General features: G+C 47.3%; 2 protein-coding genes and 1 pseudogene across 2 annotated transcripts; 2 read left to right on the plus strand and 1 right to left on the minus strand.

Annotated features, from left to right (window-relative positions):
- The first annotated feature begins 13,584 nt into the window (after positions 1-13,584).
- Positions 13,585-20,403, plus strand: LOC136495766 (beta-fructofuranosidase, insoluble isoenzyme 2-like; annotated as a pseudogene).
- A 19,726-nt stretch (positions 20,404-40,129) lies between these two features.
- Positions 40,130-40,699, minus strand: LOC136495767 (uncharacterized mitochondrial protein AtMg00810-like). The gene has a single exon (XM_066491601.1). It carries the CDS (start codon positions 40,697-40,699, stop codon positions 40,130-40,132), a length of 570 nt encoding a protein of 189 aa, XP_066347698.1.
- Positions 40,700-44,804: 4,105 nt separating this feature from the next.
- On the plus strand, positions 44,805-47,960 carry LOC136496654 (beta-fructofuranosidase, insoluble isoenzyme 2-like). Its single transcript, XM_066492381.1, has 6 exons — positions 44,805-44,997; positions 45,469-45,477; positions 45,630-46,666; positions 47,055-47,308; positions 47,496-47,586; positions 47,676-47,960. Exons 1-6 carry the CDS (start codon positions 44,808-44,810, stop codon positions 47,859-47,861), a joined length of 1,767 nt encoding a protein of 588 aa, XP_066348478.1. The 5' UTR covers positions 44,805-44,807; the 3' UTR covers positions 47,862-47,960.
- The last annotated feature ends 16,456 nt before the right edge of the window (positions 47,961-64,416 follow it).

The raw sequence follows: 64,416 nt of genomic DNA on the forward strand, positions 1-64,416 counted from the left end.
CTCCAAAATATCTTTTCATGAGCTCCAAATACTTTATTTGGGTTCATTATGTTCAAAAGTGTCTTTGAGAATTTTCCTAGAATTTTTGGAGCCATCGGAGCATTTTTCGTGGGCTAAAAATCAATTCTGGACTTTTCTCGAATTATTTTAATCCCGGAATTAATTAAATCCAAAAATAATAAAATATCTTGTTTTTCCACTGACCTTAAAACCCTACACTATATATATGCCAGTGTTCCTCTCGACGCGAGCTTTCTAGAAGTACGACCCGTTTCGCGAGACGCCACCCGTAGCTCGCTACATCTATCGCCGAAGTTCGGAAAAGCTATGTTTCCGGCGAACTTCCGGCGAGCTTTTCCGGCCATCTCGTCCGTTCCCGACGACAACCGCCACCACTAGACGGTAGCCTTCTTCGTCCTCTATGCCATCGTGTCTTCCGTTTCTCGAATCCATGTCCTTTTGATGCTTTCCCTAACTTTGTTTTCTCTTTTCCGGCGAGCTCCTCCATGGACATCATGTTCATCGTCTTCTCCGGCCTTCGGCCACACCCCTGCACCCCTACCGCGGGACCATGCACCCCACACCCCCAGCTGCGCCCCTTCGTGCGCCCCGCAGGCCCCGGCGAGCAGCCACGACTGCTGTGCCGTTTGGCCAGTCCGGCTTGCTGGCCACCCCGCGCGAGGCCCCGGGCCGCCGCAGCCTGGCGCGCCGCGCCGCCCGGGCGGCCATCCGTGCCCTGGCCAGGTTCTCCCTCCCCTGCGTGAAGGAGCACTGCAGCAGCAACAGCCTCCCATGGCCATTGCTCTGTACGTAAGAGAAGCAAGGTAGAAGATGGAGTATTTACAAGATTGTCATCCGGTAATTATCATTGATCTTTAATCCTTCGCCGTTTCATCATTTTAGCTCCGTTTCGTCTCGTTCTCGTTGCGTTAGTTTCGTGTCGAAGCGCTCTATGCAGTAGCGCTAATGGTTTTCATGTCACATGATTTTTCATATATAGCTAAATATTAAATTGGTTAACATGCTTATAATTAGTTTTATAACTAGAAACAATATGGGTTTTATATCTCGGTGATTATACATAACATGTTAATTTGATTAATCAGTAACTTCAGTATAGTCTTAGATTATAATTAGTTGAATGTTGCATATGTGTTAAGTATGAATAGATGCCCTCACATGATTTATGTTTTTAATTTATAGATGTTTAAATGTCTAAAAGTATATATATAATCTTTTATAATTATAAAATATGACATATGCCAACATTAATGCCTTTTTAATTATGACTTGCTTAGATCAATTATGAGACATAATATAATTGTTCTATTAGTTGCTCTCACATGTTCTATATTTCTAAAGTAAAGTTTAAATACTTTATATAATATGAGATATGTTGATTAACGAAATATGATTAATTAGTGACATAAACATGTATGTCTTTAAATTGTAATTTGCCAAGTTTAAATGTGACATATATACTTTGAATATATATACTCTCATTTGTTATTATATTTCAATTTAATTTGCATAAATGATATCAAAATATTTATAATTAAGATATGATTAATTTATCTTAGTTTTCTAAATCTAATAACTCAAGTATAAAATGACTTAACTCAATTTTAGATATTCCCCTGAGATATCTTATACATGTTTTATGATCATTAAAATAGATAAAGCATATAGTTTTCTTTCCAACGTAAATCCTTCGATAGATGTTTCTGTTTTACCGTAGCTCCGATTAGTGTGCCTTTCGCGTGTGTGTGATCGTAGCAATGCGTAGATTAGATTTCGAATCTTTTCATTGATTGGTGTATTGTTCTAATCTAGTATGTTTGCTATGCATGCTTGTTCGGATGCTTGTGTGGTGCTTTTCGGTCTTGTCCAGTCGGTGAGTTTTGTGTTGGTGATCTATAAGTTGGAGATCAAGAAGAAGTTTACTAAAGGTTTTAGCTACAAGAAAAGAAGATAAGAGTTTAAGGCAAGTATAGCTTGTGTTTTCTTTCTCTGACCATTATCTTGAAACTTGATTAATGAATATGCTATAAACATAAACAAGATGACTTTTTAGCAACATAAGGACTTGCCTTGTAACTGATCATCCGGGACTTACAGTACAGCTGTGAGGGCTATATGGCTCTGGCTTTAGCTCAGTATGAGGTCTTTTTCTAGCTAGCTTAGAGGATACTGCGAGTTGGGTATAGGACAGCCTCTGTCTTGTTGAGCCTAGCTATGGAAGCGACCTTTTATTTTTTTTGGAAGGGGGGGTTCCTATATCCGATGACCCTGCGGCCCTTCCCGGTTAGACGGAACCTTTGGAAGGCTTCATAGTGAACCCTGCTGGCCTTCCTTGGTAGAGGGTTAAGAGGCTCGCGACCTCGGGTGAAAGGGCAATTCATGACTCAGTGAAAGTGTACACCTCTGCGCAGAGTTTAATAAACTGGTATACTAGCCGTGCTCACAGATACGAGCGGCCTTGGAACACTTACATAAGGGATGATGACTTTTACTTGGTAAGATGATCATATATGTCAATTGTTTAAGATATTTATTATTCAATTAAACTTGATCATGTGGTTATGGATTACAATACCTTGTTGCTATATTTGTTGAGTTCGACATGGACTCACTCTTGCAATTTCCTCCACACCTCAGGACAAAGTTCAGATTGCTAGTTTTCAAAGGAGTTAGGCTTGTGATCAACCAGTTAGTTTGGATCCAGTGGAGTGGAGTCTACATCCGGAGATCGGAGTTGTCTATCCGTTAATTGTTCCTAAGGTTATATCTTTTATACTATGTACATTATGTTATTAAGCATTGTTATTTGATAACAGCCCTTATTTGTAGCTATATGTGAGATTTGTTTCTAAAGACTCACATATGGTGTGCATCAGGTTTTGTCCTTAAAACCGGGTGTTACATTCACGAAACATGACCGCAAACTTGCATGCGAAGTGTTTTTAAATTCTATAAAAAGCAAACGAAGTCCAAAAATCATGAAACTTGTTGAGATGTCATGATATCGTATGTGGAGGCTATGATAAAAATTTAAGAAGATTTCGTGCACGTTGCCCCCTTTGCCGAGTGCCTCCCTGATCCGGCGCTCGGCAAAGGGGCGGGTGGGGGCACTTAGGTGAATTCGGCCAGGCAGTCCAAGCCACACAGACAGACAGCCCCGCGTGCGTCGCTCCCGGCCATCCCCACGCCGCCGCCCACCAATGTCGTCCCGCCCCCGCGCCGCGCGCAACCCTCCCTTCCCCGTGCGCCGCGCCCGCGGCCACCCCCGCGCTCGCTAGCCACTGGGCCGCCGTCGACGCCGCGCGCCGCCGCCCTTCCCCGCGCTGCGCGCTGCCCGCCGCAGCCCCTCCCCATGCCGCGCGCCGATGCCTGCCCCCACCCCCGCGCCCGTGTGTGGCCGATCGTGGCCAGCTCGCCCACGCCGGCTCGCCAACTCTAGTGGGTGGAGGAGGGGAGGAGGAGGAGGGGGAGGAGGCGAGGAGGAGGAGGAGGAGGAGGGGAGGTGGGGAGGAGGAGGAGGAGGAGGAGTAGGAGCCGGCCCTGCCCCCGGCCGCGCCCCGTGGACCGCCCACCCCGACGCCGCCCGTTCCCGACTCTGGCGACCCTGACCCCAACCTCGACCCCAACGCCGCCCGCCCCTACCCCCGGCGCCCGTTAGGTATGCCCTCTCTCTTGTTGTTGTCGTGGTAGTGATAGTTGTAGTAGTATTAGTTGTAGTAGTAGTGCTAGTGGTAGTAGTAGTAGAACTAGTGGTAGTAGTAGTAGAAGTAGTGGTAGTAGTAGTAGTAGTAGTAGTAGAACTAGTGGTAGTAGTAGTAGCAATAGTGGTAGTAGTAGTAGTAGTAGAACTAGTGGTAGTAGTAGTAGCAATAGTGGAAGTAGTAGTAGAAGTAGTGGTACTACTTGGATATATTCTTCTGCATGAATTGATATCCAAACTACATGGCTTCTCTTGAGACATATGTGCTTGTCGGCCATCGTGCCGTTGTTTTTTTGCAGGTTTTGGAAACCTCACCGTGCAGGGGAGGTTCTGTCGATTTTTTTTTAAATGATAGTATTTTGTTCCATTTTTGTAGAGAAGAGCCTATCGGAGCCGAGTTGGAGTTCCCGTCGCCATGCCGGTCTGCCTACACCGCGTCGCCTCGCCACTGCATCGACCCGCCATGGCCCCGCTAGCCTGACTCCGCCGCCACCCTAGGTATAACCCCTCTTTCCGTATCATGGTCATAGATCGTGTAACCCAGTTAGGCGTCTCCCATTCGAAAGAGATACGGTTGGAGGTATGCAGATCTTTGCATGTCTATGACCGTATCTGTTTTGGATTGTCCACGTTTTTTGGATAGCCCGCAGATGCATAGATGGGTTAGTTTTCATGGTCTGCTCCGGTCCGAGATAGAGTTTCGGCATCACCTCCCTGTTGTTCTCCGGATACGCACTCTTCTTTGGCAGGATGTGTATCTGGAGAACAGCGGGGAGGTGCTGCCGAAATTATGTCTCGGATAGGAGTAGAGCATGGAAACTAACCTCATCTATGCATCCGCGGGTGGGATTAGGACCTATCCTCACCTATTAGACAGTAGGAATATCATGTAGATGCAATTGATGGTTACATTACTCGCTGATACATATGTTAGAGGATGGATGACCGTTAGTGGATGTACACGAGCTGGAGAAGTCAGAGTGATTACACCACGGAATGGATGAACAAGATCGATGCTTTCTTGAATAGTGCATTTGGCAAGGCTGCTAAAGGACATTGCCTAGTTTTGTGTCCCTGCAACAAATGTGGAAATAGGAGAAGGGTAAACAAGGTGAAAATGGGTAAACATCTTGTGAAGAATGGATTTACGCCGGACTACACCCAGTGGGTCCACCATGGTGAAGCCCATCGTATGAGAGAGGAGGTGGTGAGACCATAGGTGGAGGCTTTTGATGCTGATGCCGGGGTAGCAGACATGTTAGATGACTTTTACCAAGGATAGTTCGATGAGGGACGTGAGAAGGAGGAGATGGAGGCAGCCGCATAGGCGTTCTATGACATGATGGACTCGGCACAGAAACCCCTTCACGATCGGTCAACGGTGTCTCAACTGGATGCCATTGGACGCTTAATGGGGTTGAAGTTCGAGTTAAACTTGAGTTGAGAAGGCTTTGTGTCGGATACCGTGAGAAGGGGTACCCTAAGCAAGATCCAAAAAAACGACTGCTTAGACTTCGTAAAGATTGAAACCAGCCAAACGCTGCTGGCCTCGGCCGATTCTCCGACTCGCCCGAGGCCCCATCGCCGCGGGCCTCGGCCGATTCTCCGCCTCGCCCGAGGCCCCTCACCGCGGGCCTCGGCCGATTCCCCGCCAAAGGCCTCGGCCGGGCCACCGACCCTCTGTCTCGCGCAAGGCGGGCTCGGCAGCACTCCGCTACCTCCTCCTTCTCCCGTCCCTCTGGCAAAACGTCGTGTCATGTCAACTCAGCCAACTGCTACCCCTGACAACAGCCGCACGCCCGGCACAGTACAGCGGAATGGCCGATGGGACAGGAGGCAGGACTGGGCAGGGGTTACCCGCCACTGTACTAACCACCGTGACGCCCATGCCTCACTATGCTGCCAACTCCTGCACCGAGGACAATGCAGCGTGGGGAGCCACATCTGGGCTACTGTAGCCTCGGAATCAGTACCCAAGGCCAATAACTCCCCCCAAGGCCTCGACAGTTTGATTCACGGGCTCGGCAGCCTGAGGGTCCATGACCTCCAAGCCCCCCACGATGGCTCGGCCTCGGCATCTGCAGAGCCGCTGCCCCCTATGACGTCATTACACGGCAACCCGCACGTCGCCCGCCATGTCCTGCATCGAGCCGTACTGGAGCCCCACGACGCACAAGACCGAGTACGACCAGCATGTCACTTCCGCACGTCCCATCGAGGCGCTCAACCACTCCGACAAATCACACGACGGCGCAGTGCAGCGACGTGGCAGACCAGACGTCCGTCACGTCAGCACCCTGCCATCCACGATGGGACTGTGCAAGGGTTACCGACTACTGTGCTGCCTAAACTCCTGCACCAAGGACGGACACGACGTGGGGAGTCAGAACCAGGTTCCTGTGACCTCGGGACCAGCGAACCGACCGCTCCGCCCCGCTCGAGACCCCCGATGAGCCTCGGACGAACTAACCGAGTTCCGCCTCGCCCGAGACTCCCGGTAGGGCCTCGGGCGAACTGGCCATGCTCCGCCTCGCCCGAGGCTGGGCTCGTCCCGCAATCTCGTCACCTCCGCCTCAAAAGTCACTCTGGCAGGCTATCGCATCCAATTAATGCACCCAGCTGCCCTCACTACGTAAGCCACGATCGGCAGTATGCCGCGACAGGACCACGGTCAAATCGCCTTTTTACCATCCCTTACTGACGATACAGGGCACCGTATCCCGTAGACGCATGATCGGCACTGTTCCGCCTAAATCAACTATCGACGATGGCCGCCCAGACCTCACATTGCCACCCGCTAAAGGCCTCGGCACAGCAGGCCTCAGCACAGTGGGTCTCGGCCTCAGCGCGATAGGTCTCGACACAGCCTACTACAGCAGCCACCAGGCCTCGGCACTTCACCAAGTCAACAAAAGTACAAGAGCGCAGCATGTCGTCAGCCTTGAAGACCATACCGACTAGACATCGACGGGAACTCCCACGACGCCATACCGCTTCAGGGAGCGGAATACGTCAGCAAATAGTAGCCTTCTCATGTATCTCTCGCTTCCTCCTTGTAACTATAAAAGGAGGTAGCCAGGGCCATTTCTGGCGGGGGGGCGAAAAGACAAACACACCGATAGAACCACGCACTTCCATGCTGCTTGGGAGCAACGTCCCAAGCAGTTCGCACCACCTTCGCCGAGACCTGGGGCTAGCTCCCTCTCTCACTCAGCTTGTAACCCCCTACTACGAGCACTCCGGTGCAAGGAATACAAGATCAATCTCTCAGACTGGACGTAGGGCCTCGATTGCCCGAACCAGTATAAACCTTGTGTCTCTTTGCATCACCATCCGGGATTAGGGACACGCAGTACAAATTCACTCGTTGGTTGAGGGCCCCCCGGTTCCAAAACACCGACACTTTGATAAGATGTTGGCCGTGATTGGCACCCTGCTTTCGGAGGGCCACATTCTGCCAAAGAGCATGTATGAGTCACAGAAACTCCTTCGTGCACTTAAGATGCCGTATGAGCAGATACATGCTTGTCTGAAGGGGTGCGTCCTATTTAGGAAAGAACACGAGCATGCAAAGTTCTGTCCAAAGTGTAAATCCTCCAGGTACCTAGAGGTAGACTCTGATGATGGCCAGAAGAGGCAACTTACAATCCCCGTGAAAATCCTATGGTACCTTCCGTTCCTACCGAGGATCCAATGGCTATACATGACCGAGGAATCCGTAAAACAGATGACATGGCACAAAAATGGCAAACAGTACAATCCTGACAAGATGGTACATCCATCTGATGGTGAAGCTTGGATCCGCTTTAATGATAAACATCGTGACAAAGCAGATGAGGCTCATAATGTACGTATCGCGCTGGCAACAGATGGGTTCAATCCTTATGGAATGATGGCTGCCCCATACACATATTGGCTCATCTTCGTTATCCCCCTTAATCTCCCCCCCAGTGTCTCCTTTCAACGACATAACATATTATTGTCGTTGATAATTCCTAGACACCCAGGGAGTAATATGGGTGTGTTCATGGAGCCCGTGTTTGATGAATTGGTCCGTGCTTGGGACAAAGGGGTATGGACATACGATCGAGCTACAAAGACAACCTTCAAAATGCACATTTGGTACCACTACTCCCTGCATGACTTCCTGGCGTATGGGATATTCTACGCCTAGTGTGTTCATGGGAAGTTCCCATGCCCAATATGCAAGGAAGGTGTGAGGTTCATTTGGTTGCAGAAGGGTGGCAAGTATTCATTGTTTGACTGATATCGTCAATTCCTACCTCTTGACCATCTATTCAGACAAGACATCAAGAACTTTACAAAAGGTGTCAAAGTGACAAACCCTACACTGCGGATGATGACTGGTGTTGAGGTTCATGCTCAGACAGATGCTCTCGTGCCCAATGAAGAAGGTGGTTTTGTGGGATATGGTGAGCAACATATGTGGACTCATATCTCGGGCATGACGAGGCTCCCCTATTTCGATGACCTTCTTTTGCCACATAACATTGATGTAATGCACAATAAAAAGAATGTCGTCGAGGCACTTTGGGCAACACTCATGGACACTAAAAAGTCTAAGGACAACCCTAAGGCTAGAGTGGACCTGGCAACGTTGTGCGATAGACCAAATCAAGAGATGCGGCCTCCTAGTCATGGTAAGACCTGGAGAAGGCCTAATGCCGATTTTGTCTTGAAAAGGACCAAAGGAGGGAAGTACTTGAATGGATCCAAACGCTAATGTTCCCTAATGGGTATGCAGCGAATCTAAAGAGGGGAGTGAAATTAGGCACTCTGTGAGTCAATGGGATGAAGAGTCATGACTACCCCATATGGATTGAGCGGCTTCTTCCGACGATGGTTCGAGGCTATGTCCCAGAGCATGTCTGGCAAATGCTGATAGAGTTGAGCTACTTATTCCACTAGCTTTGTGCCAAGGAGCTCTCTCGGACCATCATTGATGACTTGGAAAAAGTGGCACCCGTGTTGCTCTGTAAGTTGGAGAAGATCTTTCCACCCGGCTGCTTCTTGCCGATGCAGTATTTGATTGTGCACCTCCCGTATGAGGCACGGATGGGGGCCGTGCAGGACTATTGGTTCTATCCAATCGAGAGATGTCTAAAGACTCTTCGCAAAAAATATAGAAATAAAGCCAAAATTGAGGCTTTCATTGCAGAGGCATACATTCTAGAGGAGGCGTCGAACTTCATAGAGAAATACTACACTGAGAACCTTCCTAGCGTTTATAATCCACCCCCTCATTACAATGCTAGCGAAAATGAATCGAACCTCAGTCTTTTCCAAGGGCAACTCGAAAGCGCAAGTGCATCGACCACTAAGCAATTGAAAAATGAAGAGTGGCGCAGTATCATGCTATATGTGTTGACCAACCATGTCGAGGTGCAGCCGTTCATTGGGTAAGTTCTAAACGAACTTGTTTCATTTCGCCGTATGTCCATGTTTCTTCGTCCAACCCCCTTGTTTCTCGTTGGTACAAGGAATTTATTTGTCAATCCTGGCATGGATAACCTACCCCGCAAGAAAATGGTACCCTTCTTTCATAGGGTCCGGGACTAGAGAGCCCCAATTTCATTTGTTGGTTCAAACAGAAAACCCAAACTGATGCGCCTATAAGTGATGAGCTGAGACAGGTTGCAAATGGCTGTGCTGTTAGGGTCAAGTCATTTACCGGTTATGACGTGAATGTAAATCATTTTCACATAGCAAGCTACGAGCAGAGTCGGCCCAATCAAAAAACCACAAACAGCAGAGTTGTTACGCCCGGCACTGATGGACTCAACTATTATGGAAGAATTGAAGAAATCTACGAACTATCATGCTATGGTTCCAAACCTCTTACTCCTGTCATATTCAAATGCCACTGGTTTCATCCTGGAGTAATGAGACGGACCCCTAAGCTTGGGCTAGTCGAGATTCGACAGGATTCCGTCTATCCAAAAAAAGATGTCTACATTATGGCTCAATAGGCCGTCTAGGTTTATTATACGTCATACACGTGCAAAGACACCGAGCATCTTAAGGGTTAGTCTATTGTGCACAAGGTATCGCCACACGGTAAACTACCTGTCCCAAACGATGAAGATTACAACTTCAACCCAAACACATATGATGGAGAGTTCTATCAAGAAGAGGGGCTACAAGGGAGGTTTGACATAGACTTAACCGAAGAGATAGGAATGGAAGTAGACAATGAAAGGGATGATGACGAGGACGCTGGAGACGAGGTGCGAAATCTGAAGGACATACAAATGCTTGAGCGATTATGTTTAGGCAATGACAATGAACACATCATTCCTCCTTCGGATAGTGTTGATGAGTTGGACAATATTGATAGTGATGACGAGACCTATGATCCAGCTAATCTCAGTCATGAAGATTATTTCTAATACATGTAATACTATGTTTTTTGTAATTATGTTTTGTTCATTTTTGCATATATTTCTAATACATGTATTACTATGTTTTTTGTAATTATGTTTTGTTCATTTTTGCACCTATTTCTAATTATGTCTTGTTTTTTTTATTGCAGGTGATTGAACAAAGATGGTGGGCGACCGTCATAGGTCCTTGAACTCGATTTACCAAAGACCACGTCGGCTGCAGGAGGAGGCGGAGGGGGTGACGGAGGGATCGGACAGGAGGAGGAGCAGGAGGACCGCCAGCCATAGGAGGGGGCCATCTCCTCCCACGTCGTGTGAGGAGGAGCTAGAGGAGGAGGTGGTGCCCGTGGACGAGTCGGACGAGGAGATAGTTTGGCAGACAGACGAGGAGGAGGGGACGCACGAGGACGATGAGTGGGAGGCGGTAGGCACGGGTTCCACTTCCTCCGACTCCTCTTTGAGTGTCTACTTGCGAGGTGCCGCGAGCCTCCCATAGGTTCCGCTTCCTCACCAACGCCCAGTGATTCGCCCCGAAGGGCAAAAGTAAGTAACTTTATATGTTATTACCACTACTTCATATGATATGATGAAAAAAACTAATAATTTTTCTTAATCACTTGTGCAGGAACTGGGTGGTTGTGTCGAGTGGTAGCGCACGGCTAGTCAACGGCATCCTGGGTCTTCTGTGCAGGCAACACTTCCCCGGCATTGTCACGTACGCATCGAAGATGGAGCCGGCCTACTCGTTTGACCACTACGCCATCGCCCTCGATGCGGAGTACCCCAACAAAGCGGCGTGGGTGAAGGCAGAGTTTTGGGTAAGTCTCCCTCGCACAATATTGCTCAATACATCGCATTCATTGGACTTTTCTTAAAATAATGAATGGATACATCGCTTTTGTATGCAGACTTATTATAGATGCGAGGAGGGATTTGAGGCTAGGGCGGAGCAGGTGACTACCAAAGCCTATAAAAAACTCGTCACCGACATGCATCACGAGGTGCGCATTCAGGCCATCATAACCTACTACGGGTCGAAGCATGGAGAGAGGAAAACCAAGAAAGACACAAGAGAGATGCAGCTGACCCGGGAGTAGTACCTTAAGGTAAATGAAGAACATCAATATTGATTCGTTTTGAGATTAAGTTGGTTTAATTTGATCTTCTTATATGCCCAATACTTGATGACGTGTAGATGATTCTCGGGTAGTGCCAAGCGTATCCCGAGTGCTGGGCGATGACGGTGGAGAGGTGATTCATGGAGGAGTACCTCAAGATGCACAGGGATGCCTGGGGCCATCGTTTGCAGATACAAGGTCCAGCACACCATCAAGGCAGCCGTAGCCTTGCCGGATATAAACAAGCATGGGTACACGAATTCATTTATCTATTGTGACGCTTAGTTCTGCCTGATTTCTAATCATTGTGCTGTCTTTCTCGCAGTCGGTGTCACATAGTGGCCAGGCTTGCTCAGACTTCCAGGCATGGTGTATGGCCCACAAAGGCAAGGCGACGTCCGACGTCTCCTTCAACCTGGAGGACCCGCCCGAGGCATACACGAACCTGAGCATCCACTCCCGCATCAGTGAGTACACTGAGGTGGCGAGGTCGCTCCATGGGTCAGACCATGATCCGAACACCCAGGACTTCGATGGAGAGACCGTCATGAGGGCGGGGCAAGGCAAGAAGCATGGACGGTTCTGGCTTGGCGACGGCGTCATCGACACGGCCTCTACTCCCTCTCTCTCCCAGATCCGAGCACAGAGCACGAGCGAGAGCCTGGGCATTCGCACACGACCGACCGCTGCACAGCATCGGATCGACGCACTCGAGGTTATTCCTGTTTTACTCGTCATACATTGATCTTTACACACCTTAATTAGCTTTGCATTACTGAAACATTAGAGTGAAATATTGCAGGCCCTGCTGGAACAAGAAATGAGGCAACGTTAGGAGCTGGAGGCCGGGCAGTAGAGGATGGCGGCCCAGCTGGAGGCCGAGCGGGCCGAGCGGCAGGCCTAGGCGTAGAGGCTGACAGGCATTACGAAGTTCCTACAAGGGCTTGGGCAACGTGTGGGCTTCTCTCTGCCAGCTGGGCTGTTGGTTCCACCTCCGCCTCCACGTCCTGCAGCTGCAGCTACTTCTGTGAGTATGAAAGTTTTTTACTTTCGCTTGTGCTTTGCTTGTATGGCATCTACCTTTCTAGATTAGCTATCCAAATAATCTTGTCTCACATGCAATCTTTTCTCCTTTGTGCAGTCTCCATCTGACGGTGGTTCGAATAATCCACCTCATGCACCTTCGAATGATGGAGCTGGGCCTTCACCACAGTCGCAGTGGTCGAGATGAGTGCACGTTGTATTTTTTTCATTTGTTGTTCACTTGATGATGGACTTGTGATATACTCTTGATGCACTTGTGAACTTTGATGGACTTGTGGATTTATTTGGATGGACTTGAGCACTTATTATTATATATGTGATATATATTGTGATGGATGTGATATGTGCGGATGGATGTGTGGATGGATGAGATATATATGTGATATATGTTTGTATGAATTTATTTGTCATGATGGAATGTAAAAAAAATTAAAAATTACCGTTTTATGTCACTTTGTCGAGTGTTGCACTCGGCAAAGGACCCTGTTGCCGAGTGCCATGGTCGCAGCACTCGGCAAAGCTGGAAAAATGGGCTCTCGGAAAACCATTTTTCCAGCTTTGCTGAGTGCCATGACCATGGTACTCGGCAAATAATTTTTTTTTAAAACAATCAAAGGCATTCGGCAAAAATTTTTTTTTAAAAAAAATTCAAACTTTGTCGAGCGCCGGCCAGGGGGCACTCGGCAAAGAATTTTTTTTTAAAAAAATAAAATATCTTTGCCAAGGGCCGGATAGAGGGCACTCGGCAAAGATTTTTTAAAAAAAATAAAAAATCTTTGCCAAGTGCCCGCAGGGTTGGCACTCGGCAAAGCGACCGTCAACGGGGCCGACGCCGTGATGGTCGCTTTTCTTTGTCGAGTGCCCCCGGGGCTCTCGGCAAAGCCTTTGCTAAGTGCCCGATAAAAGACACTTGGCAAAGAGGGATTTGTCGATCAATTTTTTGCCATGTGTTCTTTGTCGAGTGCAATTTGGCCTTTGCCGAGTGCCGGCAAAGAACCTGAATCCAGTAGTAATTGCTGTAGTAAGATATGACCACCTCCAATGCTATGATTTATTTATCCATGGAGGGAACCGAGCGGCGAGCGTTACTGGTGGCTGGTGGCCCAAAGCTCTCACTTCCGGCGCCCAAAAAGACACACCTCCTGATCGCACACACCTCTCACGCGCGACGCCCAGGCCATCGCCGACGCAGTATAAAGAACCTCCTCTCCTCTGCTTCCGGGCATCCTCCATCAGTTCTCTTCTTGTTCTTGCTACACCTCTGTGCCTAGCTAAAGCGAGAGCTAGCTAGCTAGCAATGAGGGCGCTTGGAAAGGTTGCTTGGGCATGGCTGCTGCTCCTGCAGCTCGCCGGGGCGTCTCATGTCGTCTACGACTACGAGAACCTCGAGGTGGAGGCGGCGGCGGCAGCCGCTGTGCCGCCCTCCATTGTCGACCCCCTGCTGAGGACAGGGTACCATTTCCAGCCTCGCAAGAACTGGATCAATGGTAACATAAACCTTGCTCGATCTACACACTTGCTGCCTTGGTCCACGTCCAAAAAAGCCTCGATTTTTCCGGCCAATTCTGTTGTTCTCTCACTGATCGAGGCACAACTAGACAGGTCATGCAGATAAATTAACCACCCGAGGTTTTTTAGGGTGAGATCGATGTTAAATTTCCCTTGAAACAAGGCTACAAGAGGCTCAAGTATATATATGCTTGGGAACAGAGAACTGAGAACATTGATGTCAGACATGCTCGTCACACGACAGAAATCAAGAGTTGATTCTGAAGTCTGAACACTTAACGTTTAAATCATTCCATCGTTATTTAACTAATAAATCTCAAATTGCGTTTATGTTCATACTACTAGCTAGAGTAGGGCAGTGCTGTCTATCACGCTCTAGCAGTGCAGTGCCAGGTAGCCGTTGTTAACTGAGGAAGTTTCTTCAGGTTCGCCAAGTTGAACATATTCTGTCCAATTACCAGTGTTTAGATTCGTAAACAGTCACTTCTAACTTTCTAAGTAGGTAGCTCTACTTTTGTTGCCTTTTCCTTTTAGGCTTTAAGAAAGATAGTAGGTATTGTCAAGGTTTGGTTCTAACTCGTTTTTTTTTCCATTCACATCTTCCGTGGGCTGCTCTGCGCTATGATTCCATCGGCGGCGAAACTTTGCGACGTCAGATCCCAACGGTACGTCGTTTTCGATTCCTTGCCAATAAATTTCCTTCGATGAATGACTAGAGATCTGCCCTGTACGACGAGTATCTGCTAGTAGATTTCTATATAGATAGATAGATAGATATGTTTTCGCAATTGTGCAAATGCATTACACGCGGCGTCACTACCACATACATGATTAGTAGGGGCTGTAGAGGCGGCTTGGCCAGCCGCCCCTACCATACCGTCTCTATAAATAATGATTTATAGGAACGGTTCCCAGACCGTCCTTACAAATCGATTTGTAGAGATGGCTGGTGTTATCAGCCGCCCCTATATATCGAATTGTAGGGGCGGCTTGTAACACCAGCCGCCTCTACAAAATCAATTTGTAGGGGGACGACTGTAGTACCAGCAACCCATATAATACCTGTTTGTAGGGGCGGTTCAGTCTAGAACCGCCCCTATCGTACATTTTTTCGGCAAAAAAAAAAAAAAAATTTACAATTCAAATTCGACCAGAACACACAAATATATATATATATATATATATATATATATATATATATATATATATATATATATATATATATATATATATAATTCAAATATGACCACAAGCATAGGAGCATTATATAAACTACCATTACAAGTCCAATTCACAAGAATTCAGCAAGGCCCCAATCTATCAGACAGAGTTTCCGAAACTCATGATCTATCATAACATTGTGGGGCTTCACATCTTGGTGCATAATACCTTGTGAATGGCAGTAATCCAATGCTTGTATCCACAAAACAGAAATAGTTAGGCAAGTCAAATTCACTATAGGTTCCTTGATAATTAGTTGATGACTACAAGTTCCTTGTATCTATTTTAAATCTAAATCTAAATGCTAATAAGACAAAGCCACATTATAATGATAGGTTCATTGGCACACAAATTAAGAAATGAATTATCAATCACAAAAGCTCCATAAAAGTGCTGTTAAATTAAGACAGAGAATTTACGGCTTAAGAGAAAATCAAGAAAGTGTCACCTTGGATATTCTAAATACTGTTCAGTAAACCATTCAAAGCACCAACAGAAATCGTGCAGCTATTGCCATCCACATTGACACTCAGACAAACACAACCCTAGAACATTAAAAAGAATTAACTCAGACTCAAATATGTGCACAAACCTCTCTAATTAGTGTCGACTGGTTGACTTAGGACCTACATGCCCATATTTTTTTTTATAAATCATCATCCACATCATTGTTGGTCACACATCATAATTTGATCTATCCTGACAAGTGAGATGTTTTGTCAAGTTAACATGCTTAAATAAGTGAGATGTTTTGTCACTGGCTTATTGAAGAGGCTTATTAGTTAACATGCTCAAGTTTGTCAATCACCTGAGGTTGCATATAACCCATTCCTTGGTTGTATGCTCCTTGTTGGCCCATCTAAAAAGAGCAGAAACAATCAGGTGGAGGTCAAGTCTATTAGGCAAACATACAGTAGTTTGTATGGTGAAGACCTGAGATTTTAATCACATTTATACCCCTAGTAATTTTCTAATAAAAAGAACATGTGAAATGCCCTATTCAGAAAAGAAGCTAGAACTTGCAGTGCAAGCACATGTTGCTTAGGAACCAATACTTTGAGTGAGCTTGAACTTGCAGTGCAAGCACATGTTGCTTAGGTACCTACATGTTCCTCGAAGTTTGGGCTAGTTAGGTTAATTAACAGATTTTTTTCAGAATGCAACTTGAGTTCACACTTTTTTTCAGAATAGGACTCAAATTATATATATGAAATTTGTAGAAATGCAGCACATGTGTCATTATAAGCAAGGGGGAAAATGCAAGTACTTGATTATAGATGACAGATACAATCTGCATAAAAAACTGCAGTAAAGCAAAAGCTTCAATTGTAGATGGCAAGCTATCTTCAGGTTCTCTAAAATAGGTGTGGCATTGTATAAGGCTATAAGCTGGTTATTTGCACAGCTGAACATATGCAAGACTGAAAAACTACTCTAAATTCAACTTAGCATCCATGAAAAAAAAATAAAAATTCGTTTGGTATAGATTCGGGCGGCTCCGGCTCCCCTAACATATCACTGTAGCTAAGAAACATGTATGCAATTGTGCAACTAAGAAGAGGAATGAGTAATTTCTCATAATACCTCCAGAGAGAAGAATACATAATAAACTGTATCATCAGCAGAGCATTTAGCGAAACCATTTTGTTCTAGTCTTGAAGGCTTCAAGCAACCTGAAAAACAGAATACTGGAAAGGTCAGTTATGAAGCATGGCCCTTCAGGAACCTGCTAACCACCAATGACGTTCTAGAGTTAGTTCTTGTAGTAATAAGAGCAGAGTTAATGAAAGCTACATAATTCGATGATTAACAACCTAGGCTCATGACAACTTATGGATACTTGTGTTCTACAACACCACTACAAAAATGGCACCTCTGCAAACAGAGAAACAACCTCATTTTTTAAAGAATGGAGGTGTCAGTCCAACAATGAAAAAAAAGCTTTTGTTAAAGAAGTGTTTTACAATTTAGTCACAAGACATATAGCATGGATTTCCTTTTTTCTTGGCTAGATAAATTGAAGTGTTGTACAATTTAGTCACAAGACATATAGCATGGAACTATAATCATGGTCATGGATCTCAAAGGCGATTTCATTGTCTTAAGGCATGTGAAGGCATATAGCAGATTTTTTCAAGGAAAGTAAAATTCAACTACAGTTAACCAATAACGAATCTGATTTCTCCAGTGTAGGCTCATCCTTTTCCCATCTACACATTTTGAGCAGGCACCTCAATGTAACCAGTTAATGAATTCTTCACCTGATCGATGCAACTAAACGGAGGTATTACCACAAAATCTGCAGTGGCACCATAATAATGATCTAAGAATCAGTGCAAAGCCAATACATATTCAAAAAGTACAAGTCAGGATTAATAAATAGCCATAGAGTCAAACTGATATGACTAATTTGAAGGTTCAATTATCTTGGCATTTGGCAAATCCCCGCATATAAATTAGTCATGTTCCTGAAGTTTGGGCCAAAATAAGACTGATTTAAAGGTTCAATTAGCTAGACAAAATCCACAAAGTCAAAGGCATAATACACCATCGCCAACCAACTATTTGTGCGGGCATTTCGTGGAACATGAATCGAGCTATGGCTAGCCGAATGCACCAGATCGATAACACCCGATGGATCGGGGCCGCGAATCCACAGAAGATGGTAAAATTATAAACAAAAAAGAGAAGCAAATCGAGTAGACCTGATAGTGCAGCCATGCACCTTTAACCTTCTTTATGCTGCATCCGACCTGCACCTTGCCTGGTCAGAACCATCGAATCAGAGTAGGTCTTCATCGTGAAGGGAGGCAAGGGAAAAGGCAGAGAGAGCACGTATCCATCTGACCTAGTCGTGGAGGGACGGCCGTGGCCGCTGTGGCAGGGAGGGTCGATCTCCACTTGGACGCAGACGTTCTTCTCCTCCATCCCCGTCGCCGCATCGGTCGTGCTCCAGTAGTGACGAGCGTCGGGTCCTGTCGCGGCTGCTGCTGCCAAGGGGTGGAGGAGGAGGAGGGCGCGGGCCTGGGTTCACGCTCGAGCCACGTGGTGGAGAGGCGCTGCGAGGACCCGGAGAAGGAGGGGGAGGGCGCGCGGCGGCGGTTGCTGCTTGGGGAGAAGGAGGGCGTGGCGCCGCAGCGGTCGCTGGCCGGGGAGGAGGAGGGCGCGGTGCACGGGGAGGCGGTGGCGGCGGCAAAGGCGTGCGTGCGTGCGGGTTAGGGTTCGGGACGGGGAGGCAGGCGGCCGAGTGAGAGCCGGTGGGCCCCACCTGTCGGCGTCAATTTGCTTTTATATTGTGAGCAGGTAGATTGGTATAGAAGAGGATCGATCGCACGGTGTATTCGTTGGGGTGATTCAGCTGCCCCTGTTGTGTAGCCGCCTCTACTTACGAGCCACCCTTACAAATCGACGCATTTGTAGGGGCGGCTCGTATTATCAGCCGTTCTTACTGTGCCATTTGTAGAGGCGGCTGCTGTGCTGGAGCCCGAGCACGCCACTGTAGAGACTGCTCCAATGCCAGCCTCTCTAAAAAACACATTGCTACAAACTATTTTTTACCTAGTGCGTAAAACAGTAGTGACGCCTTTTAGGACGAGATGGGAGACAGTCGCGGACTCCAGATCGATGTAGGCATGCATACTTGCATAGCAATAGCATACTTGTGTGGTGGACCATGCACGGGCTGACTGTCTCGCACCATGGTCGTCCATGGCCACTACCACTAGCTAGAAATGAACAAAGCTCAGTTTCCTCAAAGAAATGGTGGTTAGTTCCATTTCCATGCATGCATAATCTCTGATAGCTCCATATATAACAGTACCATACTGATATTTTTAGAGAAAGTTTATTCCATAATGTTTTATCAGAACCAATACCATATTGTTGGTGTTCTGATATTAACTGGAAATAAAACTTACACGCTTTGCTTAATTAGTGATCTTTCAATAATTTATAGGAAAAAAAATCTGATTTGATATATGTATATCTACGACAGCTCCATTGTACTACAAGGGGTGGTACCATCTCTTCTACCAACACACCCCGAAAGGCGCCGTGTGGGGCAACATCGTATGGGGCCACTCGGTCTCACGTGACCTCATCAACTGGGTCGCCCTGAAGCCGGCGATCGAGCCCAGCATCGCATCCGACAAGTACGGCTGCTGGTCAGGGTTGGCGACCACGCTGCCCGACGGCACGCCGGCGATCATGTACACGGGCGCGAACCGTCCCGACGTCAACTACCAGGTCCAGAACATCGCGTACCCTCGGAACAAGTCGGACCCGCTGCTCCGGGAGTGGGTGAAGCCCTCGCACAACCCCATCATCGTGCCCAATCCAGAGAGGCAAAGAGGAACAGCAGCAGTCCTGGCGGCTGGCGCTAGCGATCGTATCTGCCGCGAGTGCTCAGCTGCACGCACAAGCTGATCGTGCCCAGCGTGCCGTGCAGCCGCACGCGCCCACTGTTCCCGTCCGTTCGTGCGATCTACGTCGCCCACCTATTTTTCACCGCACCTTTCACCGTCACGCGCACAAACTCGACCGTACGTTAGCAGCTCGAACGGGCCCTTTTCTTCTCCAGGTGCGAGCTGACCAGATCGTGCGTGCACTTTGCGTCATTATACATACTGTGTGCAGGCTGACGTGGAGGTGAGCTTCGAGGTGTCGAGCCTGGCGGGCGCGGAGGCGCTGGACGACCCGGCGCTCGCCGGCGACGCGCAGAGGCTGTGCGGCCGTGGAGGGCGGCGTGGGCCCGTTCGGGCTGTGGGTGCTGGCCTCCGCCAACAGGGAGGAGAGGACCGCAGTGTTCTTCAGGGTGTTCCGGCCCGCGCGCGGCGGCGGCGGCGGCGGCGACAAGCCCGTGGTGCTCATGTGCACCGACCCCTGCAAGTAATTAAGTGATGAGTGCCCCGCGCACTGCCCGGCAGGTCGATGCATGACACGTTGGCATGTGGTCAGCCATGAGTTTTTCGTGCCTTGATCACCTGCAAATATATAGCAGAGCCTACATACTGGTGGTGCCGCTTGGCTCTGCTAGTTGTACTTGACTGCAGCACTGACTTGGCTTTCCATTTCTTTTATCCATCGGATCGCATGATAGGACCCGAACCTGTACCAGCCGACGTTTGCAGGTTTTGTGGATACAGACATTTCTAACGGCAAGATATCTCTGAGAAGCCTGGTCTGCATGCATGCGAGTATCTGCTAGTAGTACAATCGTTGGATAACCTTTTTCCCTTGTAGTTAATTCCTTTATTTTTCTCATCTGATGCAGATCGACCGGTCGGTGGTGGAGAGGTTTGGAGCCGTGGTCGCGAGGAGTTGCGCAGCGCGTGGTGAAGGCTGAGGCAAGAGGTCGTGGCACCCTGTCTTAGTGTTTGGCCTAGGTTCACATAGCTTAGTTGGGTCTTGGTTGTTTGGGATTATACTAGCTGACGTACCGTGAGCCGTTGGAGCGGCTAACTAATCAGTATCTTGACATACCAGGGGTATCATAATCCCGACACTTGGTAAAAGAGGTGGCTTTTAATAACTTTGTTTGCTATAATATATACTCCCTCATTTCAAATTATGAGAGGTTCTGACTTTTTCAAGATTTATAGTTTGCTATGCACTTTATACACTGACTAGATGTATATTAAAAGGGACTTGCTAAAATTCTTGAATTTTAGTTTCCTTTCAGACAACGGTTATTGCATATATTTTATACTGAAATTACAGATTACTTAAGTTGCAATTTCTGTAGGCGCAATCTGCAATTTTTGGTACCAAGAATAGGAAACCTATTAGACAAAACCACAAACCCGACAAAATCTGATTTGTGTTGGCACAAAGATAATTAATAATTTACGATAATTTCTATAGGTAGACAAGGAAAAAATTTAATATGTTCTGACACATAGACAAATAGCAAATCACAAAAGTCACAATTTACTTATAAGAGTGTTGTCTGAAATCATCTTAAAATTCAGACATTTAAAATATAGGAGAAGTGATATTAAAAACAATGTATCGAGAAAAGTCAAAACTTTTTATAGTTTGGAAAGAAGGGGTACTATAAATAGCTGGACAAATAGTAAGTAGGTCCAACCAACCTCAACCAAGATCAAGATTGTTAGCATCCCACTTTGTATTCTAGAATTTTATGATCCTATCAAATTGAGACAATACCAATCCTACTATATATGTCAAATTTTGTAGTATCCTCATCCTATGTAAAGATTTCACACGATATATAAAATTTTGAATTTTATAGAGTATCCCGATACTGTGATCGACGATAATATACAACAATTAATATAAAAAATAAATGATTTAGTTGTGATAAATACTATTTAAAGGTAGGCGCGAAAATAATACCAAGAATTACATTTAAATGTAAAAAAAGACAAATAAATTAATCAAATCAATATTATAGATTAAAATTTGTCCAAATATTACAGATCTTATATAAAATATGCACTCCATCCGTCTATAAAAGAATGCAACTATGAGATCCGTGCCGATGAAACTAGTCAAGTTTGATCAAGTTTATTGTAAATAGTACTAACAAAAATGTCCGTATATTGCTACGGGGCATATAGTTTGTAGTCATCTGAACGACATGAAGCTCAGAAGATTTATTCAACTATTGCGTCTTGCTTTATTCATCTTGGAACCCAACTCTATAACATGTCGTGCACTCTACTTGTATTCATATAGGCAAAGGATGCTTGAAGATTTATCCATTGTTTGGGTCATATGTTTCAATTTATATTGGTATTGAACTTTCCATCGTGTCTTGACACGCTGCTCTAACTCGTAAAAGTATGGGAGAGAAAAAATGATTAAAAATTCCATACCTTAATATTAGTATATACTACTTTTTTTTAGAAAATATAGTTCATATTTGGAAATTCATCCAAAGCATTTTCTTCCCATACTCAAAAGTAGAGATGGGACAAACAAAACTTAATGATTCACGTGTGTCTCTTCTACTTATCTTGTATAAGACTCCACAATGCAATTTTTTGTGGAGATAGCATATAGGCAAAAAAATATTGATTTATTGCTAAACTTTTGGGAAAAATGATAATGATTCCATTATTTGGTTATTATATTGCATGAGGTTGAGCACTTACTATAACAATTAAAGTGGATAACTTGTGCACAAAAACTAACACAACAGTAGTTTGATGGTGAAATTTATTTATATCTATCTATATCTCTTATAAAAACAAACCTCACTATGTTTCAATCTCCACACCACATGGCATACTCCACTAAGTGCCACATCATCCCTTTAATAATTGCTACAGCTTTTCCACTAAATGCAATTACTATTTTCAGTCTATCAACAAGCAAGGAATCCACATTGTACTATTTGTTTTCCTCTCACATTCTCCTATAATTTAATTTAATATTCTACAAATGTTTTATTTTAACGTCCCGCAGCAACGCACGAGATATTCTTCTAGTCTGTTGAAAACTAAAGTTATGAATTTAATTCTCTATTTTACATTCACTACTACAATAAACTTAACGAAGGCGGGTGATTTTGATTTTCGGAGGCGGGCAAAGGCAATCGCCTCAGTCCAAAGGTCACGGTTAATCCGTGAACAACGGAGGTGGTTGCCTTGCCCGCCTCACTTAATCGATTAACTGAGGGGGACAGCAAATGCCCACCTCGGTTAATGGATTAAAAAACAAAAAAAGCCAGAGCCCACCGATGAGCCCGTTTCGGAGCCCACCGACGAGCTCGCCTGCTCCACACGGCCCCGTAGCCGGGGGTGTGTAAGGTTGAGATGGCGACTAGAGGGGGATGAATAGTCATTTCTAAAACTTAATTACGCCGGCTAATCGAAACAAGTGTAGAATTAAAACTATCGGTATAGCCAAGACTACACCCCTCTATCTATGTTCTCTAGCACCTCGCTAAGATCTTAATTAAGCAACAAAGGTGCTGGGCTAGCTAGAGCTCACCTAACGAATTCTAGGAGCAAGGTCACACAAATCTATGACCCTAGTACTTCAAGCAATGAGGGAGCTCCTACACATGCTAGTAAGCAAAAGCATAAAGCCAACTAAGCTCACTAGCAATGCTCAATAACAAGGCAACCAATGCTAAATTAGAGAGTGCAAATACTTAGCTACACAAACTAAGCAATGTGACTAACAAGGTTACATAAACCTAAATTAGCCACGCAAGGGAGCTACTTCTATGCTACACAAGCAAGAAGGTAACTAGTGAGCTACACAAGCTAACTAATTACAAGAGCAACTACACAAGCACAATATATATAAAAGTAATCACAAGCTTGTGTAAAGGGATTGCAAACCAACGGGAAGAACAAGGTTGACATAGTGATTTTCTCCCGAGGTTCACGTGCTTGCCAACACGCTATGTCCCCGTTGTGTCGACCACTCACTTGGTGGTTCGACGGCTAATTGGCATCACCCACGAAACCCGCACGTCGGGAACCGCAAGAACCTATCCCAAAAATGAGGGTAGCTCAGTGACACGATCAACTAGAGTTGCTCTTTATGTCTCCCGCGGGGCGAGCACAATGCCCCTCACAAAGCTCTTCTCCGGAGCACCGCACAAGCTTCTTGCGGGCTTCAACGGAGACCACCACCAAGCCGTCTAGGAGGTGGCAACCTCCAAGAGTAACAAGCACCACCGGCTTGCAAGACGACCACCTAGTACCACTCGATGCAACCTCACGATGCAATCACACTAGAATCGCTCTCACACACAATCGGATGATCACTATCAAGTATATGTGAGATAGAGGGCTCCCAAGCACTCTCAAGCATGGACACAAAGTCCCCCAAGGTGCTCTTCACCAGCCATGACCAAGACCACCTTCTATTTATAGCCCCATGGGCTAAACTAGCAGTTACCCCTTCACTAGGCAAATTTCGGGACGACCGAACGCTCTGGTCAGATCGACCGGACGCACCCTGCCAGCGTCCGGTCGCTCTACGCTGTCCACGTGTCATTCTACATTCAACCAGAGCTGCCCGATCTCAACGGTTAAGTTGAGACCGGACGCTGCACAATGAATGACCGAACACTGCTGCGCCTGAGTCTGATCGTTTCCAAAGAGCTCCCCGAGCCTCTGTTTTGCGACCGGACGCGTCCGGTCCACCATGATCGGACATAGACCAGCGTCCGATCAATTTTGTGCCCGCGCGCCTAACTCTAGCACCGCCTACGTAACCATACATCAGCACTGACCGAACGCAGACCCTGAGCGTCTGGTCACTCTTCGCGCCAGTGTCCGGTCATGAGACCGAGACAGCGCGCACACTACTACCACTGATTGGACGCGCTGGTCCTGCCGAGGCTAGCATCCGATCAGTTCTGCAAAACCCTATCTTTTCTATATAGGGCACTGGTGGCACCGTCGAACTGTCCGTCGGTGGAGTTTCGAACCTTTCTCGCCTCTGTTCCATCACCGAGTTGATCCACATCAACTCCAACTTCATCTCCTTTATAAATATACCAACACCACCAAGTGTACACCACCATGTGTATGTGTGTTAGCATTTGCACAAATCATTTCCCAAAGGATTAGCCACTCAACTTGCCACGCCACTCAATCCTAGCAATGATGCAAAGTTAGATCACTCGAGTGGCACTAGATGATCGATATGTAAACAAGTTTGCCCCTCTTGATAGTACGGCCATCTATCCTAAACCCTGTCATAAACTTCGCTACACACCCATGACTGGTGAAATAAAATACCCTAGGTTATACCTTTGCCTTGCGCATTCCATTCCATCTCCTCCAATGTCGATGCAACACATGCACCAACACGATCAACAATGATATGATCCACTTCATATCATCATGTGATCATATTGGTTTATCGATCTTGACTTCACTTGCTTTTCACTGTTGCCTTCGTCCATCGGCGCCAAATCTTGCTTAAGCTTCACCGCCACGCGGTCCATCACTCCAAAGCCTCCAACTTGCCCTTCACGCTTGCAACCGGTCCATCAAGCCAAGTCATGTCTTGATCTTCTCCACCTTGATCACATGACTCGATGTCATGTCTCATTTGCAATGAGCTCCTTCATCATCACATGTGTGAGCTTTGCAACATCTCCAAGCCATTTTCACCTTCATGGCATATGTTGCTCACACACATGTACCTATGGACTAATCACCTATGTATCTCACATAAACACAATTAGTCCACCTAGGTTGTCACTCAATTACCAAAACCACACAAGGACCTTTCAGGGTGCTCGATCTGCCACCAGATCCGCCGCTGGATCTAGGCCGCCGCCACCAAGGGAGCATGCCTCGCCCCGTGCGCCGCTGTAGCCATGGGTGCTCAATCTGCCATCGGATTCGCTGCTGGATCCGTGTACCACCGCTCCTCGCCAGCTGGAGATGCTCGTCATCAGTCGGAGATGGTCGCCGTAGCCTAGATGTGTCGGTCGTTGATGCTTGCCGCCGCTTGGAGGACGTCCACCGCGCCGCCGTCACTTCCCCTCATCGGATCTACGCCCGCCGCCACCGTGGGTCGCCAGATCCACGCCCTCCACCGGTGGAGCGCCGCTATCGGAGGAGGAGCTTGGCGCCGAGAGAGGAGCCCGGGGGTGTCGCCGCATCTAGATCCACGCGCTCAGGAGACTATGGGAGAGTGGTCGCCGATACGCGCTCGGGAGAGGGTGGGAGAGGCGCCGCCGCCTCTAGATCCGCGCTTGGGAGAGGGAGGGAGAGGTGCCACCGCTATGGGTTTGGGCTCGGGTGAGCGAGAGGGAAGAGGGAGAGCGAGAGGGAGACTGGTGGAGGGAGGCATGGGAGAGGGAGGCACGGGCGCCGTCTCTCGATCATAGGAGAGGAGGGGAGGGAGGCACGGGATGTTTCAGAGGGAGAGATGAGTGTGGCCTCCAAACCCTAAGTTCAGTATATATACTTCAAACCTGTTACTGGGCCAGATGGACCAAGTGGGCTCGCCCATGATTAACAGAGGCAGGCCTTATACTTGCCCGCCTCCAAAAATGGATTTATGAAGGCGGGCGACATAAGGCAACCGCCTCGGTTAATAAGTATTAACCAAGATGATTGATTTGAAACAACCGTCTCGGTTAATGACTTAACCGAGGCGGTTGCGTTAGGACAACCGCATTGGTTAATAGGCATTAACCGATGTGGTTTTTTTATATTGTCCGCCTCGGTTATGCATTAACCAAGGCGGTTGCTGGGCCGGTTGCCCTGCCATGAATAACCGCGGTGGGCAACCGACCCAACCGCCTCGGAGCCCATTTTCGAAATGCCTTGTAAATTTGTTTGTGTAGTAGTGATTAGAATTTAATTCACTTCTCTACTTATAGGGAGAAAGAGAGAAAAAAAGAACAAAACAAAAAGGGACAAAATCGTAAAAAAATGACAAAGGAGACGAAACCGTAACAATAGCAAAAAAAAAAAAAAAGAACCAAATGGATAAAGTGATGGATTGGAAAAGAATATAAAAACGGATGAAGAAGAAACTCGTTCTTCTGGATCGGACTCTTCTCCCTCTCCTTATTCGGTCGCAACTCCTAGTCAGATGTGCTTTTCCTTGGCTCTTGGAACCGACGGAATTTGAGGATGCAGGATGCGCACAGGAGGGTGTTTTTGGGCAGTGTGAAAACGGAATTGAAAAAAAGAGAACTCGGTAGAAAGGAAAAATAGATTATAATAAGATATATTGGAAGATATAGTAGAGTACGGTTCCTTATTCAGGTTAGTCAAGATTGGAGGCTTAATATTAGGTATAGATAGATATAGATATTAGATAAAGATTAGGATTCCTATTCAGCTTATTTGATATCGCAGCGTTCCATTTGGATTTGGATTTGTAGCTATCCGGAACCTATCATATAAATGAGGAGAGCTATAGACATAGCATGTATGTCTTCAAATAAATTTATGAAAATATATTGTATAATGATACTTATTTTGTATCATGAATGTTAGAATTTTTTTGTGTATATTTAATCAAAGTTCAAACTGTTTTTCTTGAAAAGCAAGAATTGTATTTTTTTAACAGAGGGAGTATATAATTTATAAAATAGATCCGATATTGTCCGCGAGAAAACGGCATCTGCCGATCAGCTTACGCTTGGGCGGCCGCGGCTCGCGATTTTCCACGCCCCGACCGACGAATTCAGTATAAATACCGCCCTCCCTTCTACCCTTCCTGCGCCACCCTTCACTTGTAGCTTCTTGCTGCCTGCGTGCGCTCTGTGCTTGTGTGCGTGAAGTGGGTCAGCAATGAGAGCGCTAGGAGGAAGGCTTGCTTGGGCATGGCTGGCCGTACTGCTGCTGCTGCTGGTGCACCTGGCTGGGGCCTCTCATGTCGTCTACGAGGAAGAGAAACTCGAGGTGGAGGCGGCGGCAGTGCCACCGTCCATCGTCCACCCGCTGCTGAGAACCAGCTACCACTTCCAGCCCCCCAAGAACTGGATCAATGGTAGTGTAAAAATCTTCCATCCTTGCTTGTCTTGGTCGAGGTAGATCGTCATGTTTTGAATTGTGGTGGCCGGCTGTACACCTGTACCGCTATAGCAAGGACACTGTTACGGCCCAAGATGTGGAACCGCGTCTGACTTCGGAAGAGGAGACCGCAGCACATGGGCCTGGGCCGCATCCAAGGCGTTCCAGCAGAGCAAGGGTGCCGAGCACGCGTACCAGCGGGGACGAATGGGCGAAGGCGTGAAGCAGTTGTCCACCTGGGAATCTGATATATGTGTAATAGGTTAGAGGAGAGAGGGTAATCAGAAACTTATAACAATTGATTTGCCTCCTGAAAGCTTCCTCTGAACCCGCCCCCTTGCTTGCTCTTCTTCCTCCTTTCCGATGGTTGTAACAAATTGGTTCAGAGCCCTCAATTCTTGGCCGATTTTTTATTTCCTCCACCTTGATCTCGGATCGTAACCCCCGACGGCTGGTTGATCGTCCTCGGTGCTGCGGCAACGAGTGATGAACCCGTAGGTCCGTGCCGAGGCTGATCTGATCGGTGTAGGAGCGAATCGCCGGAAATCGTTTCACCCTGGAGCCCCACCAAATCGACCACGAGCAATTCACCCGCTTCTGCAAGCAGCTCGGTGCCATGGATCTCAACACCAAACTCATTCTCGATGAGCTCAAGTCTATGCAATCCAACCTCACTAATCGGATCGACGCGGTCGAGCACTCCATCGGCGCCCGCGTCGGTTCCTTGGAGGACGCCGCCAAGGTGCTCGACGCTTGGAAACCGACGATGGACGCCTCTGTAGCGGAACTGCGCGCGGAGATTGGAGCATTCAGGAAGACTGAGGAGAAGGTGGGGTCGATGCGGGAGGAGATGACTGCGCTGCGCAAGTCTGTGAGCCGCTCCGTCCTCGACGCCACGCAGGCCACGCCGACCGGGGTGCTACAGCGTCCCCAGGGGTCCCCAACGTGGATTTCCGCTGGTTGGACTCACTTCCGCCCGTTAGGGCTCCACGAGGAATCAAGTCACCGGGGATTTGAGTCTTATGCTCGATCCCCGGTCAAGGGTACGTTCATCCCGCCTGATCCTGATTCCAAACCCAAGCTGTATCGATCCTATTCGAGCTCGGCTCTCGTTGCTGGCACTCAGGGCGGTTCGGGAGGGGTGCACGGGTCTCAGGATCATCATGGTTATGAGGATGGGGATGGGGGTAATCATCACCTACCTAAAATCAATTTTCCTCCATTTGATGGTGCCAACCCAAAATTGTGGCTCGGGCGTTGCTTAGATTATTTTGAGATGTACTTTGTTCCGCGCCGCCGCTGGGTCAAGGTGGCCACCATGCACCTGTCTGGCGCCGCGGCATGTTGGTTGCAATCGGTTGAGGAGCAGGTTCGCTCGGGGGGCCTAGGAGCAGTTTCAGGAGCTGGTCATGAACCGCTTTGGTAAAGACCAGCATGAACTGCTGGTTCGTCAGCTCTTTCACATTCACGAGTCAACCATGGTCTAAGAATATATTGACAAATTCACTGGGTTGGTAGATCAGTTAATTGCTTATGGCCGTAATACCGATCCAATTTACTATGCTATGCATTTTGTCGATGGATTGCGTGCCGACATTCGTGCTGCTGTTCATATGCAACGTCCTAGAATTTGGATACTGCCTGTGTCCTTGCTCTGTTGCAGGAGGAATTGGTGGATCCTGTTTGTAAGAAGGAGCTTCGACGACCTGAACCATTCACCTTTGCCAAGGCTCCTGTGCGTGGGCCGCCGCCGCCGCTGCTCAATCAGCCACCGCGTCTGGACCGTCAAGATAAGCCAGTGCTGCTGCATCCGGTCCCCGAACGACGTGCTCGTGGTATGGATGACAAGCTCTCCACGTTGCGTGATTATCGGCGCGCTCGTGGCCTCTATTTCCGGTGTGGAGAGAAATGGTCACGTGATCATTGATGTCCTGAAGCAATTCAATTGCATGCTTTGCAAGGACTCTGGGAGGTTTGTTTTTTTGGGGACTGTCAGGAGGATGGCTATGATGACTATTTGGAAGCTAGCACTGAAGAAGCTCAATTGTGTATTGCTATGTCTATGGCTGCTTCTGGAGGTCCACTCTCTGTCACCTCTATTCGGTTCATGGGGCACATTCAGGGTCATCCAGTTCATATTCTCATTGATTCTGGTAGTAGTCACACCTTTGTCAGCGCTGCACTGGCTACTCAGTTGCTAGGTCAGTCTATTCTCTTGCCTCCACTCAAGGTCATGGTGGCAGATGGTTCGTAGTTGCTTTGCTCCTCTCAATTTCAGAACCTCGTTTGGATTGTTCAGACTCATGATTTTGTCTCTCAAGCTAAGGTGTTGCCGTTGTCTTCTTATGAGTAATTGTGGGCATGGATTGGTTGGCTTCTTATAGTCCAGTTGTGGGGGATATACCCCCGGGTACCACAAGATGGTACATGGGCCGCACCATCCGAGGTGGCCCGGCCCATAAGATCAAGGCGTACATGGCTAGATTACAAGTTGTACTAGATATTGTAATAGTACCAAATAGGATACTTTACTTGTATGATCCTGTAGTTCCAATAATTCACCGCGAGCAAGGAAGATATGGTCAGAGCTCGGCGGAGCCGTTTGGCGTGGCTCGCTAGTCGGCTCGGCGTGGTCGACGTGGCTCGCTTGACGGCTCGGCGTGGTCGACGTGGCTCGCTTGTGGCTCGGCGTGGCTCGCTTGACGGCTCGACGTGTTCTGCATGGTGTCCATGTAGATGATTTTGTCTCTCAAGCTAAGGTGTTGCCGTTGTCTTCTTATGAGTAATTGTGGGCATGGATTGGTTGGCTTCTTATAGTCCAGTGAACATTGATTGGCAACACAAGTGGCTGCTTATTACACAAGGACAAAACTAGTGTTTCTTGTAGGGTTCTCTCTCAGCTCTGCCTCCTGGTTCACTAGTGCAGGTATCGGCAGTATTGTCAGATGCCTCTATTGTCGGTTAGGAAGCAGTACCACCGGAGGTCTCAGCACTCTCAGCTGAATTTCAGTCAGTGTTTGTTCCTCCTTCAGGTTATCCTCCAGCCTGTGATTGTGATCATGCCATCCCATTGCTACCGGGAGCCAGTCCATTCTCGGTCTGTCCATATCGCTACCCTCCAGCTGTCAAAGATGAAATCAAGCGACAAATTTTAGATATGTTACAGTCAGGAACCATTCAGCACAGTAATAGCCCCTTTTCTTCATCTGTGTTGCTAGTCAAGAAAAAGGACGGTACCTTCTGCTTTTGCGTTGATTTCAGATAGCTTAATGCTCTCACTGCCAAAGCTAAGTATCTAGTGCCCGTAATCGAGGAGCTACTAGATGAGTTGACCCATGCCTCTTGGTTTTCCTGTCTGGATCTCACTGCTGGGTATCACCAGATACGTTTGAAAACTGGAGAAGAATTTAAGACTACCTTTCAGACACATTCGGGCCATTACGAGTTTCGAGTTATGGCCTTCGGCCTCATAGGAGCTCCAACAACCTTCCTGAAAGCTATGAATACCACTCTCTAGTCTCTCTTGCGCAAGTGTGTGTTGGTGTTCTTTGACGATATCCTCATTTTCAGCCGTACCTATGAAGAACATTTGGAGCACATTCGTCAGGTGCTAGAGTTACTGCAACGTGATCAGTGGTAGGTCAAGTTGTCTAAATGCCGCTTTGCTCAGCGTCAGTTACGCTACCTTGGTCACATCATTTCGGCTGAAGGTGTCGCCACTGACCCTGAGAAGATTCAGGCAGTTGTGCAATGGCCGCCCCCCAAACAGTAAAAGATCTGCGAAGTTTTTTTGGGTCTCGCAGGTTATTACAGGCGTTTTGTCAGGAATTTTGGCATTATCTCGCGCCCTTTGACTGAACTGTTACACAAGGGTGCTATTTTTGTCTGGACAGATTTGTAGGAGCAGGCATTTTCGGCTCTCAAACAAGCGCTTACATCTGCTCCAGTGCTGGCCCTTCCTGACTTCAGTAAACCCTTTTCAGTTGAAACCGATGCAAGTGGCACTGGTATTGGGGCAGTGTTAATGTAGAGTGGGCATCCTTTAGCCTATTTGAGCAGAGCTTTGGGACCTCGCTCACGGGGTTTGTCCACTTATGAAAAAGAATATATGGCAATTCTGATGGCTTTGGAACAGTGGCACAGCTACCTTCAGCATGCTGAGTTCCAGATAGTTACTGATCAGCGTAGTCTTGTGCAGCTCACAGAGCAACGCTTGCACACTCCTTGGCAACAGAAAGTGTTCACTAAATTGGTTGGCCTTCAGTACAAGATTGTGTACCGCAAGGGTGCTGACAATGGCGTGGCCGACGCTTTGTCTTGCACTCCCACATCTCAGCTTGCTGCGGTTTCAGTCTATCAACCGCAGTGGCTTGAGGAAGTAATTTCCACCTATGCACAGGATGTCCGTGCTCAAGAACTCCTTACTAAGCTATCCATTACACCTGATGCAGTACCTCCTTTCACATTGAGGGATGGTCTGCTCCGTTATAACCATCGAGTTTGGGTGGGTCACAGCAAGGAACTGCAGACTAAATTGATTGCAGCAGTACATTCAACAGCTATTGGTGGACATTCCGGTGTCGCTGTTACCTATCGCCGTCTCAAACAAATCTTTGCTTGGCAAGGGATGAAGTCAGCGATTCATGCTTTTGTTGCTACTTGCACTGTCTATCAACAGGCCAAACCTGATCAATCAAAACTTCTAGGTCTGTTGCAACCCCTTCTGGTTCCTGACGGGGCTTGGTCCGTCATCTCGATGGATTTCATTGAAGGGCTTCCGTCTCCACAAGGCTTCAACTGCATTTTGGTCGTGGTAGATTTGTTCTCCAAGTATTCTCATTTTCTGGCCCTCAAGCATCCATTCACTGCTGCCTCTATTGCTCAGCTATTCCTCTCGCAAGTATATAAACTGCATGGTCTTCCCCAAGCTATCATCTCGGATCCGGATAAGATCTTTACTAGCAACTTTTGGCATGAGTTATTCAAATTGGCTGGTGTGGAGTTGCGTATGAGCACGGCGTACCACCCACAGTCTGATGGTCAAACGGAGCGAGTGAATCAATGTGTTGAAACATTTCTCCGCTGTTTTACTCATGCATGTTGTCGCACTTGGCGTCAGTGGCTGGACCAAGCTGAGTTTTGGTACAATACCAATTGGCATTATGCTCTCGGGCGCTCACCCTTTGAGGTTTTGTATGGTTATGTCCCACGGCACTTTGGGCTTGCTGTCAGCCCGGATGTCCCAGTGACAGATTTGGCCACCTGGTTGTCTGACAGAGCTCTTATGACTGATGTAATTCGACAGCATCTCAACAGTGCAAAGCAACGCATGAAGAAGTATGACGATCAACATCGGTCTGAGCGTCACTTTGAGGTAAACGATTGGGTGTTTGTCAAACTTCAACCATACATTCAGTCTTCCTTGAGCCAGCGCGCCAATCAGAAGTTATCTTACAAATTCTTTGGACCGTACCGTGTGGTTGCACATGTGGGTACCATGGCCTATCAGTTGGAGCTGCCTGCCTCTTCATCTGTGCATCCGGTCTTTCATGTGTCGCAATTGAAAAAGTTAGTCGGTGCTCATCATACTGTCACAGCGCAACCCCCTTCAGCAAATGTTATTTGGAGTATTCCTGAACGGATTTTGCAAGTCCGATCCGTGTTCAAAGGTACGCGTTCAATATCTCAGGGACTGATCAAGTGGTCTAATTTACCAGCTTCTCTAGCCACATGGGAGGACCTGGAGCATCTCCGACAGTAGTTTCCTCGCGCCACCGTCTGGAGTCGGCTTGGCGCGCAAGGGGGAGGGGATGTTACGGCCCAAGATGCGGAACCGCGTCTGACTTCGGAAGAGGAGACCGTAGCACATGGGCCTGGGCTGCATCCAAGGCATTCCAGCAGAGCAAGGGTGCTGAGCACGCGTACCAGCGGGGACGAATGGGCAAAGGCGTGAAGCAGCTGTCCACCTGGGAATCTGATATATGTGTAATAGGTTAGAGGAGAGAGGGTAATCAGAAACTTATAACAATTGACTTGCCTCCTGCAAGCTTCCTCTAAACCCGCCCCCTTGCTTGCTCTTCTTCCTCCTTTCTGATTACTGCTACTCGCCTAAATCTATACAACTTGCCTTGGTCGTAACAGACACCTTGTCCCTAGCTACTGACTAAAGGAACCAATAGTCACAATCACAAGTGTTGTGTTTTTCTTATGCTGTACACAGGGTGACACGCTACTACACTAGACAGGTCATGCATGTAGACTAACCAAACACTTTTTTTATGACCAATAATATACGTTGAGCATCACCTGAAAAACTCATCAATAGGCTACTGTAAGTGCCTAAGTCTTTTCAGGGTCCTATAAGTTGTCACTTTAAGCCTGAATTAATTAAGTTTGATAGGTCTGGCAGCTCAGACAACATGCCTGTCACAGCAGAAATCACGAGCTCAGACAACATGACTGTCGTGATCGGCTGGGCCCGGCTGGCTGGGTGGGCTGGCCAGCTCACATAGACACGGTTCCAATAAACCAGCCAGCAGTATTTTTCTCTCACATAAACAAACCAGCAACGATATAAACTAGCTAGTTGGCTTAAGCCTGTTCGGTTGGCTAATTCGTATTGTTGCTGGTTCGTTTATATGAGAGAGAAGTACTGCTGTCTGGTTCATTAAAATAGTATCCATGTGAGGGGGCTGGCCAGCCCAGCCAGCCCCAGCTGGTTAACTCATCAACTCAACTGTGACAGAAATCACCAACTCTCTGGCAGGAGTATCGTATCAGACACTTTTTTTTTTTGTTGCTCTTCTTTTCCCGAATTTAACACAGTGCTTCTTCCAGTGGTTAGTTGACTTTAGTTCTAACTCGATTTTACTATCTTCTCTGCGGGCTGTTATTCGCTCTGAATGCGTCGGCGCAACGCCAGATCCCAACGGTACGTCGACGTTGCCCCCCACCTTATAAATTCCTCCTGTACAATCATTATGCATCAGAGATTATGAAGTTTTTTATCCTATGAAACAAATGCATGCAGCTCCGTTTTATTACAAGGGATGGTACCATTTCTTCTACCAGTACAACCCCAAAGGCGCCGTATGGAGCAACATCGTATGGGCGCACTCGGTCTCACGTGACCTCATCAACTGGGTGGCACTAGAGCCGGCGATCGAGCCCGGCCAGCAACCCGTCCGACAAGTACGGCTGCTGGCCCAATTGATATCTACAATTAATAAAATAAAGTTGTCACTGTGATCTCCTTTCTCTTCATTTTATGAGCGGAGGCGCTCATGGCCATGGGCCCATGGCGGCGGCGGGAGGTGGGAGGGGAAGAAGGAGGTCGCCATGGGTGGTGGGCAGGGGGACAGTGGGCAGTGGGCGCGTGAGGAGGAAGAAGGTCGGGTCGTGCCTTAACCGGTTGGTCGTGGTCGAGGACGACAATGGCGGAGGCGACCTTGGGCGGGGTGAGGAGGCGGTTGGGGAGCATGGGGGGAAGAAGAGAAGGCGCACGTGAGGCGAGAAAGGAGGCGTGCGCGCGGACAGAACTTTCTACCCCTGCAAGTGTAGTAAAGTCCATATAATTATGCCCATTTATTTACCTTTATTATTTTCGTCTGTTACCTTCGGAGTCAATTGGGCCAACGCCGAACTCCAGCGAGCTACGCGAGGTACACAACTTTTGCTGGGTCTAACTGAAATAAGTAACAGTTAGGCGCGCGGCTAAAAGAAGTGCCAGTGTATTATCTCGGATACATAGGGAAAAGACACCCTCAAGGAATCTTCCGACTTTCCGAGCACACCGTCAACTGGACCTGTCGTTCGTTCGTTGTCGTTGTCCTTCCACCATGTTCATTTTCTAAGGCCTTTAAATTCAGGACCCTCGGGTATCACATGTGATATCGCATGGGGTATTCGAATACTAATAAAAAAACAAATTACAGAATCCATCGGTAATCCATTAGATGAATTTATTAAGTCTAATTAATCCATCATTAGCACATGTGTACTGTAGCACCACATTATCAAATCATGGATTAATTAGGCTTAAAAGATTCGTCTCGTAAATTAGTCGTAAACTATGCAATTAATTTTTTTAGTCTATATTTAATACTTCATATATATGTCAAACATTCGATGTGATAGAAAGCAAACTTTAGGGGACAACTAAACAAGGCCTCAATTTCGGTCACTTCTCCAATCTTTTGATGCGACGTCCGTGTCCATTCCTTTCAGAGGTTCATGTGGTAGCTCGCACTAGCTAGGCTCTCTTTCCTTTCGCACAAACGCTAGCTCACCACCGGCCAACGGAAATGAACGAAAATGCTTCACGCTCACGCACTATATGATCGTTCAGTTCCTCACGCAAAATTTTCTCATGAGCCGTTTCCTGGCCTTGCAATTAAGAAGCACCAACACAATAACCATATCATATCAACACAATAACCATATCACCACCGGCCAACTGTTGGAGTTTGGCAAGAACTTCTTTGGAATTGCATATTTGAAACTTTGGGTACAACGTTAACGTATTAGAAGCTGGGAGATTCACAGCTAGTTCTCCACCTTTAACCTTCATTGTGGTGCTCAAAGTTAGGTTGTGATGCAGAGAGGGTAAGTGGTTAGGAAACTTCACCGTAAAAAGTAATATCTATGTTTATATAATATTATAAAAAAGAAACATGCAATAGTTGATCACGTTTTTAGCACCACACCTCTTAATATTTCTTTTTGTAGAATGCTAGTGATGACAAACCACTTAAGTAGACAGGAATTGGTCATAAAAGTGACTTTTGTGCAACTCGATCAACAATTAGATTCTATTAATAGACCCTTACTAATAGGGATTTTCACTTTGCGAATGTATAAAGAATAGTAAACCAAATTGCAGTGCCTCTAAACAAATCATTATGGAAGCTCAAGTACCCCTAAAAGTTCAAGATATTTGTTTGGTTCTTAACAAAGGGGTGATTTTGACAAAAGACGATCTCCTAAAATAAAATAGGAAGGGTGATGAAAAGTATTATTTTTTTACAATAAAAGAATCATCCAACAATTGTTTTTGGAGTTTAACGTAGCATGATTTATTTGAAGGATTGTCCATAGAATTTGGCTTACAACCACCAATTGATATGAGTTTTTTTTTAAACATGGTTACAATAAATGGATCCAAAGGTATGATATGAATTTTTGTTCAAATATGGTTACAACAAATGGATCCAAAGCTACGATCTCAAATTTGAGTGGGAGCATGTGCTTTCTTTGTAGTCTATATGGTTTCGACAAAAAAAAATAATTATAGTCTTATTTACATGTTGTTTTTAGGGAAACCTAGGGGATGCAGTTCTAGTCAATGCTTTAAAAGAAGTTGGGCCAACAAAATTTGAAGTGGGTACGCCGAGTGATGAAGACTACAACAATTCAGAATTTTCCTAAAAATAGGTAGAGGTCTTCTAATAGGCTAGAGCTTAGTTTGTTGCTAGTTTCATAGTCTTTTACACTTTTGTTGATTTCTTAGAGCTTCTCTTCATCAGCATCCTTAGTGGCCAAAACTTTGTAATAATAGATAGTTTTTTTCTTGATTACGCAAGAGGATTGCGCATCATTGTATTCAGTAGATAGAGTTTAAACATACAAAAGTGTTCCGGCGTTAAGCCGGTTACAGATTTAAAAGGCTACATCTTGAAGGTGACAACCATGACAACTGAATAGCATAGCCCTTGTCGCCAAATACTCGAGGCCATGTGCCCCGGCCTAAATCCAAGTATCTGTCTCTGCCTTGATCACCGGCATCAGCTGGCTCACCGTGGTGTAGGCATCCTCGAAGCATCGAGCATTCTTTTCCTTGCAGATTGTCCACGATACAAGCGCGAAGAAGGTGTCAAGGCCTTGCTGCTACTGGCCGGTCCACAACGATCGCAGCCATCGCCAGAAGGTGTGAATTGTTGGTGTTGCCGGTGGAAGCTGTCGGCCGAGAGCTTGGCAGATGTGATGCCATACTTCCCTAGTGTATGGACAACATGCTATAATATGATCAATGGTTCCAGTCGCCTGATCACAGAGGTAGCATTGCTCTCTCGCGTCGAGGCCATGGCGGGCACGGCAGTCAGCGGTCCAGTGTCTCCTTCTAAATGCCAGCCATAAAAAGATCTTGACGCGCAACGGCGCCCAAGTTTTCCAGATCAAACGTTGGCCCAGAAATTTTGTTGATCCAGAATGGAGTAATAATAATAGATAGTTGAGTGTAAAACTTTAGCAAAAGCTAAATAAAATTTCTTCAATAAAAAAGCTATAAAATTAGTACTGTGCCTCATGTACTAGAATCTGAGGCGGTGGTACCTCCTGAAGGACTAATGAAAAGGCAACATTTCTGTTGGTGGAAACACTGCAACAGCACCTTAATTAGCCACCTGAATAAGGATGGAAGCGACTATCAGCCAGGCGAAGTCGTATAATCATCATTCATCAATCAACAAATACTGAATTTATTAGCTGCACTTGCACAAGATTCATTTTTTGGCAGCTTTCAATGTTTTTGGGAATTTGGGCTGGGCTGTTTTGGGTGCAGATGAAAATCGGGCACAAGTTGCTACAGTACAGCTTTCAAAATAGTATTTTCTTCCAACGGATCAGTTGGCTAATGAGGAAAACTGTGCAGGCGCAAAGGGCTGGACCTCTTGGGCCTAATTTGGCTCTCCAGGCGTCGTCCCTAACAGGCGGGTGGGAGTTTGCAGCAGGCCTAAAGCTCGTGTGTAATTGACTGTTTGCTGATTTATTTCCCGGCCCATTTCACTGAGCGAAGGTGAAGACTGAGCAATTTAGTATTTGGGTTTGGTCTTAAAAAATGAGATGTGTTAACAATGTAAGATGGAGGTGAGTAAATTTATCATGTAAATATACTTTTTTAATAACATATATATTGTCACTTTTATAAATCAGCTAGATAAAATTCCACCTTCTACACCATGAATAAGGCATAGACTATAAAAAAGGTGGCTTTCAATAACTTGGTCAAAAATAGTTAGTCATAAATATTGATACTCTTCTCTATAAATTTGGTTGAAATTGAGGACTTCCGACAAAGCTAAAATGTCACTCTTTTGCAGGATAGAGATAATAAATGACTACTCCCTCTGTTCCAAAATAAACGCACATCTCGCTTCTTGAGGAGTCAGTTTTTTTTAAGTTTGACTAGGAATATAGAAAATAATATCAACATTTATATCTCTACAAATAAGTTCATTATGAAAGTATATTCAATGCTTAATCTAATAATACTTATTATACATCATAAATATTAGCACATATTTTTGTATATATTTGATTGAAACTTTAAAAGGTTTGACTCCTTAGAAAGCGTGATGTGCATTTATTTTTGAACGGAGGGAATACATTTATGATGGGATGGAGAAGACATGTTCCTATTATGGGATGGAGTGGATAGATTCCTATGACATAGAGGTGGTTTTTGATAAGTTTGTTTCTGTAATACTATAGCTAGATAGACAGACAAATAGATACAATGGTCAACAGACCTTCCCAAGAAAAAAATAAATATTCTTTATCTAAGAGAAAGAAAAAAATGAAATATACTTCAATCTAAAGATAGATATGTATAACTTCAGACAAGGCTGATCAGAGTCAACCCATAGATTTATTCTTCGTCAATAAAAAATCCACAGATTTATGATATTTTTTAGGCATATAATATATCTCCTTGTGAGACGAGAAGAAGCAGCCGATCAGCGGTCTGTTAGCCCACAGGATTACCGGCTCAAGTGAGTCGACCACTCACCAGTCTTGTCGACCACGGCTGAGCATGACAGACGTTGTCTGACCACACACTATGGTCAGAGGTAGAAGAAGAGGGAGAACAGAGTATACACACACAGCAGAGACACCAGCGTTTGCTGGAGCCCTGTATAGGAGATGGCAAATCTGAACTCTCTTTGTTGAGTTGCAGTGGCAAACTATATATACAATTCTACTCATCTAGTCCTAGTACAGCTGCCCTGCTGCAACAGTGACTAGATAACACAACAGAACTGACTTCTGTGCATGTCCCTATCGTGGCTACAGTGAGGCAGGTGAGCCATTCGGCGCCTGCCCCTGCTGCGGCTACAGTACCACAGTAGGGAGCCTTTTCGGCGCCGTCTTCCCTTGCTTTGTGTTCACACAAGGAAGCAATAGATTATCTAATAATTCTTCCCTTAATGCTACTGTTATCCCTTGTACCCCCTCCATGCCGATCATCTCCTTCAGCTCCTTGAGTCGAAGACGTCCGAGCGGCTTAGTGAGGACGTCTGTGAGTTGCCGACCAGTTTTGACGAACTCGATGACGATCTGCCCTTCATCGACATAGTTCCTGAGGAAGTGAAACTTCACGTCGATGTGCTTGCTCCGGTCATGGAGAACCGGATTCTTCGCGAGGGCGATGGCAGGCTAGTTGTCCACCATCAGTGCTGGTGGGTGAGCTTCTGCACCGGTCAGCTCGCCCAACAGCTGGCGCAACCACACAACTTGGCACGTCGCTGTGCCCACCGCTAGGTACTCTGCCTCACACGTAGACAGCGCCACCACCTTCTGTTTCAGCGACAGCCATAAAATTGGAGCCGACCTGAGGAAGACGAGCACGTCAGAGGTGCTCCGTCATCCGTCGATGTCCCCCGCCATGTCTACATCGCTGAATACAGTGAGCTGTAGCCTACTCCTGCCGGTCTTGGGGAAGATGATCCCCTGATCCACCGTCCCCTTGACGTAGCACAGTAGCCGCTTCACCGTAGCCCAGTGATCCTCTCTGGGATCCTCCATGAAGCGACTGAAGTAGTCCACGACGAACGTAATGTCCGGCCTCATATGGACTAGGTAGCACAGACCGCCGACGATGCTCCAGTAGAGTGTTGCATCCACCTTTGCCATGGTGCTGGCCTTCGTCAGCTTCAGCCGCTCCTCCATCGGAGTCACGCATGGCTTGCACTCAGTAATGTCGCTCCGCTCCAACAGCTTCAAGGCATAAGCGCTCTGACCGAGCGTGAGTTCCTCTTTCCCCTGTCTCACCTCGATGCTGAGGTAGTAGGAGAGTGCGCCGAGATCGTTCATTTGAAAACGAGCCACCATCTCGCGCTTGAAGCTACCGATGTCCACCGCACGTGCGCCGATGATGATCAAATCATCCACATACATGCCGACGATGAGCTCCTCCTTCCCCCATCGCGGCATGTAGAGCGCGTGCTCAGTTACGCACCTTGTGAACCCAAGCTCGCCCAGCGTGGCGTCAAGCTTGGTGTTCCACGCTCATGGGGCCTGCCGCAGCCTGTAGAGCGCCTTGTGCAGTCGGAGGACCCTGTGCTCCGCTCCCTTGATAGCGAAACCTAGAGGTTGCCTAACGAAGACCGTCTCCGAAAGCTAGCCGTTGAGGAAGGCTGATTTAACGTCCAAATGATGGACGCGCCAATCCTTTGCTGCTGCCAAGGCTAGTAGCAAACGGACAGACTCCATGCGTGCTACTAGCGCAAAGACTTCCTCGTAGTCGATGCCCTCACGCTGAACAAAGCCTTAGGCGACGAGGCGCGCCTCGTGCTTGACAATGGCATCGAGCTCGTCCCGCTTGACCTTGTACACCCACTATAGGCTGATCGGATGGCATCCTGGAGGTGGATCAACGAGCTCCCATGTCTCATTTTCCTCGATCGCCTTCATCTCCTCTAGCATCGCCCGTCGCCAGTTTCCATCGCGCTCCGCCAGTATGAATGTGGGTGGTTCCTCTACACTGATGAGCAGCAGCTCTTGGTCATTGAGCAGCCGACCAGCCAGGCCTGAGGCCCCTATGCCACCGATGATGTCATCTAGCCTGTGGAACCGCACCTCCTCACCTTCGTGGAAGGCATCCACGAACTCAGTGATGTCAGTTGGAGGTAAGACGAACTCGAACGGCATCGATGGAGTTCCCTGTTCCGCCGGAGTGCTCGACACATCACCTGGAGTGCTCGACACCCCGGTTGCAGTGCTCGGTACTACTCCTGGATAGCTCGTCACCACTCCTAGAGTGGTCTGCACCCCTCCTAGAGTGCTTGGCACCAATCTTGTAGTGGTCGGCACCACTACAAGACTGCTTGGCTCCGCTACGGGAGTGCTCGGCACCCGTCCTGGAGTGGTCGACACCACTGCAGGACCTCCTGGCTCCACTCCTGGCATGCTTGGCATTCCTCTAGGAGTGCTCGGCACTCCTCCTTGAGTGTTTGGCATCCCTCCCGAAGTGCTCGGCACCGCCCTAGGAGTGCTCGGCTCTATTGCTGGAGTGCTCGGCACCCCTCCCAGAGTGCTCGACACCTCTTCCACATCGTCTCCACCATCGTGGATGACCAAGTGCTCGACGACGAAGGTGCTGGTGAAGCCGCCAGCTTCCCCCATGCTCGGACTAGTCTAGTCCCAAGCCGCCTTCTCGTCAAACACAACGTCGTGCGAGACAAGTACCTTGTCTCCGCATGGGTCATAGTGCCGGTATGCCTTGGTACCCTCCACGTAGCCTAGGAACACCATCGGTGTGCTCCTGTCCTCTAGCTTGGTGAGGATCAGCTTCGTCTTCCTGACGTGGCCGATGTAGCCAAATGTCCAGAGGAAGGACACGCTCGGCTTGCATTCATGCCAAGCCTCGAACGGCATCTTGACCTTCAGGGCCTTGGTGGGAGTGCGGTTGAGGATGAACACCGCCGTGGTCACCGCCTCACCCCAGAACCTTGCTGGCATGCCTTTGGCCTTCATCATGGATCGAGCCATGCCGACCACCGTCTGGTTCCGTCGCTCCACCACGCCATTCTGTTGTGGCGAGTATGGCGCGGTGTGTTGTCGCACCACACTCTGATCCGCGCAGTACGCAGCAAACTCTACCGAAGTGAATTCGCCGCCGTGATCAGTCCTCAGCACGCAGAGCTTCTTGCCGCTCCCGGCCTCCACGCGCATCTTGAACTTCTTGATCACCGTCGCTGCTTCGTCCTTGCTCGTCAGGAGTTGCAGCCACATGTAGCGACTGCAATCATCCATGAGCAGGAGGAAGTACCGCCAACCACCATTTGTGGCTGGCGTGATCGGCCCGCAGAGGTCGCCATGGATGAGCTCGAGAGCGTCCCCCGCGCGATACTTGGCTGCCTTTGAGAACGGTAGCCTCCTTTGCTTTCTGGCCAGGCAGCTGTCACACATCTCGCCTCCGTGCTTGATGTGGGGTAGCCCTCGGACCATCTTCTCCAGCCGACCAAGCGCGTTGAAGCTGAGATGTCCGAACCGGGCATGCCACAGCCACGGTTCCTCGGTGTGCCTTGCCGCTAGGCACACCGGCTACTCTACCTTCAGGTCGAGTAGGTACAGCCGGTTCAGTGACCTCTTCACCTTGGCGAGAAGTCGCTGCTCCTGGTCCCTGATCCTGAGGACTCCGTCCTTGATCAGTACCTCGCTACCGCGGTCATCCAGCTGACCAATGCTGATGATGCTAGAACGCAGCTGCGGGATGTAATATACATCCGTTAGCGCGCGGTCCTCCCCATTCTGGCACCTGAAGATGATGGTGTCGCGCCCTTGGATTGCCACCCGTGAGCCGTCACCAAACTTCACCGTACCGGTAACATCGTCGTTGAACTCGGAGAAGGATGCCTTGGAGCCCATCATGTGGTTGCTGGCACCAGAGTCCAAATACCACCGCTGCTTCTACTCGCCACCCACATGTCCGAGGTGGACTTGGGCGCGCGGTTCGTCGAGGTTGACAGCTTTCAGCGCCTTCCCAGGTCCTTCTGCTGTCGTCACCTCCCCCTTCTCCTCAGCTTCGACGTCGTGCAGTGCATAGAACGTCGCCATCAGGATAGTGGCCTCATCATCATCATCAGCTTGCGCCAGATGAGCTTCAGCCTTCTTCTCCTGCTTGCGATTTGGGCACTCCCATGCCCAATGGCCCGTCTTCTTGCAGCGCCGGTAGGCGTTGGGGTCGACCCGCTTCTTCTTCTCCGAAGAAACCTTGCCACGACGCTTACCATCGCCACCGTGGCTGGAGGAGGCTACCTCGGAGTTCCTCCGAGCAGCCACTCCTCTGTCAGCAGCAGTTTGCCATTGTCCTTTGTTGCTATCGCCTGCTCCAGGCGCTCGTCCACCGCCCGCAGATGGCCTGTCACATCCTCAATGGTGAGGGTGGACAAGTCCAGCATCGTCTCTATGGAGAGAGCGATCTGGATGTACTTTGCTAGCACGGAGTGAAGGTACTTGGAGACTGCCTCCTCTTCATCGATGGTGACGCCGTGGCTCTTCAGCTTGCTGATGAGCATCTGTAGGCAGAGGGAGAAATCTTCCACCGTTTCACCATCTTTGAACTTGAGGTTGTCGTACTCCTGCTTCAGAAGTTGGGCCATCGCCTTCTTTGCGTGGTCGGAACCGACGCGCATCGCCGCAATTGCCTTCCACGCCTTCTTAGCAGAGCTCTTTGCCCCCAACGGCTCCCTGTACTCCACCGGTACAACAGCGAGGATAGCCTCCAATGCTGACATGTCATCTTCCTCATTTTCGGTGCCTTTGTCAACAGCATTCTAGAGCCGTTGAGCTCTGAGCTTGACCTTCATGGTCACCGACCACTCTCCATAGTTGGTGCGATTCAGTGTCGGCCAACTGGTGTCGCTGACCTCCTGCACCGTGTGAACAACGACCTCCTGTCGTGGCTGGGCAGCCACAACAATGCCACTGCTGTCGCCCATCTCCGAACCGTCCGTCATCGCCAGCGGTTAGTCTGGCGACGACGCTTGTACGGCTTTGATACCACTTGTTAGCCCACAGGATTATCGGCTCAGGTGAGTCAACCACTCACCAATCTTGCCGACCACGGCCGAGCACGATAAACGTTGTCCGACCACACACTATGGTCAGAGGTAGAAGAAGAGAGAAAAACAGAGCATACACAGACAGCAGAGACACCAGCGTTGGCCGGAGCCCTGTATAGGAGATTGTAAATCTGAACTCTCTTTGTTGAGTTGCAATGGCAAACTATATATACAACTCTACTCATGTAGTCCTAGTACAGCTGTCCTGCTGCAACAGTGACTAGATAACACAGCAGGACTGACTTTTACGCCTGTCCCTGCCATGGCTACAGTGAGGCAGGTGAGCCGTTCGGCACCTGCCCCTACAGTGGCTATAGTACCATAGTAGGAAGCCTTTTCGGCGCCGCCTTCCTTTAGTAGTGGATTATCTAACACGTTCCGGCCTGCGGCTGCACAGTATAAATAGCATCCCCGTCCTCCACTTTGTTGCATCCTTCACCTGTTCGTGCTACCTGATCTGTGTGCGAGTGAGGGCAATGAGAGCACTTGTAGTGAGTTTTGCTTGGGCGTGGTTGCTGCTGTTGCAGCTCGCAGGAGCTTCGCATGTCGTCCACGACCACGAGAACCTCGAGGCCGAAGCTGCGACAGCGAAGGTGCCACCGTCCATCGTCAACCCCCAGCTGAGGACGGGGTACCACTTCCATCCCGCCAAGAACTGGATCAATGGTAATGTAAAGCTACTAACTAATCAACCAGCCAACTTTTTGAAGGTGATACATGCATCTCCTGAAATAAGAGAGGCTAGTAATAGGCTTGTTCAGGGTTTTGATTTATCGCTTGTAGCCTTAACTATAGTTATGACAGAAATTACGAGAGTTAAAAAAATGCTTAATGCTTAAAGGGTCAGCCCAGCGAAAACAACTTTAGTACGTACTATGCGTCAACAATTGTTTTAGTGCAAAAATTGTGTTCATGTGTTAGCACTAGAGTCATATAGTGGCCAGTGTTAGTACGTTCTACTATGCTCGATCTGAATGCTGTTGTCTGGTAGAGCAACCATTTACTGCTTAATTTAGTAACAATGTTTGTTGTCAGCTGTCAAGGTTTGGCTCTAACTCATCTTCTAATCTTTTCGGTGTACGTGTTGTGCTCTCCACTCTGATTGCATCGATCGGCGGCCTAACTTTGCAACGGCAGATCCCAACGGTAAGTCGATTTCCCAACCTTTTTTATTTTCCTGTTATCATGCATCCATATTTCCAGATTTATTTCGATTGGTGCTCTAGTATTAAGTGGAAAGAAAGTAAATACTACTAGAACTTACGGACTCGGTTTTCGATTGACGAAACTGCATGCAGCGCCCATGTACTACAAAGGGTGGTACCATTTCTTCTACCAGTACAATCCGAAGGGCGCCGTGTGGAACAACATTGTATGGGCGCACTCGGTGTCACGAGATCTCATCCACTGGGTGGCACTAGAGACGGCCCTCAGACCTAGCATCCCGTCCGACAGGTACGGCTGCTGGTCCGGCTCGGCGACCGTGCTCCCCGACGGAAGTCCGGTGATCATGTACACGGGCATCAACCGCCCCAACATCAACTACCAGGTCCAGAACGTGGCCTACCCAAAGAACAAGTCCGACCCGCTGCTCCGCGAGTGGGCGAAGCCGTCCTACAACCCCATCATCGTGCCGCAAGGCGGCATCAACGCGACGCAGTTCCGCGACCCGACCACGGCCTGGCGCGCCGCCGACGGCGACGGCCACTGGCGGCTGCTCATCGGCGGCGTGACGGGGGCCACCGCCGCCCGGGGCGTGGCGTACGTGTACCGGAGCCGCGACTTCAGGCGGTGGACGTGGGTGCGGCGGCCGCTGCACTCGGCGGCCACGGGGATGTGGGAGTGCCCGGACTTCTACCCGGTGAGCACGGACGGCCGGCTCGTGGGGCTCGAGACCTCCGTGTCGTCCGGCCCGCGGGTGAAGCACGTGCTCAAGAACAGCCTCGACCTGCGGCGGTACGACTACTACACCGTCGGCACGTACGACCGGAAGGCCGAGCGGTACGTGCCGGACAACCCCGCCGGCGACGAGCACCGCCTGCGGTACGACTACGGCAACTTCTACGCGTCCAAGACGTTCTTCGACCCGGCGAAGCGGCGCCGGATCCTCTGGGGATGGGCCAACGAGTCGGACACCACCGCCGACGACGTGGCCAAAGGGTGGGCCGGAATTCAGGCGATTCCGAGGACGGTGTGGCTGGACCCCAGCGGGAAGCAGCTGCTGCAGTGGCCCATCGAGGAGGTGGAGGCGCTCAGAGGCAAGTCGGCCACTCTCAAGGACAGGGTAATTAGGCCAGGGCAGCACGTCGAAGTGACCGGGATACAAGCGGCACAGGTGAGCCGTGTGCTTATTAACACTTGTAATCCTTTAATTTTCACTTTGCCGCTCGTATATTCTCATTACCTGGGCTAGCTTGGAAATGTTTTCTTATCACAAAAGGAAAAGCACAGCTAGTGCTACCATTCACTGCCTTCCTGAAAAACTGCTCATCCGATCCTGATTGCCTTCCTGAAAAACTGCACCATGTTATCTTATCCGCCACCAGTGCTCTACAGTCTGCACACACAAGTTGATCACCTGAGCTAGTGCTACCATTCACTGCCTTCCTGAAAACTGCTCATCCGTGTCGCCGTGCAGCCGTGCAGGTGGGGTGGGTGGGTCGTCACCTGAGCTGGGCTGGGAACCAACCAAATTAACACGCGCTTCCTATTCCGCTGTGCAGGCTGACGTGGAGGTGAGCTTCGAGGTGTCGTCGTCGGCCCTGGCTGGGGCCGAGCCGCAGGACCCGGCGCTCGCCTACGACGCCGAGAGGCTGTGCGGCGTCAAGGGCGCGGACGTGAAGGGCGGCGCGGGCCCGTTCGGCCTGTGGGTGCTGGCCTCCGCAAACCTGAAGGAGAGGACCGCGGTGTTCTTCAGGGTGTTCAAGGCCGCCGGCAGCAACAAGCCCGTCGTGCTCATGTGCAACGACCCTACCAAGTAAGTGCTGCGCGCAAACCGGCATCAATCGTCTCTCGCGGCTGTGGCCACCGGCCATGAGCTAGCTTTTCGTGTGTGTTCACCTACAAATAGCAGAGCAGAGCATCCATGCAGATGCAGCTGCTGTGGTTACACGTATGTGCTGCACTGACTTGCACTTGTTTCCGTTTGTTGCACGCGCGCACAGGTCGTCTCTGAACCCAAACCTGTACCGCCCGACGTTTGCCGGTTTTGTTGACACGGACATTTCAAATGGGAAGATATCGCTGAGAAGCTTGGTATGCGTAGCAGTACATGTAAACAATTTTTCATGTAACAAATCCTCTGTTTATGTTTTCTCAGCTGTGGCGATTACTTTTTTCTGCAGATCGACCGGTCGGTTGTTGAGAGCTTTGGAGCCGGGGGCAAGACCTGCATCCTCTCCAGGGTCTACCCGTCGCTCGCCATCGGCAAGAACGCTCGCCTCTACGTGTTCAACAACGGGAATGCGGACGTCCGGGTGTCCCGTCTCACCGCATGGGAGATGAAGAAGCCACTCATGAATGGCGCATGAAGTATTACCCCATAGGGGCTTCCATCGTGTCCTAATTGTATATGATAATGAACTAGCAAATTGTCCGTACGCTGAAAATTGCAGGTGGTAATAATAATAAGCTAGCCATTTGGGTTGGATTTGACTGGATTTGGTAAATTTAAATCAAATAAATTCCAATACCGATAGTAAATGCTAATGTGATGAATGATTAATCTTGTATGAGAAGTTGATAAGAAATTGGCTCAACTTAAATAGTTGGCTATTGCGTTCGCCTACTATGAGTTGAAAAAAGGTGGAAGGCGTATCACTCTCACGCATTGTCGATGCGAATAGACTAGGAGGATAGGCCATTATCACAACCCAAAGTCGTTCTAACTAAAACTTTCAACTAGAACCTCCTCGATGACCTCGTAGAGACCTCTGAACACCCAAGAATTACTTTATCATTCTGTTAAGGAAATTCTTGGTGCTTTCTATTAGGACAAGGACTCCAAATTCGCTAATTACTTCATCAACTCTCCTGGGTCAACCCAAGTCAACTATGGTCAACCCAAAGTCAACTTCTCAAGAAATAATCTCTAGAAGATGCTAATCAACCTTTTTTTATCTCTCCAATTGTGTTTAACAATCTCAAGAACATAAGGAATGGCCCCAATGCCAAAGACCCTTTTGCTACATCAAATTCTCAAAATCAGGGAATTGATCTGTCCGTCAGTTCACTGAATCAGCAGGATTGAGTGGAAAGTAAGTTGTTCTCCACTCCAATGGTGGGACCAGCTTGTCAGCACGAGTTGGTGACTCCCTTCAGTAGAGCCAGCCCCATCTCTCACTCACTCTCTCATTTTCTACCCTCCCTCCCTCTCTCTCTCTCTCTCTCTCAAGAAAAGATGAACAAGGGAAGAACAAGAGAGAGAAAGGAACAAGGATGAAGGAAAAGAAAGGAAGCAGGGAAGGATCAAAGGGCAGCAAGATCAGCATCAAGTCAAGAGCAAGAACATCATCATCTCAATCTTCATCCATGGTTAGCTCAAGAGCTCTCACATCATTTTTCTTGAAATCATCTCTCAAATCCTAGCTCTCAATCTCTTCATGCATGGATGAAGCATGGAGCTTGGTGATCTCTCCACCATCTCAAGGGTGAGATCAAAGTCACCACTAGCTCAACCACCTAATGCAACACTTTAATCTATCTCTAATGAATTTTCATGGATTTTTTGCAAGAGACATCATGAATGGCCAAATCCATCTCTCTATGCTTGGAATCAAGATTGCTCAAGGCCCTTGCTCTGGGTGATATAGAGTCCGCAAATTCTCAGAGCTAAGTTCTCATTGCCCAATCACATGGTTTATCTCTCTTTTATCATGAATAAAATGATTCACAAATCATTAGTTGCACTTGATAACTAGAGCCCAAAACCTAGCCATCACTAGCCTATCGTGTCACCAAAACAAACCTAGAAACATGTCACACATGCATAGTGAACCCAACCCTCAAACTAGATTTGAATCAAACTCAACACGATGAACATAGGTTCTATCGACGGATGATGGAGTGTTCGTCACTTTGGACGAAGTGTCCATCAACACACCACTTAGCCAAAAATTCACAACCCAACCTTTAGTCCTCACTGTAAATAAATCCACAGATCATCCATAAATATTCTCGGACTATCCGTCAATAATTAAATTTGATTTCTAGAGAACCTGAGAGCACCAGTTCTTTACGGAGTGTCCGTCATTTTGCACGGGAGACAGTCCCAACTCCACGGAACGTTCTATGGAACATCCGGAGCACCCACGTACCGTCCGTCAAGAGCCATGGAAGGTTCCGTCAATTCACTCAGAGCCCAAGCAGAACTTGTTAGCTTTCCAGAAAAGTATTCACAGACCATCCATCCTCTGACGGAGTGTCCATCGAATATTTTAAAATGTTTAAACCTTGACCATAGGATCTGATCGCCTTAACACCTACCTATACTGTTGCGGGATGGTAAACTAGCGAAGCCCACCTCTCATAATAATGGCAAAATTCCATTTTTCTCCTTCCTGCTGCTTTTCCGTGCGAGCGAGTGAGAGTCGAGGGTGGCCACACGCATGAGCTCCCGATCCGTTCGGATTGAAGGGATAAAGAGGCAAGGGCATGTCTATCATTTCACGTGGTTGTCCAATAAAACCAAATATATTAATAATGAGTTGGGTGTCTGGTAGCATATTTCCCATGATTTTTTATGTCTTTTGGCTAATACATGTTTTTAGTGGTTTTTAGCAAAAGCCACATTCTAATGATGTCCCATGGCAAATTTTGCCAAGTAGAAAATGTCATTGGAGCTCACTTAAATCAAATTGACAGAAATTAAATGTGGTGGACATTAAATTATGATTGTTTGAGCCAGCTGACACTAACATTAAGTCAGTAACTTCAAGCTTTGGAGGACAAAGCATAAAAGATTGGACAGAATTGGTGACCCAGAGAAAGAGGAGTGGATGTACCATGAACTAAGGGAAAAGATCATTATATATCACTCCCTCCGTTCCACAATTCATTTTAGCTTTGTCCTATGTAAAATTTCTCTAGCTTTGACCAAGCTTTAGAAAATATTTTAACATCTACATGTTCAAATAAATGCACTATTGAGATATTTTAACATCTCTATTTAGGCCGCGGTGTTGTTGACTATCAACCATGAAATGTATGAACTCTTTTTGAGGACAAGTCCAGGTAGTTGCATAAAACTAATAACTATTTTTTTGTTTGTTTGGAAAGGGCACATTGCCATGGGAAATGGATATTCTACTTCACTCCTTGACGAATTTTGCTAGTTCTCCAAATAGTCTTTACCTTGTGAATTTTTGAATGGGTTTATGACATTTGTATCTCTTAAAAACACGTACGCATGTCTATCATATTGGCATTCAACTTATATTTTTGTCGTGCTCTGAATAAATAATTTCCAGCAGAGAACATTTTTGTTCCAACACTATCCATGTTACATTGTTATGGATGTGGGAATGTGCTAGACTACTTTATCTCGCTTTGTTTGTGTGCTATCTAGCAGGGCAGTTGTAATATAAAGAATGAGAAAAGGGGAGGAGAAAGGGTACAAGGGAGAGACTGACAGATAGACAAATCAGAATAGTATAAATAAACTCAAGCCAATCAATTTAGATTATAATGTCATACAAATCTTGCAATCGAATCATCATGTTTCCGACAATTATGCTAACTTTTTATTTTCATATGATATATGAATTGACTTCTCGAAAGTTTCATCATTACTGTATCATTATTGCTCGATTATGAAGAGTTTTATCAATAGACATGTATATTTCTACTAGTTAAAAAAACAGAGATAGAAATTGATAGACACAGAATATACATATGTTGCACGAACAGGCCTGTCTTGAGCTCAAAGCTGGGGAAACTTTCTCAAAGCAGGCAGTAGTGAGTATACATTGCCAAATGGAATACATATTTTATATTTTAAAATGTGAGGAGATACTTATTATTGTACTACAACTTTGAATAGCGATTGCAGGCAGTAGCTCAGCTCGAACAAACCGAAGTAGCGGGGAGTAATGAAGGAAGTGATTGCAGGCAGCAGCTGAGCCCCTTTTATGGCAGAGTGGTTGATGAAATGGGAGCGGAACGCTCTCCAGACAGGGAAGGGAGTGGAGACAGAAGAAGGGGAAGGGAGTGGAGACAAAAGAAGTGCACCACCCGACTTTGGACGTCCTGTGCACCAACAATGTACCGGCCAACCGCTGTCCTCCGCCACCCGCGGCCGGCGGCGGCGGCGCCTTGCTGTTCCGCTTTGGCCCACCCACCGTCAAGTAGAGCCCCCATATAAACACCAACTAGTAAATTTGTATTATTGCGCGTTGGGCCCGGATGGTGTGCTAAAAGACACAAGGTTTATACTGGTTCGGGCAAAATATCACTACGTCCAGTTTGTGGCTGCTGCTCATGCTATTAACACTGAAAAGTTCGTAGTAGGGGTACAAACGGGCGAGAGAGGGACAGGTCCCAAGTCTCTGATGAAAAGATCGAATACACTGTGAGAGCTTGGTTGCTGCTCAACTATGTATGGTGTGATGCGTGGAGTCTTCAATCGATCCATCCCTTTAGTGGGGTGTCATGCCTCTCCTTTTATAGACCAAGGCGAAGTAGGGATTACAGATGGAAGAAAGAAGAAAAACCAGAGGCCAAGGAGGTCCTTCAAAGATGCCGGGTCCTCTCCTCTGAGCGAGCACCGCTGGCGTGGCAGACGGTGCCAGGGATAGCTCCATGCTGGGTGCATGTCTGCTGATCCTGATAGGGCCATGCTCTGGCTTTGTCAGCAAGTGGTCAAGTCCCATCCCGCCCCGGCAGGCGGCGCGATGGAAGGGGGTGCTAAACCATCACCCCACGGGGAGCAGACGACGCAGTGACCCCACGCTCGTTACTGTAGATGATGTGAGTTTCCTCCTGGACCGTAGTGGTTGTTGTATTCTTCCGTCAGGATCTGTGCCCGAGGGCGAATGCCGGCGCCCATAACACTGTAAGACAAATGTCAGCGCCCACAACACTGTTCGGGCTCTGACATGCCTAGAAGGGCTTAAAGCGCTCGTCTTGTCATATCCTGATGGTACTTTCCTACAGGCGTGCAGGGTATGGTCCTCTGTATTGCGGTTGACTTGAGTGCCCCACCTTATCTGCGCGCGTAGTTACGAAGGAGCAGTGTGCAGTCATCGGGTGAAGCGGAGCCTATCCTTAGACGTCAGGAGAAGCGGAGCTAGCCCTCATACGTTGGGCAAGGCAGCCTGTCCTCAGATGTCGGGTGAGGCGGAGCCCGCCCTCGGACATCAGGCGAGGCGGAGCCTACCCTCGGACATCGAGCAAGGCAGAGCCAACCCCTGGGGATCGAGCGAGGCGGAGTTTGTCCTCAGACGTCGGGTGAGGCAACCCTTAGAGGTCGGGCGAGGCGGAGCCAACCTTTGGGGGTCGGTCGAGATGGAGTTAACCCTCGGTTGTTTGGGCAATGGGTGTAGTCGCGTTCTTGTTTGTTCAGCAGCATCAACGTTTGATGATTATTAGCTTCTCCTTTTTGGGTACCCCAGTATTTGGTCCTCGACAGAAGCTGTCGCCCGAAAGCACCCGATTCCGCAATGGAGATAGCCGCCATCGGAAGGTTCTTGTATAACACTACAGTTTATTGATATAATAATTTCTCATATATATATAAACATGTTGGCCCCATGTCAAAAAATGTGCTGTAGAATTAAAAATTTTGCATTCATATCTAAAAGCTTTAGTGAAGTTCATTAAAATTTGTTGAAGATGATTTAGTGTGACAACTGGCTACTCTGTGTGTTGGTCAGTGACCGAACATGAGTGGAGAGAAAGAGAGAACCAAAATAAGTGAAAAGCAAGAGTTCACCTCCACCTTATCCCTCTCCCCTTTTATAGGGAAGGTGAAAGAGAAGGTTTTTATTATTTCCCTTGGTAGGGCATGCATTCTACAATAGAGTCTCTAGGGGCTACAAATGAGTCCTAAATATTATCTAACAAGCCCTTAAGCTATGTAATTAGGCCTCCAAAACACCAATGGGTCCCTAACATATAATACACCCCTAACACTGTATATTGGTGTGGTATATATAATTATGGGTCCCACACCAAAAGTTCAACCTAGAGTTAAAAACCTTGTTTTCACTCCTTAAAATTTTAGTGCAACTAATTGTAATTTATTGAAAAGGACTCAGTATAACAATTAGCTACTATGCTTATTTAGTGCGGCAATATCAACATGTGGGCCTTTCAGAGATATCCAATGGACATTATATTGGCCTTTTGAGTTTCTCTCCAATGAATTCTGGGCATTATTGGATCACATGGGATAGATATCCAAATTCAAATGGACCTTATCCAAGCATATCTGAAGTAACATATGCCCAATAAGATTTTGGATGGTCCAAATTCACTACCACCTACAAATAACAGTAAAATCTCAACATCCACGATGTTTTCTTATTATAATAACTACATGCATAGTAAAAGCAAATATGCTACTGGTATATCGGTCCATTACTTAGCTTTCCATTAGTGTACATTGGACCAAGTAAGGTGGTTTTGTTCAACTAAACGTACCTTAGCTGGTTAGATTCTTTGTCATAGAACTTATAGATCAAGGTTCAAATCATTAACTTGATGCAGATGCTCACAGTTTTTTTGGACTTCAATGATTTAATGCTGATATTTTTTCAATGTTACACGACATGCCAAACTATACGGTGACTTCACCAATCTTGATACATGGTTCCAAAAAAACTAGTGTCGGTTCATAAACCCGGGGTCCCTCATGGACCTGCTTCCCAGCAAATGCTCGGCCCAGCAGACGACGTTGCGAACGATGTGTAACTCCTTGGCCGGCCCAAAATACCTAACGACAGGCTAGAAGGACGATCCAATCTTCGATCGGAAGGCCTGGCCAAGGAGGAACGGCGCCCGCATCCGACTTTGGCCTGCCTCTCCGACCAGAAGGCCTAGCTAGGAAGGAACGACGCTCGCTTTCGACTCTGGCCTGCCTCTCCGATTGGAAGGCCCGCTTCTGATTTTGGCCCGCCTCTCTGACCGGAAGGATTGGCCAGGAAGGAATGACGCTCGCTTCTGACTCTGACCCGCATCTCTGACCAGAAGGCTGGGCCAGGAAGGAATGACGCTTGCTTTCGACTCCGACCCGTTTCTTAGACCGGAAGGCCTGGCCAACGCCGCTTCCAACTCTGACCCGCATCTCCGACCGAGGATGCACCGAACCGCTGCTTACAGCTCTTCTCCGATAGGCGCAGTCGGAGCCGACTAGGACCAACCGACTGGGGACGCCCGCTCGATGAGGACCCAGGAAACAGGCAGAGCAAGTAAGGCAGGGCGCTCAAGTCAAAACCATAATACCAAGGACCGTACCCTATACACCTACAGCATAGTACCGACAGGGCATGTTAGAAGGGTGCCCTGCCACCTTCTAGGCATGACAGAACCCAAGCAGTGTTGTGCGCGCATGTTTGCCCTATAGTATTGTGGGCGCCCACAACTCCCATACCAGGCAAACACGATAAAACTCCCCACATTCCTCTGGGCATCAACAGTGTTGTGGGCGCTGTCATTTTCCATACATGGCAAACACGATGGAGCCTACCAAATGCGTCTGGGCATCAACAGTATTGAGGGCGTCTACAATCATCTTGTATCCGACGGCGTGGGCAACAAGACTTAGTAGCATACATACACACACACTCTCTCTCTCACTTGTAAGACCGTCCCCTTCATCTATAAAATGGGATACGCTCTCTCCCAATAATGATCCATCGAAGAAAACTCGGATGACTCTCCGACGATCCGAACAACAAATGATCGATTCACCCTCTGCTAGCTTTAGACACTCTAAAGCTACACAGAGCACATGCTCGAATACTTAGCGCACGTAGGAGCTCCCATCACTCTTGGCCCTTCAGTCCAGAGTCCGATCGGACCTCTTGCACCCCCCATCTTTCTTCATCTCATTTGTAACCCCACAACAAACTTCGAGCACCTAGGCTTAGGAATAAAGTCATCGACTGACTCAAACTGGACGTAGGGCACGTTGCCTGAACCAGTATAAACCCTGTGTCATTGAGTGCTAGGCCACATCCTATCACAACATACGGCAAAACTACAAATATTTACGTGTTGGTCACTTTCTGCACCGATAGTTGGCACCGTCCGGGGGGAGGATGCCGTACATTCACGCTTTTTGGTCATCGGATGGCCCACATTTCCGCCACCTTCGCCATGGCAGGCTGAAGCGATATGACTCGCTTCATCTCGCTGGAGTTTCCCGCACTCCCACCTGTTGGGATGTGGGTTTCACCCGTCTTCGAGCCTTCCTAGGCCTTCCTCTTCGGAAGCTTGGACTTCATCGCCGACCGGCTCGGCGTGCTTCGCCTTCGCGAGAAGGCGCTTGTTCCGGCGCCCGTTGGAGGGGTGCCCTCCGTCAGCTCCGGGCCACCCGGTGACCTCAACAACGAGGCGCCTGCGCTTCGCTCCAAGCCCACGCTAGGCTCAAACCCCACTATGAGTAACGTACATACTGTTCTTTACTCGCTTTTTACTATTTTCCATCGATTCTCCGGAGGGACCCCGTTGTCCCTGCCATGACCGTCGCACAGCCGGTTCCCCTATGGGCTTGTGTCCCTCACTAACGCATACGCATAGGGGCTCCAAAAGATGCTAGCGCCGCTCCCTCTCACATCCGAATTCGTGGGGATGGCGAACTACGCTCCCGCCTCTTTTCATTTTTTTTTGATAAGGAAAGCTTTATTAATTTCAAGATCGTTACATCAAGATGATACAAAGACCTTGAAACACTTCCAGCCTTTGTATAACAAGGATACACACAGCCTTACAAAAGATCTTAAAACAAAAAGGCACACTAATAACGCTCAATCCGAAGACTAGACTGCCACCCATGTGCCCGGATAAAAAATTCCTTGGCCACCTGTGCCAAATGTTGAGATGCCGCTACAACCAAACCTTGCGAAGTTGGCTTCTGTAGGACAGCCCATGTATGAAGCCAGTGAATAATCGAGTATATAACCTGTAAAGGAAAAGAAGTGCATTTCTTCTCAAAAACTAGGTCATTCCTACATAACCAAAGCGACCAACACGTAGCTGCTGCTCCTAACAAAGCTAATGACTTCAGATCTTTACTAAGACCACAGAGCCAAGACCCAAACATGTTTGAAACACTATGTGGTTGAGACAAGCCTGAAGCCGCATGAATAACAGACCAAACAGCACGAGTGAAACGACACTAAAAAACAGGTGCTTAATTGTTTCATCTTTGTGACAAAAGCAACACTGTTTACTGCCATGCCAATTACGTTTAGCTAAGTTATCTTTGGTTAACACTACGCCTCTATGTAGGTACCACAGAAAAACCTTGATCTTCAAAGGAGCTTTTAATTTCCATAAGCCTTTATTAATATTGGGGACATCATTATAGATCATTGCCAGGTAATGAGATTTGACTGAGAACTATCCATTAGGATGCAAGTTCCAATGAAATTCGTCTTTGTGCTGGCTTAACACAATATGCGTGATTCGTGGAAGTAATTTGTTCCAAGCCACTAATTTGTGTCCAATTAGATCTCTTCTCCAGGATAGAGTAGGTGGAGACGTGCTTAGCACTTTAGCTACAGAAACCTGTTTATGCCATGCTATGTTGTAAAGACAAGGATATTGTTCCCGCAGAGTTGACTGTCCCAGCCACCTATCTTCCTAGAATCTTACTTGTGATCCATCCTGAATTATGAAGGTCCCAAAATGGAGAAAATCCCATTTAACCTTCATCAAGCTAGCCTAGAAATGTGAGTCCCCATTTTTCCACTGAACTTGCGAAAGGGGCTTAGATCCTAAATATTTTTTGTGTAGCATTTGTTGCCATGTACCCTCAGTTGTGAGCAATTTGAAAAGCCACTTACTCAGAAGGGCTGTGTTCTTGATGTCCAAATTGTGTATTCCAAGTCCACCTTGGTTTTTGGGTTGGCATAATATGTCCCATTTGGCTAATCGGTATTTACGTTTATGTTCATCACTTTGTCAAAAAAATCTTGATCTGAAGTAATCTAATTTCTTGAGAACTCCTTTTGGGATCGCAAAAAAGGACATCATGTACATTGGTAAGCTGCTAAGTACTGAGTTAATCAGTGTTAAGCGTCCACCAGTTGATAAATGTTTCCCTTTCCAACTGCTTAGTCTTTTTTCAAAACGTTCTTCTACTCTTTTCCAATCTGCATTTGAGAGCCTCCTATAGTGTATAGGTATGTCTAAATACCTCATTGGAAAAGCTCCTTGATTACAACCAAAAAGCTCTGTATATTGGGGCAAATATTCTTGTGCTGCTCCAAAGCAGAATATTTCACTCTTGTGGAAGTTTATTTTAAGCCCTGAAAGTTGCTCGAATGCACAAAGTAATAACTTCATGTTGCGAGCTTTTTCGAGGTCATGATCCATAAAGAGTATCATGTCATCAGCATATTGTAGGATAGATAAATCTTCATCAACTAGATGTGGCACTATCCCACTAATCTGATTATCTGCTTTGGCTCTTTTAATTATTATAGCTAGCATATCAGCTATAATGTTAAACAAAATGGGGGATAGTGGGTCCCCCTGTCGAAGGCCTTTTTTCGTTTGAAAGTAAGGTCCGACCTCATCATTAATATTGATTGCCACACTCCCGCCTGATATAAAATCTTGCACCCAAGAGATCCATCTAGGAGAGAATCCTTTCATCCGCATTGTTTGCAGCAAGAAAGGCCATCTCACTTTGTCATAAGCCTTTTCGAAGTCTATTTTAAAAATAACTCCACTTTGCTTTTTATGATGCAACTCATGAATTGTCTCATGCAGAATGACGACTCCCTCAAGGATGTTACGTCCTTGCATAAAGGCCATTTGAGTTGGACCAACTATATGATCTGCTATTGAGTTAATTCTAATGGTTGCCACTTTAGTGAAAATTTTGAAGCTGACATTTAGTAAGCAAATTGGTCGATACTATTGAATTCTATTAGCATCTTGGACTTTTGGAATCAGAGTTATAACACCAAAGTTGAGGCTAAAGAGCGGCAGAGTTCCCGAGTGGAGATCATGGAACATTTGCATCAGGTCACCTTTGATGACATCCCAAAACTTTTGATAAAACTTGGCTGATGGTGTTGAGAGCGACGGCTCCAGCATCGATGATGTCGTGGCACCTAGCCACCCTCTGTCCCATGAGTGTGCTATGGTGGATGCTCTGAGATAGCCGCTGGTGGTGGTGGAGTCTCTTCAGACCCACATCCCTCTGGGCCCTCACATGGATGCCCTCGCCTATGCCTAGGAGCACAGCGAGGAGCTACGATAAAGGCGGCAGAACTAACCACCACCTACGCCGGCGCGCTTAGCGCACCACGATGCACCCTGTGCGCGTGACCTGGCGAGCGGCGCCCGGGGTCACACCCACCAGGTCCAGCACAATATCATGGATGGGGAGAACGATCTCCCATGGTTTGCTCAGGCCGGCCAGAACATCGCCACAGCGGTGATGCTTCTACGTGGCCTTCCCGAGCCTATCGACCCACAGGAGCAAGTGGTCCACTAGAGCCTTTAGGTGCTGGTGGAGACCACCACCGTTCAATAGGCAGAGAGCTCCACGTCATGACACTGACTCATGGCCTCTCTCCCCACTAGGGGGCGGGGATGCACCAGACGCATCGCTCCATCCACTCGCCGCTACAGCCATTAGGCGTGGAACAGGAGGGCATAGCTGTGCCATGGCCTGACTAGGTTCTCGCTCCACACTGGCCACCAATGCGCGAATGCCTTGGGCCAAACTGAGATGCTCGCAGTAGCATCAGGAACCGGCATCAGGCCTGGCATGATGATGATGTCCATCGGGCAGCGGTGAGAGCAGACGACATGGGCTCCAGCTGGACTATCAAGGGGACCGATGAAACGCACCAAGGCGTGGTTACTAACCCAATGACCGGATTCCTAGCCCGGATGGCCCGAGACCAAGGGCCTTTGGCTGACTCATCCAGAGAGCACCGTTCCCCACAACGCTTCCGACTGCCTACCAACATCGTCAAGTATATCGGTGAAACGAACCCTAGAATATGGCTCAAAGACTTTTGGCTCGCCTACCGAGCCAGAGGAGTGGATGATGACCACTTCATCATTCAGTACCTCTCCATCTATATGGGGGAACATGTTTGAGCGTGGCTCGAATTCTTGCTGCACAATAGCATCCACGACAGGGCGGACCTCAAGAGGGTCTTCACCAGGAACTTCTAGGGGACGTATGTTCACCCTAGGAACTCCTGGGACCTCAAGAGCTGCCAGCAGGAGCCCAATGAGTCCCTATGGGATTACATCCATAGGTTCTCAAAGCAGTGCAACTCCCTTCCTGATGTCATCGACGCGGACATCATCAACACATTCCTCTCTAGGACAACCTATGAGTCCCTGATCCACAAGCTTGGCTACCTGAAGCCCCGTACCACCCGCGACCTGCTCGATGTTGCCATGAACCATGCCTCTAGTGAGAAGGCTTGGAGCAGTCTTCAACAGAGGCTAGGACAAGGGCAAGGCCAAGCACGAGGACCAAGACGAGGTCCCCTCCACGTGTAGGGGTAGGAAGAACAAGAAGGATCGACGCCGAATGACCAACTTCGCATTAGTCGCCATAGCTGATCGTGCGGGCAAGCAGCCCTAGTAGGTCCTACCTGACTACTTCGACAAGCTCATGGATAGCCCTTGCACCAACCATGCTTACCCCATCAAGCACCTCTACAAGGACTGCAAGCTCCTCAAGCGTTTCCTACGATAGGTCGGCGGGCCGAAAGAAGGAAAAGGCAAGGATGCAGCAACCAAGAAAGGAGGCATGTCGGGCAAGGATGGGGACATCTTCCCTGACCCCGAGGAATGCATCATGATATTCAGGGGATTCGAGGCCGTCTACTCCAAGCGCTAGCACAAAGTGTGCTACCGAGAGGCATGTGTCACCAAAACAGTCATCCCCTCCTTCCTTCGTTGGTCGGAATCTAAAAGGTCCTAATGGCTAGAGGGGGGTGAATTGCCTATTAAAATTTTCTACAACAATACTTAACAAACCGGTTAGACAATTATGAGGCAAAGCAAGTGTTGCACTAGCCTACTAAAATTGCAAGTCACCTACTACAATTCTAGTTTATATCCACACAATAGCTATGCCACTACACTAAGTTAGTGTGCTCTCAAAGGCTAACTAAAGAGCCACACTAACCAAACTAACAAGCTCTCACAACTAGCTACACTAAAGAGCTTGACAACTAGTTTGTGGTAATATAAAGAGAGTGAGCAATTTGTTTACACCATTATGTCGAGGAGTGAACCAATCAATCGCAAGAATGAATACCAATGAAGGCCAATCACCTCGGAATCAAATGATGAACACAATGATTTTTTACCGAGGTTCACCTGCTTGCCGACAAGCTAATCCTTGTTGTGGTGATTCACTCACTTTGAGGTTCACGTGCTAATTGGCATCACATACCAAACCCTCAATAGGGTGCCGCACAACCGACACAAGATGAGGATCACACAAGCCATGAGCAATCCACTAGAGTACCTTTTGGCTCTCCACCGGGGAAAGGTCAAGAACCCCTCACAATCACCACAATCGAAGCCGGTGACAATCACCAACCTCCGCTCGACGATCCTTGCTGCTCCAAGCCATCTAGGTGGTGGCAACCACCAAGAGTAACAAGCGAATCCCACAGCGAAACACGAACACCAAGTGCCTCTAGATGCAAACACTCAAGCAATGCACTTGGATTCTCTCCCAATCTCACAAAGATGTTGAATCTATGATGGAAATGAGTGGGAGGGCTTTGGCTAAGCTCACAAGGTTGCTATGCCAATGCAAATGGCCAAGATAGTGAGCTTGAGTCAGCCATGGGGCTTAAATAGAGAGCCCCCATGAATAGAGCTGTTGGGCTCCTCACTGCAGTGAACACAGGGTGACCGGACATGCAGGTCAGATCGACCGGACGTTGAACCCCAGTGTCCAGTCGCATGATGTGTGCCACGTGTCCCCTGCTTCAAACGCTCAATGCCCGATCTCAATGGTCACTAGTACATTTAATTTGTGACCGGACGTGCTGCTTCGAAGTGACCGGACATTGGACCTCAGCGTCCGATCATTTCCAGTAAGCATCCAGAGATGAATTTTCATGATCAGACGCGTCCGGTAACACTTGACTGAACTCACCCAGCGTCCAGTCAGTCACCTTCTTCACTATATGCTGCCACATCAGCAGGACCAGACTCACCCCATCAACATCCGGTCACTTAGTGACCTAGCGTCCGGTCGAAGACCAACGCCTTTGCTGCTTCCACTGACCGGACGCAGGACCCCAGCATCCGGTCACTGCATGACCAGTGTGACTAACTCCTTTTCAACTCTATCTTTTTCACCCTTGCTCAAATGTGCCAACCACCAAGTGTATCACCTTGTGCACATGTGTTAGCATATTTTCACAAACATTTTCAAGGGTGTTAGCACTCCACTAGATCCTAAATGCATATGCAATGAGTTAGAGCATCTAGTGGCACTTTGATAACTGCATTTCGATACAAGTTACACCCCTCTTAATAGTACAGCTATCGAACCTAAATATGATCACACACTCTAAGTGTCTTGATCGCCAAAACAAAATAGCTCCTACCATTTATACCTTTGCCTTGAGCCTTTTGTTTTTCTCTTTCTTCTTTTCAAGTCCAATCACTTAATCATTACCATGGCATCGCCATCATCATGTCATGATCTTCATTTGCTTCACCACTTGGAATGTGCTACCTATCTCATGGTCACTTGATAAACTAGGTTAGCACTTAGAGTTTCATCAATTTAGCAAAACCAAACTAGAGCTTTCAATCTCCCCCTTTTTGGTAATTGATGACAACCCTTTCACAAAGATATGAATTGAAATTCAATTGAATCAATGTTGCTTGCCCAAGCATATTTACCATGTGTAAAGGATATGGACAAGTTTCATGAACCACAAATGGTAGCAATTGCTCCCCCTACATATGTGCTAAGAGTTTGGATTGTAGCTTGCACATATGCTTAGATAGGAAATATAGGAGACAATGTCTATCAAATGATGCTAAGGTATAAAAGATGGACCTTTGAAGCATGATACCAATCGGAGTGCACCAATATACCATCCTTAGCATCATGGTTAGCTCTATACCACTTGGAAATGAAATCACTTGATAACCTATGCATGCTAGTTTTTTATTTCATCATTCAAACCTACAACTAGCATACACCACACATGCATAGATATTAAAATTTAAAACTTGTGCCATGCAAGCAAACATATGAAATGCACCATACAAGTTCATGAGCTTGCTCCCCCTACTTGTGTGCTCAAAATTTTAATTAATCCCTTTCCTATGTCATATCTCTCCCCCTATGTCAAATTCTCCCTTTGTTGTCTTTTCACTATCTTAGTACACTAATATCTTTGCTTTTCTCCCCATGTACTAATATCTTTGTTTTTCTCCCCCTTTATCATCAATGCCCACAAAGGTTCAAAATGTAGATAGGCTGAGATTATCAATGCCAATCAATGGGGTGAGGATCATATTCCCAAATTTGGTCCAATCTAGAATACTTGCCAAAGACATCTAATTCGGTTTGATCAAAGGACAAGCTTCTTCACACCTCCAAATAAGGGTTACCTTGTACCATGTTGAGTTAAACACTTATAGCTCATTTTCTAGATCAAACACTAGGTTTACAAGCCCACAAACATGTCATATGCTACCACTAGATCAAAATAAGCATAGAAGTGATAGTGGTACCATACAATCATCAAATTCATTTGATTTTCATGAATGAGACTATTAAATGTGAAAGATGTCTAGATGCACTAAACATGTCCTTAACAAGGATGTATGCCATGCCAATCAACTTTTACCTTGGATTGCTCAAAGGAGAGGCATGTCATATAAGTGGGGGGGTGCATCAACACATATTTGAGAAATCCAATATGTTCAACTCATTCCTTAGCTTGCAAAACCTTTTCTCATCCAATGGCTTGGTGAATATATCGGCAAGTTGATCTTCTGTGCCTACACTCTCAATGCAAATGTCCCCTTTTTGTTGGTGATCTCTCATGAAATGATGACGGACATCAATATGCTTTGTTCTTGCATGTTGAACCGGATTGTTGGTCAACTTGATTGCACTCTCATTGTCACATAGCAATGGCACTTTCTTAAACTTGATTCCAAAGTCATTCAAGGTGGCCTTCATCCAAAGTATTTCTACACAACAACTACTGGCAAATATGTATTAGGCTTCGGCTATTGATAATGCAATACTATTTTGCTTCTTTGATGACCATGAAATAAGTGATCTTCCCAACAATTGACATGTGCCCAAGGTGCTCTTCCTTTCAACCTTGCAACCCGCATAATCCGAGTCGGAGTAACCAACTAGCTCAAACTTTGCTCCTTTGGGATACCACAAACCAACATTTTGTGTATGCTTCAAGTACCTCAATATTCTCTTTGTAGCCTTGAAATGACTTTCTCTTGGTGAGGCTTGAAATCTTGCACACATGCATACACTAAACATGGCATCCGGCCTTGAGGCAGTCACATAGAGTAGGCTTCCAACCATAGACCGATAGAATTTTTGATCCACCATATTTTCACTTGCATCACTATCTAAGTTGCCATTTGTTCCCATTGGTGTACTAATAGCTTTGCTATCACTCATGCTAAACTTCTTGATCATGTTCTTGATATACTTTCCTTGACTCACAAATGTACCATTCTTCAATTACTTGATTTGAAGACCAAGGAAGTAACTCAACTCTCTAATCATGGACATCTCAAACTCAGTAGCCATCATCTTTCCAAACTCATCACAAAAGTCTTTATTGGTTGATCCAAATATGATGTCATCAACATAGATTTGCAACACAAATAAATCTTTTCCAATCTTCTTGATGAAAAGAG

Source organism: Miscanthus floridulus, chromosome 12 (assembly GCF_019320115.1).
Source record: "Miscanthus floridulus cultivar M001 chromosome 12, ASM1932011v1, whole genome shotgun sequence".
Classification (NCBI taxonomy): Eukaryota; Viridiplantae; Streptophyta; class Magnoliopsida; order Poales; family Poaceae; genus Miscanthus; species Miscanthus floridulus.

Coding starts and splice junctions, on each gene's coding strand:
- LOC136495767 (XM_066491601.1), bottom strand. CDS start 40,699: ATGCCGCGATGGGGGAAGGAGGAGCTCATCGTCGGCATGTATGTGGAT.
- LOC136496654 (XM_066492381.1), top strand. CDS start 44,808: ATGAGAGCACTTGTAGTGAGTTTTGCTTGGGCGTGGTTGCTGCTGTTG. Junction 46,667..47,054: donor CCGGGATACAAGCGGCACAG/GTGAGCCGTGTG, acceptor TCCGCTGTGCAG/GCTGACGTGGAGGTGAGCTT. Junction 47,309..47,495: donor ATGTGCAACGACCCTACCAA/GTAAGTGCTGCG, acceptor ACGCGCGCACAG/GTCGTCTCTGAACCCAAACC.